At 43.5% G+C, this 66,225-nt stretch overlaps 3 protein-coding genes across 4 annotated transcripts in view; all 3 read left to right on the forward strand.

The window, feature by feature from the left end:
* LOC106584911 (inactive carboxypeptidase-like protein X2) overlaps positions 1-18,004 on the forward strand; it is a 26,005-nt gene extending 8,001 nt beyond the window's left edge. For both annotated transcript variants that reach the window (XM_045706617.1, XM_045706618.1), the window contains 18 exons: positions 1,368-1,445; positions 2,181-2,237; positions 8,756-8,833; positions 8,968-9,077; positions 9,511-9,650; positions 10,015-10,099; positions 10,249-10,393; positions 10,498-10,589; positions 10,840-10,963; positions 11,137-11,333; positions 12,697-12,873; positions 13,330-13,514; positions 13,617-14,087; positions 14,401-14,531; positions 14,746-14,885; positions 15,856-15,955; positions 16,209-16,375; positions 16,465-18,004. In XM_045706617.1, the coding sequence (XP_045562573.1) occupies positions 1,368-1,445; positions 2,181-2,237; positions 8,756-8,833; positions 8,968-9,077; positions 9,511-9,650; positions 10,015-10,099; positions 10,249-10,393; positions 10,498-10,589; positions 10,840-10,963; positions 11,137-11,333; positions 12,697-12,873; positions 13,330-13,514; positions 13,617-14,087; positions 14,401-14,531; positions 14,746-14,885; positions 15,856-15,955; positions 16,209-16,375; positions 16,465-16,842 (2,855 nt within the window). In that variant the 3' untranslated portion in view covers positions 16,843-18,004. The remainder of the gene's footprint in view (positions 1-1,367; positions 1,446-2,180; positions 2,238-8,755; positions 8,834-8,967; positions 9,078-9,510; positions 9,651-10,014; positions 10,100-10,248; positions 10,394-10,497; positions 10,590-10,839; positions 10,964-11,136; positions 11,334-12,696; positions 12,874-13,329; positions 13,515-13,616; positions 14,088-14,400; positions 14,532-14,745; positions 14,886-15,855; positions 15,956-16,208; positions 16,376-16,464) is intronic.
* A 15,499-nt stretch (positions 18,005-33,503) lies between these two features.
* LOC123730362 (adipocyte enhancer-binding protein 1-like) lies at positions 33,504-49,710 on the forward strand (the record flags this gene model as incomplete). The annotated part of the gene is made up of 11 exons (XM_045706609.1): positions 33,504-34,333; positions 38,277-38,558; positions 38,676-38,723; positions 38,938-39,096; positions 41,232-41,315; positions 42,796-42,873; positions 43,762-43,818; positions 46,731-46,808; positions 46,943-47,052; positions 48,953-49,092; positions 49,512-49,710. Coding segments are annotated over exons 1-11 (1,476 nt in total), but the record flags the coding sequence as incomplete, so codon positions are not given.
* A 121-nt stretch (positions 49,711-49,831) lies between these two features.
* LOC106596579 (adipocyte enhancer-binding protein 1) lies at positions 49,832-57,309 on the forward strand. The gene is given in 13 exon segments (XM_045706610.1): positions 49,832-49,865; positions 49,970-50,061; positions 50,312-50,435; positions 50,609-50,805; positions 52,174-52,350; positions 52,784-52,968; positions 53,071-53,341; positions 53,343-53,398; positions 53,718-53,848; positions 54,065-54,204; positions 55,161-55,260; positions 55,521-55,687; positions 55,777-57,309. Coding segments are annotated over 13 exon segments (2,049 nt in total). The 3' UTR covers positions 56,152-57,309.
* Positions 57,310-66,225: the final 8,916 nt, after the last annotated feature.

Below are 66,225 nucleotides of genomic sequence, written 5' to 3' on the forward strand. Positions count from 1 at the left end.
GTTTTAGGGTTTATAGTGTGGAAGTAGATCCTGTAAACCATATGCTTAGACCTAGATTCAATCAGATCAGCTGATGTTTTGGCGGTGTCTGAGGTGTAACTGCGTTGGAGCTGTCAAATCGGTGAGCAGCTGCTCTTGATCATTGTCACGAAGCCACACCCATCCCACTCACATAAGAATTTCAGGACGAGAAAGTGTAGGCTATATAGAAATAATGGCACTCAGAGACAGCAAGGGTTCAAACTGTAGAACCCAGTTTCTAGATTTCAATATAAAAATGTATTTTATAAAACAAAACTTTGCTACATTTTATCTCTGGGACCCTCAGGATGACAAATCAGAGCAAGAATACTGAATGTAAGTACATTATTTACCTTCAGAGTTGAATGTATCAAACCAGTTGCCGTGATAAAAGTGTTTTGTTGTTGTGCACTCTCCTCAAACAATAGCATGGTATTTTTTCACTGTAATATCTACTGTAAATTGGACACAGCAGTTAGATTATAAAGAATTTAAGCTTTCTGCCCATATAAGACATGTCTATGTCCTGGAAAGTTGTCTGTTACTTACAATGTCATTCTAGTCATATTAGTGCATGTTAGCAACAACTGTCACGGTTTAGGGACACCGATCCCGTAGAGGTTAATGCAACTCTGTGCAGCCAATGCCAATGTCTGCTTTAGGCATAATGCCTGGAGACGCTTGTGGATTTGATAGCTCTAACGCAGTTCCACCTCCAACATCGCCAAAACAATCTCTATGCTGATGTCAGCTAAAGCAGATCAGATTGAATAGAGCTCTTAGTCCAGGGAATGACATCAGAGTAGGAGGCTAGATCATCACCCTGCTTTTTAGAGGAAAGCGAGTGGGTGAGAGTGTAGTTCAAAACAGTCAACGGCTTTTCATGGTTTTGTTTTTGAGCAAGAAGCCTTTCACAAGATGGCTGCTCTGTTATATTCCTTGTAAACTTAAATTAAACATTTAACTAGGCAAATAACAGGCAGCGTGTTATGCTAGCTTTATGTGGGTCCAAACAGAGAGTGTCTGTTGTGGATGCAGAAATAAAGGCTCTGTTCCACCATCACTGTAGTAGAAAATTACTGTATTAATGTTTTGAAACTACATACTGCATTTTAGCTTCCGAGAGCTTCGGAAGGCACACATTAAACCAAAGAGACTCTCTCTGTTATGTTGTTTAGTAAAAATAGATTAGTACTACTAGACAGGCTGCCAGTCTGTTTCTGCTTGAGCCAGGTTGTTGTGGTTTTGCCATGGCAGTTATGTACTGTTGAATCAATGCAGAAACAGTGTGCTACTCAGTCTAGGCTACTGGAGTGATGTGTTTGTGTTTTCTCCTTCCAATACAGAGGAGCTTGTTACACCACCACCCACCTATGAAAGCCCATGGTACGAGGAGTATGACTACGGCCATAGTGGTGGACAGAGTATGTACACACACGGGCACACACACACAGTCCTTGTGGGGACCAAACAATTGATTCCCATTCAAAATCCTATTTTCCCTAACCCCTAAGCATAACCCTTAACCTAACCCTAACCTTACCCATGAACCTAAACCTAACCCTAACCCCTAAACCTAACACTTAAACCTAATTCTAACCTTAACCATAATTGCAACCCTAAACATAACACTGCGAAATGTCTCCACTTGTCTGTATTTTCCTTGATTTACTATCCTTGTGAGGTAAAACCTAAAACACACTGACACACACACATGCACTCTGCACTGTAAAATAAACCCTTGGCCAAATCTCCACTAGAAATATGTTTTTCATTTCAATGGGACCCTGCGGTGAAATAAAGATTAGACACAATAAAGAATAAAGAACTGGCCCTTTACCACGGAGTCAAAAGTAATGGGCCTACACTTCTCATTCCCCACAAGAATGAAAAAAAAGAAGTGTATACTGTTTCAATTATATGGTCTGTTGTCTAAGTTTGGGTTAAGCAAGACTTTGGCAGCTGATGTTCCAAACTCCCAAATAAGAAAATGCCAAGTAACATCATGACGTTATGTTATTCTATCTGCAACGTTCTAAATGTTTCACTCCACTGAAAACACCCAACATACACAGTATACTGTTACATGTAATGGGGAGGTGGGGGGAAGTAACCTCAAGTTCATCCATGATTGTTTTTCCCTCCTTTGTTTACCACAGCGAAAAAACAGGAGGAGAGAGAGAACCAAAGGAAAGAAAAGGAGAGAGAGGATAGAGGTATTGTGCACAGCCTATTTTCCATTATGATCTGAATGACTGTGATCTATTTCAGTTGTAGATACTTCACATTATACAGTAACATTTACATGTTGGTCATTAAGCAGACACTCTTATCCAGAGCAACTTACAGTTAATGCACTCACAGAAAAATTCTGGGTTAAAAACAACCCAATTTGGGGTTTTTGGTAACCCAGCGCTGTGTAAATATTGGATAGAATTCACACTGGGTTATTTTGACCCAGTCAACGATTGGGTTGTGTGAATAACTCAACATGTTGGGTTGTTGGGATTACCCAAACATTAATTTAACGATTAGTTGGGTTTTTACGAACTTTCATTCTGGGTTGACGAGCAATTTTTGGGATCATGTTGTTGATTTTTTTAAACAAAGTCCACAAGACACAGAACTCCCTTTTGCAAAACAGTAAATGCGTTTTCAAAATATAGATACCTTCTCAAAACATAAATACATTCATCAAAACTTTATTATATCTTCGAAATTGCAAATACATTCATCAAAAGAACACAACTGCCCTGCAAAAAGACTAACAGACAAAACAGAAAGTTAGTCTTTCTTTTAAAAAGCCCAGTAGATCAAAACATTTTCTTTGCATTCACTAAATCATGATAATCAAAATTGGAAGTGCAAAAGTATACTAAAGTGCAGAATTATGGGCAATTACTATCCTTTTATGCATATTTCATCAAACAATTTCATACTTATCAAATCAAATTTTATCCCTGATAAAAATGTTTTAAAAAAATAAGCACATTGTGCAGCATTCATTCATGGGTATCATCACAATCAATTTCCATGTACAATTACATAGGTTAGTTTGCTCATAGTTTTTTAGTTTCCAATTACGTACAGTGTCACAAAAAGAGCCGTGTTGAATAGACCAAACTGCAGCGGGAATATGGATGCTCATGTTTTAATTCAAAAAAGGAGTAACGCATCCACTGGAAAACATTATACACGACAGGAACAGTTTTGCAGGCACACAACACGCAGTGCAAAAACAACTACCCACGAAAACCAAACAAACACACACCTACTTATGGGACTCCCAATCAGAGGCAACTAGAAACACCTGCCTCCAATTGAGAGTCCAGCACCCAAAACTACACATAGAAAAACAAACCTAGAACCTATACCAAACTAATACACCCCACTACACCACACACAAAACCCCATAATACAAAACAAATATACCTCTGCCACGTCCTGACCAAATATAATAGAAATAATACCTAAATATTGGTCAGGACGTGACATTACTCCCCTAAAGGTGCAGACCCCGGAATGCACCTTAAAAGAAAACACAAAAAATCCCCATTACCCCAACAAAACCAAAAAGCAATACCCCCTAAACAATAAGGGAGGGAAGGGAGGGTGGCTGCCGTCAACGACGGCACTGTGCTACACCCTCCCTCCCCAACCCACCTATCCTGGAGGTGGCTCCGGTGCAGGACGTGGACCCTGCTCCACCCTCGGCGTCGCCCACTTCGGTGGAGCCGATAGCTGCGCCAGGCAGACGGACCCCTCGGGCTGGGCCGGGGGAACAGGAGGGCCCCTCGGGCTGGGCCGGGGGAACAGGAGGGCCCCTCGGGCTGGGCCGGGGGAACAGGAGGGCCCCTCGGGCTGGGCCGGGGGAACAGGAGGGCCCCTCGGGCTGGGCCGGGGAACAGTCTGGCCACTCCGGCAGTTCAGCGCAGTCTGGCCACTCCGGCAGTTCAGCGCAGTCTGGCCACTCCGGCAGTTCAGCGCAGTCTGGCCACTCCGGCGACTGTTGACTGGCGGGCAGCTCCCACGACTGTTGACTGGCGGGCAGCTCCCACGACTGTTGACTGGCGGGCAGCTCCCACGACTGTTGACTGGCGGGCAGCTCCCACGACTGTTGACTGGCGGGCAGCTCCCACGACTGTTGACTGGCGGGCAGCTCCCACGACTGTTGACTGGCGGGCAGCTCCGACGACTGTTGACTGGCGGGCAGCTCCGACGACTGTTGACTGGCGGGCAGCTCCGACGACTGTTGACTGGCGGGCAGCTCCGACGACTGTTGACTGGCGGTGCTGGGCTGACGCACTAGACTCCTGATGCGTGGGGCTGGTACTGGACGTGCCGGCCTGGAGACACGCACCTCCATGCTAGTGCATCTAGCGGGAAACACCGGACCGAAAGGGCGCACTGGCGGTCTTGAGCGCAGGGTTGGCATCACCCCTTCCGGCTCGATGCCTACTTCGCCCTGGCACATGCGGGGCGCTGGTACCTTGCCTACCGGCCTGAAAATCCCAGGCCTCACCACAGCCCCAACCCCAAAGCACGGGACCTGTCCAGTCTGCCCTACAAGGGTATGGGGAGCTGGCCTGGGGCTGTAATCTCGCCCCGCCAAATAGCCCTTGTGCCCCACCCTAAAAAATTATTGGGGCTGCCTCCAACATTCCTCCCTCACTTGCCTCTGTCCTCTTCTCCGCTGCTTGGTCCTTTGGTGGTGGGTAGTTCTGTCACAAAAAGAGCCGTGTTGAATAGACCAAACTGCAGCGGGAATATGGATGCTCATGTTTTAATTCAAAAAGGAGTAACGCATCCACTGGAAAACAATATACACGACAGGAACAGTTTTGCAGGCACACAACACGCAGTGCAAAAACAACTACCCACGAAAACCAAACAAACACACACCTACTTATGGGAGTCCAGCACCCAAAACTACACATAGAAAAACAAACCTAGAACCTATACCAAACTAATACACCCCACTACACCACACACAAAACCCCATAATACAAAACAAATATACCTCTGCCACGTCCTGACCAAATATAATAGAAATAATACCTAAATATTGGTCAGGACGTGACATACAGAAACACAATCCCACATTAGAAATAGGAAAGGTGAATGTATGAATGTATGAATGTACAGTATAGGCCTCAATCCACATCAAAGCAAAACTCTATAATGGAAGGTCACAATGTAAAATGTTTTTTTTAACAACAAAGTGACCCAATGTCTGCAACCCAGCAGGTGGGTCAGCCAAACAACCCAGCATGTGTTTGTGTCCATTAAACTAAGGTAGGTAAAACAACCACATATCAAAGTCATTGCAAGTAAAACTTAGTAACACTACAATGTCCTACTTTGCACTGTCAAAGCTCCCAGTCAAGCAGATGAACACGTCACTCAGAGATTCATAATGTAGTGGAAGAATATCAGTCCCTAATGGTTCATGTTTCTGCTTAAAGCGAATGAGGAAAAAAACACAGATATCAGTCTCTACCTGGGCATTGCAAACATGTAGCTGTGAAGCTTCAGTATGGCTTCACTTGCTAAGACGAGGGTCAAAAGTTAATTCTATCTAGAATAGGACAAATCTGAACCATAGAAATGTGTTGTGAGGGAAGGAAAGGTCGCTGGTTTGAATCCCTGAGTCAATTAGGTGAACAATCTGTTGCTGTGCCCTTGAGCAAGGCACTAAACCCTAATTGCTTCTGTAAGTCCCTCTGGATAACAGCTAAATGACTTAAATGTAAACCTATTTAACCTGTATTGGTGCATGGAAGAAGCTTTGAGCTGGAGCAGAAAGAAAGGGAGAGATGGGACAGCAAAGAGAGGTTACAGAACATGCTGGAAGGAAAGATGAGGGAAAAACAACATAAGGGATAGAAACAGAGGAGTAGCGAGTCTAACAGTAATGGAGGGGAGAGATGTTGAAATCACGAGCTTAGAATGAAGATCGAAACACTCGGGATAAGAACCAACAGCTGTTGCCACATGTTCCATTCTGTACTGTACCTCCTGTACAGCGAGGAGAGTAGAACCAGCTAAATGTATAATCAGAATGGAACCAGGGACTTTTGTCTATGGGAGATTACACTGAGTGTACAAAACATCAAGGACACCTGCTCTTTCCATGACATAGACTGACCAGGTGAATCCAGGTGAAAGCTATGATCCCTGATTGATTGATGTTAAATCCAATTTAATCAATGTAGATGAAGGGGGGACACAGGTTAAAGAAGGATTTTTAAGCCTTGAGACATGGATTGAATATGTGACAAAATATTTAAGTGCCTTTGAATGGGGTATGGTAGTAGGTTGCCAGGCGCACCGGTTTGTGTCAAGAACTGCAACGCTGCTGGGTTTTTCACGGACAACAGTTTGCCGTGTGTATCAAGAATGGTCTGCCACCCAAAGGACATCCAGCCAACTTGACACAACTGTGGGAAGCATTAGAGTCAACATGGGCCAGCATCCCTGTGGAACACTTTCAACACCTTGTAGAGTGGGGGACGGGGGGGCATACTCTGTCCACCACTATCTGTGATTGCACATTTGTACGTAGAACAAAATCACATTTAATACAAAATGTGACAGATTTCTCATCCAGTTAGATATATTGACACTTTTAGCAGGGTTACCCATAAAATGTGACTGGTGGTTATGAAAGTTTGGATACAACAGTGTGCGGCCTGTCTTAGATTTACTGAAGAAAAAAAGAACAATCTGAATTTAATCAGCACATTCCTGAATTTGGAGAAACAGAATACATCTGGTTTCCTTCCTATCTGCAATGTGAAGGCATGTGGATCCTCTGAGGCATTACTGCATTTTTCGATACACAGACACATTTTACATTTACGTCATTTAGTAGACGCTCTTATCCAGAGCGACTTACAAATTGGTGCATTCACCTTATGATATCCAGTGGAACAACCACTTTACAATAGTACATCTATATTTTTTTTGGGGGGGGGGGGGGCAGAAGGATTACTTTATCCTATCCCAGGTATTCCTTAAAGAGGTGGGGTTTCAGGTGTCTCTGGAAGGTGGTGATTGACTCCGCTGTCCTGGCGTCGTGAGGGAGCTTGTTCCACCATTGGGGTGCCAGAGCAGCGAACAGTTTTGACTGGGCTGAGCGGGAACTGTGCTTCCGCAGAGGTAGGGAGGCGAGCAGGCCAGAGGTGGATGAACGCAGTGCCCTTCTTTGGGTGTAGGGACTGATCAGAGCCTGAAGGTACGGAGGTGCCGTTCCCCTCACAGCTCCATAGGCAAGCACCATGGTCTTGTAGCAGATGCGAGCTTCAACTGGAAGCCGGTGGAGTGTGCGGAGGTGCGGGGTGACGTGTGAGAACTTGGGAAGGTTGAACACCAGACGGGCTGCGGCGTTCTGGATGAGTTGTAAGGGTTTAATGGCACAGGCAGGGAGCCCCGCCAGCAGCGAGTTGCAGTAATCCAGACGGGAGATGACAAGTGCCTGGATTAGGACCTGCGCCGCTTCCTGTGTAAGGCAGGGTCGTACTCTGCGAATGTTGTAGAGCATGAACCTACAGGATCGGGTCACCGCCTTGATGTTAGCTGAGAACGACAGGGTGTTGTCCAGGGTCACGCCAAGGCTCTTAGCACTCTGGGAGGAGGACACAATGGAGTTGTCAACCATGATGGCGAGATCATGGAACGGGCAGTCCTTCCCCGGGAGGAAGAGCAGCTCCGTCTTGCCGAGGTTCAGCTTGAGGTGGTGATCCGTCACCCACACTGATATGTCTGCCAGACATGCAGAGATGCGATTCGCCACCTGGTTATCAGAAGGAGAAAAGGAGAAGATGAATTGTGTGTCGTCTGCGTAGCAATGATAGGAGAGACCATGTGAGGATATGACAGAGCCAAGTGACTTGGTGTATAGCGAGAATAGGAGAGGGCCTAGAACTGAGCCCTGGGGGACACCAGTGGTGAGAGCACGTGGTGCGGAGACGGATTCTCGCCATGCCACCTGGTAGGAGTGACCTGTCAGGTAGGACGCAATCCAAGAGTGAGCCGCGCCGGAGATGCCCAACTCGGAGAGGGTGGAGAGGAGGATCTGATGGTTCACAGTATCAAAGGCAGCAGATAGGTCTAGAAGGATGAGAGCAGAGGAGAGAGAGTTACCTTTAGTAGTGCGGAGAGCCTCCGTGACACAGAGAAGAGCGGTCTCAGTTGAATGGCCAGTCTTGAAACCTGACTGATTTGGATCAAGAAGGTCATTCTGAGAGAGATAGCAAGAGAGCTGGCCAAGGACGGCACGCTCAAGAGTTTTGGAGAGAAAAGAAAGAAGGGATACTGGTCTGTAGTTGTTGACATCGGAGGGATCGAGTGTAGATTTTTTGAGAAGGAGTGCAACTCTCGCTCTCTTGAAGACGGAAAGGACGTAGCCAGAGGTCAAGGATGAGTTGATGAGCGAGGTGAGGTAGGGGAGAAGGTCTCCGGAAATGGTCTGGAGATGAGAGGACGGGATAGGGTCAAGCGGGCAGGTTGTTGGGCGGCCGGCCATCACAAGTCGCAAGATTTCATCTGGAGAGAGGGGAGAAAGAGGTCAAAGCATAGGGTAGGGCAACGTGAGCAGGACCAGCGGTGTCGTTTGACTTAACAAACGAGGATCGAATGTCATCAACCACACACGTGTACACACGCAAGCGCTCACACAGAGAATCTATTACTGGGATTGTAGTTAGTGATTGACTATGGTGCTGTTTGACAGAGAGAGCTCAGCAGAGGAGGGAAGAGGAAGAGAGGGCCAAAGCCAAGAAGAGACCACACGTATTCAAGGAACCCAAAAGTAGGTAACTTGCTACCATCCAATGATACAATACTCGGTTAGCAAGAGTTTTAGCAAGAGCTTAAGAGCTTTTCCATTGTGGTTTGAAGTTTTTGTGATGTGTGTGTGACTGAGATGTTTTCCCCTGGTGGCAGAGTGTCCTCCCCTGGGTATGGAGTCTCATAGAATACAATCAGACCAGCTGCTGGCCTCCTCCATGTCTCACTACCGCTACAGCCAAGCCAGGGCACGACTCAACATACAGGTAACCCTAACCCTTACACACTAACACTAACCTTCACACACTAACCCTCACACACTGACCTTAACCTTCACACACACTAACCCTTACACACACCAACCTTAACCTTCACACACTAACCCTCACACACTGACCCTAACTCTCACACAGTAAGTCTAACCCTCTCACACTAACCCATAACCCTTATACACTAACCCTCACACACTGACCCTAACTCTCACACACTAAGTCTAACCCTCTCACACTAACCCATAACCCTTATACACTAACCCTCACACACTAACCCTCACACAGTGACTAACCCTAAGTCTCAGTACTGCTCCAGCCAACACAGAGCATAACTCAACATGCAGGTACACTCTTCACACTAATTGGAACCTGACGGTAAGCCCCCTTACCCACATCTCCAACACTGTATGGTTTCCATGGTTTCCAGGCTTCGGATGATGAGGAGGACATGCATGGTGGGGCGTGGTGTCCTAACCCAGAGGACAATATTCACTGGTTTGAGATGGACGCTCGCAGAGCAACAGAGTTTACTGGGATCATAACACAGGGACGAGACTCACGCAACGAGTAAGACACACAAGCACACACACGTTTATTTTACTATCCTTGTGGGGACCAAAACACGCGTTCCCAATCAAAATCCTATTTTCCCTAACTCCTAACCCTAAACCTTAACCCTAACCCCTAACCCTGAAACTAAATCTAACCCTAACACACATAATCCTAAACCTAATCCCTAACCTTAATCTTAATTCTAACCCTAAAATAGCCTTTTTCCTTGTTTTACCCTCCTTGTGAGGACTTCTGTTCCCCACAAGGATAGTGAAACCAAACCACACGCACGCACACACACTCATGCAAGCGCACAGACAATTTCAGACATATCAAAGACAAAATGGTGACAAAATTTGTGTGCGTCTTTCTGTTTCAGGAGTGACTTTGTGACATCGTACTACGTGCAATTCAGTAATGACAGCAGAGAATGGAAAACCATCCATGACGGTTACTCTGACTGGGTGAGTCTGTCAGCCTCGCTGCTTCAAATGTACTTTGGTCCCAGGGTTCACTCTCATGCTCTTTTTATGGGGCACAAAAGTTCACCATGTCAAATATATTTGTCTCTCCCTCTCTCTTTACCCCCCTCCTCCCCTCTCTCTGTCTCTAGTTGTTTTTTGCTAACTCTGATAAGGATACCCCTGTGCTGAATCAGTTAGCTGAGCCCATACTAGCACGCTACATCAGAGTTATCCCTCAGAGCTGGAATGGTAGTTGCTGTATGAGGCTGGAGGTACTAGGCTGCCCACTGCCTGGTGAGTGACACACGCACCCACCCTACTAGACTTCTGGTCCCCACAAGGATAGTAAAACCTAAAACACACGCAAACATTCACACTGTGCATTTTCATTTCCTCAGACCCCACCAGTGCCTACCAGAGGCTGCAGAATGAGGTGACTCCCGTCCAGTACCTGGACTTCAGACATCACAACTACTCAGACATGGTCACGGTGAGACGGAACATTCCCATTTCAGGGGACTTCAAACCTAAAGGTCATCAGTACCACCTGTTTGAACTTGAATCAGGTCTAATGTTTTGTCTGACGGATTGTGACAACTGACTTCAACTCTGTCTTGACACTTTGGAGATTCATTTAATAAGATTTGTTGTGCTTGAACAAAGACTTGCACAGACTCACTGAAGGTGTCCCGGGCCAGGGCTGGTAACTGCTGCTTTCCCCTGTGTGTCTCTTCTGGTAGATGATGAAGTCTGTGTCTGAGGAGTGTCCCAACATCACCAGTATGTACAGCCTGGGTCGCAGCTCCAACGGACTGGACATCCTGGCCATGGTGATATCAGGCAACCCCACAGAACACGAGATAGGTGGGATGAAACCAATATTGTGTCTGTGTCCACAGTTTTCAGAACATGCACCCATTAGTTATTCCAGGCTAACTGCACCCCTTTGTTATTCCAGGCGAACTTTCATAGAAAGCTCTGTACTCGTGTCCTCTCAAGCATGGAAAGACAATGACAATCTGTGTTTTTCTCCTTAGGTGAGCCGGAGTTCCGCTACACGGCCGGTCTCCATGGAAACGAGGCGACGGGGCGGGAGATGGTTCTTCTTCTGTTGCAGTACCTGTGTAAGGAGTACAATGATGGCAACCCCAGAGTGCGCCGCCTGGTGGAGGGAATACGTATCCACCTGGTGCCCTCACTCAACCCTGATGGGCAGGAGAAGGCCCTCACAGTGGTCAGTACTGGATATTATACGGTTCATTCTTGAATTGCGGTGGTAAATGTTGTCCCTTGACTTTGGCACCATGTAAAAACAATAAAAAATGACAAAAACATTAAAAATAATACATTCTAATTTTATTTCACTGTTATTTAATAAGAAAACATATGTAAGTCCTTTATACTGCAAAACAACTATTTGTATGCATTGTTGAAACTACTGGGGGTTAGCAAATTGGCTTGCCCCATTGGCGATGTGTAGAGGTGTAGTGACATGTTTTGGGGTTTAGAGATACTGTATCTATTATTTTGAATGCTAGACAGTAAACAAAAGTATTTAATATTGTTTACTTTAGACCTCCCAAACTCAACTCTGGACCTTGAAGCCAGTTCCACTGTATTGTTTCATTGTTCCCCTCTAATCAGGGACTGATTTAGACCTGAGACACCAGGTGGGTGCAATTAATTATCGGGTAGAACAGAAAACCAGCAGGCTCTGGACCTCGTAGGGTAAGAGTTGAATACTCTTGCTGTAGATCAATAAAAACACCTATTGTTTTACTAGTATAATGTGTGTCCCTCAGTTTTATGTCATTGGTGTTACCACTTTGAAAATCGCTGATTACAAAGATGTACAAGGACCTTGAGCATTTTCTCCCGTGGCAAACTGTTATTGAGGGAGGGTTCTATCTTAAAGAAAATGATTAGCTTATCACGACCTTTCAGTATGTCATAAATTTGAGAATTTCATTCATCATTTTGCGTCACTTGGTGTCAGCCAGTTTAAATAAATGGAAATAATTAATCACTTTAGTAAATAATTTTTAAAGGATTGACCTTAGATTTGAGCATTTGTGGCCTCCATTTCAGAAAATCCTCATTGGTGTTACTACTCCACCGGTGGCACAATGTTATCATAATGGTAAAAACATATTTTAAATCATTAAGCTACCATATTAGTTGATTTAGAATGGGAAGATGTACCCAACTACATTTAAATAAAAAATCAAGTCATTATTTTCCAAAATGCCATTCCGAAATGCTACCGTAATTCAAGAACGACCCTTACAGGGAAATACAGCCTGTATTTATACTTTACACTTCCAGGGTGCAAATCTGTTTTCTTCTATTAAGGAAAATGGGTGCCAGACAGTGTCTGATTTAGCCAACTTGTTGTCCTGTAGGAACGTATTGTTGTATGCAGGAACAGTCTAGCGCCCAACTTTATTTTCCTCAAGAGAAGAAAACATATCTCATATGTTAAGTCAAGACTAGAGACATTCAAGCAAATCCTAAGACGTTTGTTTTAACATGTTGATATTACTGCAGTAAATATGCAGTCCATATCTCCATAACATCCTGTCCCATTGACACCACAGGGTTCCGAGCTGAGTGGTTGGACAACAGGCCACTGGACGGAGGACGGCCATGACATCTTCCAGAACTTCCCTGACCTGAACAGTGTTTTGTGGGAGGCCGAGGACAAGGGCATGGTGCCCAAACTGACCCCCAATCACCATGTCAAGATCCCTGCAGATCAAGAGGGGGATGACAGGGTGTGTGGAGGAAGGAGGTGGAGGGAGGGAGGGAGGGACGGAGGGAGGGACGGAGGGAGGGAGGGAGGGGAGGGTAAGGTAAGGGAGAAAGAGAGGGGATGAAGACAGGAGGGGGGAAACAGGAGGGAAGGAAATGTAGATGGTGTGAAGAGCAGAGACAGTACAAGCAAGTCCATTTCTCTGTTTATCAACTTAACAAGGGGACTCGAGTGGCACAGCGGTCTAAGTCACTGCATCTCAGTGCTGAGGTGTCACTATAGACCCTGATTCGATTCCAGGCTGTATCACATCCGGCCGTGATTGGAAGTCCTATAGGGCAGCGCACAATTGGACCAACGTCCTCCGGGTTAGGGTTTGGCCGGGGAAGAACATCATTGGAAATAAGAATTTGTTCTTAACTGACTTGCCTAGTTAAATAAAAAAAGATGGCTGCTGTTTGTTCTTCTTGTCCTGCAGATTGCTGTGGAGACTCGAGCCATCATCTTGTGGATGGAGAGCCACCCATTCGTACTGGGGGCCAACTTCCAGGGGGGAGAGAGGTTCGTAGCGTACCCCTACGACAATCACCGCCTAACCAAGACCGCCAGCGCCAGCACCAGAGAGGGCAAGAGAGAGAGGGCACAGAGCCGCAAGAAGAGACAGTACGAGGCTCTTTGTCTTCCTGCACTCTTGCTATTTTTGGCAGGAGTAATAATGATATGAAACCAAATAAACAATCAACTCAATTTAAATCATTCTTCTAGGTACGAGGAGTTTGAGGAGCCGGTGGAAGATCATAGAAACAGGGGATACCAGCAGCCAGAAGAAGACCAGTGGAACAGGGGATACCAGGAGCCAGAAGAGGATCTGTGGAACAGGGGATACCAGCAGCCGGAAGAAGACCAGTGGAACAGGGGATACCAGCAGCCAGAAGAGGACCAGTGGAACAGGGGATACCAGCAGCCAGAAGAGGACCAGTGGAACAGGGGATACCAGCAGCCAGAAGAGGACCAGTGGAACAGGGGATACCAGCAGCCAGAAGAAGACCAGTGGAACAGGGGATACCAGCAGCGAGAAGAAGACCAGTATAACAGGGGATACCAGCAGCCGGAGGAGGAGTGGAGGGGACATGGCTATGGCCACAGGGAAGAGGAAGAGGAGGATGACAGAGGGAGAGTGGGGTACGCAGAGCCTGAGGATGAACCCAGGGCCACAGCAGACGCCTCCTTTTTCAGGTGTGTAGCATGAAGTAAATGTTTTTATTTAACTAGGCAAGTCAGTTAAGAACAAATTATTATTTACAATGACGGCCTACACCGGCCAAACCCGGACGACGCTGGGTCAATTGTGCACCTCCCTATGGGACTCCAAATCACAGCCGGTTGTGATACAGCCTGGATTCAAACCAGAGTGTCTGTAGTGACACCTCTAGCACTGAGATGTAGTGCCTTAGACTGCTGTGCCACTCGGGAGCCCAAGTTAACAACAGATCTAGGATCAGATTACCCTATCTGACTGTGTGTGTGTGTGTGTGTTTGTGTGTTATAGGTGGTTGGCCATCTCTTATGCCTCTACTCACCTGTCGATGACATACACTTCCCACGGCTCCTGTCACGGCGATGACATCACTGGAGGCGTTGGAATCGTCAATCGCGCCAAGTGGCAGCCCGTCACAGGAAGTAAGGGCCGACAACATCCCTTTTTTATTCCATTGTTATCTGCTGTTCATTAAGACATTACATACAGTAGTTCAAAAAGGTTGAAACCTGTAATGTAACATTGATCAGAGTAAAGGACCCAGTTTTGGGGGCAATGGTGCTCTCTGGTGGCTCATCATTTGCATTGCAGGTTCTCATTGCCACCTGTCTTCCCCCCCTCTCCCTCCATCCTCAGGTATGAATGACTTCAGCTACCTGCACACTAACTGTCTGGAGCTGTCAGTGTTCCTGGGCTGTGATAAGTTCCCCCATCAGAGTGAGTTGGTCATTGAGTGGGAGAAGAACAGAGAGGCCATGCTCACCTTCATGGAGCAGGTACACACACAGACACACGCATGCACACACATAGAAACAATTAACACATTTTGAGAGTATACCAAACACACACACGGTCCTGGAGTGTGGCCGTAGAGCAGTGGTATTCAAAGCTGGGGTCGCCAAAATATATATATATATATATATATATATATATATATATATATATATATATATATATATATATATATATATATATATTACTATATATATATACTGTATATACACAGTGCATTCGGAAAGTATTCAGACCCCTTGAATTTTTCCACATTTTGTTACGTTTTAGCCTTATTCTAAAATGAAATTCATTAAAAAAAATCCTCAACCTACGTGAAAAGAGGTTTTTAGTATTTTTTGCAAATGTATATAAAAAAAATACCTTTTTTACATAAGTATTCAGACCCTTTTCTATGAGACTCGAAATTGAGCTTAGGTGCATCCTGTTTCCATTGATCATCCTTGAGATGTTTCTACTTGATTGGAGTCCACTTGTGGTAAATTGGACATGATTTGGAAAGGAACACACCTGTTTATATAAGGTCCCACAGTTGACTGTGTATGTCAGAGAAAAAAACCAAGCCATGAGGTCGAAGGAATTGTCTGTAGAGCTCCGAGACAGGATTGTGTCGAGGCACAGATCTGGGGAAGGGTACCAAGAACACAGTGGCCTCCATCATTTTTAAATGGAAGAAGTTTGGAACCACCAAGACTCTTCCTAGAGCTGGCCGCCTAGCCAAACTAAGCCATCGGGGGAGAAGAGCCTTGATCAGGGAGGTGACCAAGACCCCAATGGTCACTCTGACAGAGCTCCAGAGTTCCTCTGTGGAGATGGGAGAACCTTCCAGAAGGACAACCATCTCTGGGATCGCAATAAATTATTGTGGGAAAAATGGGGTCCCCACTGAAAAAGTTTGTATACCACTGCTGTAGAGTGACTGACATTTTGAACCCTGGTTTTCACCCCACCCAGGTGCAGCGTGGGATCAGGGGCGTGGTAAAAGACAATGAGGGGAACCCCATCGCTAATGCTACAGTTTCTGTAGAGGGGGTCAACCATGATGTCTCTACAGGTGGGTACAGTGTCTGGCTTTGTGTTAACCATGTCCCATAGCCCTTGGCATTCTGACTGCTGTGAACACATAAATGTAGCTATGCACTGTTATATTGGTATATTTATTAAACTACAGCTGGTGTAGATATTGGTAACAACCTGTTGTCCCTTCCCCCTGAACAAACCTACATGCAGTGGACGTCCAGGAGCCTGCCAGTGCTATCTTTACTGAGTGTGCAGTCTAAGCCCTCTCCTCTCTGCTTGCTCCACAGCTGTAACAGGGGACTACTGGCGCTTGTTGAACCCAGGTGAGTACCGTGTGACGGTGCGGGCAGAAGGCTTCGCCCCCCTGACCAAGCTGTGTGTGGTGGGCTACGAGGCAGGGGCAACTACCTGCAGCTTTAACCTGGCCAAGTCCAACTGGGACCGCATCAAACAAGTGGGTACTGCTACATCTACAATTAGAGTGCCTATTAGCCACTTTAGAGCCATTGAAGCACTATATAAATGATATCTATTCATCCACAGATCATGGCCCTGCACGGCAACAAGCCCATACGCCTGCTCAGCCACGGCAACGGCGGAACAAGACGGAACATGGTCTCCAATGGTAACAGGCATGTGGCGCATCCTGACAGAGTTACCGCCATGAGTCCTGAGTTGCGTCGCGAGCAAAAGAAAGAGCTAAGGCTCGACCGCCCCCGTCGTCTACGGCAACAGAGACCGATGAGATCGACAACAACGTTGCCCCCAACGACCACGCCAGTTCCCATGACAACAGAGGCGGAGCCCACCACTGCTTGGTACGACTCGTGGTTCATAGGAGAGGGGCAAACGTCGGCACCGGAAAGTTTCACGGACTCCATCTTGGATTACAAATATGAGTACAAGATCGACGATTACTAAACTAAACACCAAGGCCTTGTTCCAATACATTTCCAATACATCCTTCCTCCCCACTTCCTTGAAGAAATCAAGGTAGGTAGGGAGGAAGTATGCATTCTAAGGTATTTGAACAGGACCGATGTCATAGTCCTGAGCCCAGGCTGTTAACTCAATTCTTAGAGTAGACAACTAAGTGACCCCTTAAAGGGATATTTGGGATTTTGGCAATGATGCCCTTTATCTACTTCCCCAGAGTCAGAGGAACTCGTAGATACCATTTTTATGTCTCTGTGTCAAGTATGAAGGAAGTTCGAGTTAGTTTCGCAAGCCAATGCTAACTAGCATTAACACAATGACTAGAAAGATTCTAGCAGATACCCATAGACTTCCAGTCATTGCGCTAAAGCTAGTAAGCAATTGCGCTAGCGCTAGTTAAAAACTTCCTTCAAACTACACACAGATACATTAAAATGGTATCCACAAGTTCATCTGACTCTGAGGAAGTAGATAAATCCCAAAGTATCCCTTTAAAGAACTGACAGGTAGGGGTAGGTTTAAGCAAAATGCCTGAAACTCCAATAACTCTGGTAGCCCTCCAGCCATCCATTCTTTCAGATCAACAAAGGAGCCACAAGAAGTGGTTAGGTATATCTGCAAAAACTGATCAAAGGAACAATGCAGTATTGAATGCAAAAACAGTCAGGTACACAAGCTAATGTCAGTGGTCTGTATAACTGCTCAAGTAGGTATTTCGATACAACGTTAACACACACAAAAATGTCAGTTTAGAGTAGAAAAATAGAATCTGAATCACTGATATCTGGAAAATGAATTTTATGCCAATTCCATTTAAAATGTTGTTGCAAAGCTTTCCTAGAGAATGCACTTCAGAGATCATGTAGATGTGGTGGTTGCAGATTACGCACTTGTTTTACTATCGCCTCCACCCTTGAAGAGTCAAACAAAGAATCAAAGTTTCAGTTTTTCTTATAAAAGTGTGGATTAATTGACATTATTTTCACACATTGACAGCAAAGTCACAATATCGACATACAGTAACTTTACAAAATGTTTGTTGAATAGTAGGAGAGAAATCAAAAGAGATTTCCTTAAATGTTCCTCATAATTTAGCTGAGGTAGAGGAAAGTTATTTTTTCAATTAATAAAGGCTTGTTTACATGCAGCAATTGTGTTTTGTTCTTCATGTCCACACTGAGCAAAAATGTGACCGACCGCCTTGATCTTATATAGCAGAATTTGAAATTGTGTTTTTTACATTGGATAAAAGTAGAGACTCAGAACTAGAAATTGGTATATCATACACTGCAGTTGAGAAATAATGGGAAAGTAATTCTGCTTTGAAAGTTGATAAAGTTGGTCCTTGAATGTTTTGGTACACCTACTGGAGAGCTCTGTTTTCACCCATTCAGCATCGTTAACACCCTCTTAAGCCTTAGCCCCACCCATCTCTGTGGGTGGGGTTAAGGATTCACGTGAGGCCATGTGCTAAACAGAGTGAGTAGTTTAGTAAACAACCAGAGATTAAGACTAAAAGTGGTCAAAGTAGTAGCCTACAATAAGGAAAAACTCCAGGTAAAAATACACTCTCTCGTCCTTGGCCTATATCCTTACATGACTTCGGTGCAGGTAATGTTGTTCTTCACATTACCTGTGTCTCTGGTAAACACACACTATATCAAATAACATCTAAGTTTATTTGTCACATGCACAGGACACAGAAGGTGTAAACTGCTCAGTGAAATGTTAACTAGCATAGTAGCAATATAAAAAACACAAAGTGTCCAGATGTAACAGTGTACGTTCCGTCCCTCTCTTCGCCCCAACCTGGGCTCGAACCAGGGACCCTTGCACACATCAACAACTGACACCCCACGAAGCATCGTTACCCATCGCGCCACAAAAGCCGCGGCCTTGCAACGCAAGGGGAACAACCACTTCAGGTCTCAGAGCGAGTGACGTCACCGATTGAAACGCTATTAGCACGCACCACCGCTAACTAACTAGCCATTTCACATCGGTTACACAGATAACAAATATATAATTATTAGACGACGCTTATCCGACACACTTTTCTAAATTGATGGGTCATGTAATCATCTGGCGAAGTGGAGTCTTTTGTTAGACTAGCTAGTTAGCTAAACAATGAACTGGCATAATCCCAACTCATACTACTACCAATAAAAACATTGTCATAGGGATATTATGAATCTGCAGGTAGCTAAAGCTAACAACTAGGTTCAACATTAGCTAGCCTGTTAGGGCTAGGGGGCAGTATTGACACGGCTGGATAAAAAACATACCCGATTTAATCTGGTTACCACTCCTACCCAGTAACTAGAATATGCATATACTTATTACATATGGATAGAAAACACCCTAAAGTTTCTAAAACTGTTTGAATGGTGTCTGTGAGTATAACAGAACTCAAATGGCAGGTCAAAACCTGAGAGATTCCTTTACAGGAAGTGGCCTGTCTGACCATTTGTTGAACTTCTTTTCCATCTCTATCTTTTACTAAGGATCTCTGCTCTAACGTGACACTTCCCACGTCTTCCATAGGCTCTCAGAGCCCGGGAAAAAACAGAATGTCGTCATTCCAGCCCCAGGTTGAAACACATTATCGCCTTTCTCAAGTGGCCGATCAAGGGACTCTGGGCTTATGCGCATGACCCGACCGCCCCCGCCTTTGTGATTTTTTCCTCTGTTTGCCAAAAAGGAGATTCCCTGTCGGAATATTATCGCTTTTCTACGAGAAAAATGGCGTAAAAATTGATTTTAAACAGCGGTTGACATACTTCGAAGTACGGTAATGGAATATTTAGAATTTTATTGTCACGAATTGCGCCATGCGCGCGACACTTCTTTACCATTTCGGATAGTGTCTGGAACGCACGAACAAAACGCCGCTATTCGGATATAACGATGGATTATTTTGGACCAAACCAACATTTGTTATTGAAGTAGCAGTCCTGGGAGTGTATTCTGACGAAGACAACAAAAGGTAATCAAACTTTTATAATAGTAAATATGATTATGGTGAGTGCTAAACTTGCCGGGTGTCTAAATAGCGAGCCCGTGATGCGGACATATCGAGTGCATAGAGGAGGTCTGTATCTATAATTCTTAAAATAATTGTTATGCTTTTTGTGAACGTTTATCGTGAGTAATTTAGTAAAATGTTAGCGAATTCCCCGGAAGTTTGCGGGGGGTATGCTAGTTCTGAACATCACATGCTAATGTAAAAAGCTGGTTTTTGATATAAATATGAACTTGATTGAACAAAACATGCATGTATTGTATAACATAATGTCCTAGGGTTGTCATCTGATGAAGATCATCAAAGGTGAGTGCTGCATTTAGCTGTCTTCTGGGTTTTGGTGACATTATATGCTGGCTTGAAAAATGGGTGTCTGATTATTTCTGGCTTGGTACTCTGCTGACATAATCTAATGTTTTGCTTTCGTTGTAAAGCCTTTTTGAAATCGGACAGTGTGGTTAGATTAACGAGAGTCTTGTCTTTAAATGGCGGTAAAATAGTCATATGTTTGAGAAATTGAAGTAATAGGATTTTTAAGGTTTTGAAAATCGCGCCACAGGCTGGGAGTGGCTGTTACGTAGGTGGGACGAATTCGTCCCGCCTAGCCTAGAGAGGTTAAAGATAAACTTCTCGTTAATCTAACCACATTGTCCGATTTCAAAAAGGCTTTACGGCGAAAGCATAGCATTAGATTATGTTAGGACAGCACCTAGACAAGAAAAACCACACAGCCATTTTCCAAGCAAAGAGAGGCGTCACAAAAACCAGAAATACAGCTAGAATGAATCACTAACCTGCCAGATGGCACTCATAGGACTTCAAAAAACTTCAAAAAACTTCGGGTGAATGAGCACATCAATATACAGAAATACTCATCATAATCGTTGATAAAATAAACAACTGAATTATAGATACACTTCTCCTTAATGCAACCACTGTCAGATTTCAAAAAAGCTTTACAGCGAAAGCACACTTTGCAATAATCTGAGTACAGCGCTCAGTCACCAAACCAAACCCGCCATTTTGTGGAGTCAACAAAACTCAGAAATAGCATTATAAATATTCACTTACCTTTGATGATCTTCATCGGAATGCACTCCCAGGAATCCCAGTTCCACAATAAATGTTCATTTGTTTCGATAAAGTCCATATTTATGTCCAAATACCTCCTTTTTGTTTGCTCGTTCAGTCGAGTAATCCAAATGCACTGTGCTCGCGCAGTAAATTCAGATTAAAAGTCAAAAAACTATTACAGTTCGTAGAAACATGTCAAACGATGTATAGAATCACTCTTTAGGATGGTTTTATCATAAATCTTCCATAGTATTCCAACCGGACGATTCCAATGTCTTCAAAAAGGAAAAGGAACACAGCTAACTCTCACGGGAGAGCGCGCCACTGAGCTCATGTCATTTTCTCAGTCATCTGATTCCAAGAACTCTTATTCTCGCCCCATTCACAGTAGAAGCATGAAACAACGTTCTAAAGACTGTTGACATCTAGTGGAAGCCTTAGGAAGTGCAAAATGACCCCACAGACACTGTATATTAGATAGGCAATCACTTGAAAAACTACAAACCTCAGATTTCCACACTTCCTGGTTGGATTTTTCTCAGGTTTTTGCCTGCCATATGAGTTCTGTTATACTCACAGACATCATTCAAACAGTTTTAGAGTGTTTTCTATCCAAATCTACTAATAATATGCATATCCTACCTTCTGGGCCTGAGTAGCAGGCAGTTTACTACTGGCATGCTTTTCATCTGCACGTCAAAATACTGCCCCCTACCCAAGAGAGGTTTAACAAGGGTTAGGTAAGGCATGCCACTCCACCAGGGAATCTTGGGTGGATTATTTACCACTAGTGTTAATGAAAATGTGCAGTAGTGTTAATAAAGGCCTGGGGTGTACACCACATGAAATGTTGACAGGAAGACCCATGAATGTTCCCGCACACAGACTGACTGACAGACAAATAGACCTCACTCTAGAAGTAGAACACTAACTACTATTGTCAGATCTCTCCACTCACACACTAGGAAAGCTCAGGAGGAGGTACCAGGTGAGGACCCCGACTACCTGCTTGTGGAGGTTGGAGACTGGGTCAAAATCCAGCTCCACAAGAGAAAATGGAACCAGCCAAGATGGATGGGCCATGCAAGGTAACCATGGCAACACAACAGCGGTCAGAGTTCAGGAAAGGTCTGGCTGGAACCACCTGTCCCACTGCCAGAAGGTGTTCAGCCCACAGGAGATGATGGAGCCAGACACAGCCTGAAAAAAGAGGCAGAAGCAGATGTGAGCCGAGACCAAAGACTTGAAAAAGATGAAGGGCAAGACCAAAGCCCTGAAGAACCAACTGTTTTACATGATCAGCAAGGTTATGTTGTAAATAAACAAACCATTAGGGATATAAGAGAGGGAAGATGACAACATGTGGTCGTTGGTGGTTGACTGTGTTGGCTCTATCCACACTACTTGTTTGTGTGGGTGAAGCCGGCCCTGTCAACACATGGGTAAAGTTTGTTTGAGACTTAGGTAGAAAAGTGTCCCCAAACGAGACTGCGGTGTTAATTTTGTCTAAACCCAAATCCATGAGCACTAGTGATGATGGTGTTCTGACCAGGATGGGTAAATGGTTCACTGGGAAATTTGGAAATGTTATGGGCCAGATTTTAATGGGTATCTTATAATTTGTAGTTCCTGTGTTGATAGGCTTTTACTGTGTTTAGATGTTTTGTTGTCTTGGTAAATGGGCAGTGAAGAAGACCATACCTGGTTTAATGGTATTGGCTTTACCTGCCTCCTATGACGAATACTATGATGCCACTTGTGTTGACCCCAACTATGACCCTCTTGCTTGCCCAACGGACCCAGAGGATGATTACTATACTACCTATATGTGATGGTTAAAAGTTCCAGATGTCTAACATCGATTTCTGTACATGGTTATATGAGACTAGGTAGTCTCAAAGGGGGGAATGTTGGGGGTTACCCTGGGGGTTGGGTGTGTGGCTACACCAATGCCATGATAACTGTATATATCTCATAACCTTTGTATGCTTGCAATGTGCAATGATCGAAAAGTACTGGGTAAATGGAGATGTACTGCTTTAGTTCTCAGACTGAGAATTGTCTGCACCTGCTGATAGTCACACAGTCTCAAGGCCGAGATAGCAGAGTGAGAAACCACAGTCTAGACATGTTTTTCTCATCTTAGATACTTTGTATCTAATCCAATGCAACAATGTTAAGATATGATTGACGGTAGGTTGTAAAAAGAGTGTAGTCTCCTGTTTCGCCACACAGATCTTTACTATAGACTACTGAGGTATTCTGTATGTGGAGCTCTGTCTGCAATTGCATTTTATTACTTATGAGTTTTTACAAAGGTTCCTGTGTCTGTGTCATCTATCTGGAAGACTGATTGTTAAAGGAAACATACATCACCCCATGCAAAGGACCACCCAACAGGAGGGTGTGATTCAATTGCTTGCTTGCTGAGGCCAAATCAAGTTCCATACTGCATTGCCGGGCACCTTCCAAATTTTGTAACAATGTGGAGAGCTTTGTATAGCGCCATAAAGCTCTGAATTTACATAATTGCTTGACGGGAGGTGGGGGCGGTACGTCCTATATAAACACAAACTCACTTTCTTGACAAATGGTACCAAGAATATGCATATCCTTGCTTCAGGGCCTGAGCTACATGCAGTTAGATTTGGGTATGTCATTTTAGGTGAAAATTGACAAAAAGGGGCGTATCCTTAAGAGCTATTAACTAACGTCAAAATCGCTAAGTAGCTAACTTCGAAGCAGTGTGCCGATGCGTGTATCACTTTATCAGAAGTACGTCATCAATGACGTACAAAGCTTTGTTTGATCCCGTGCTTTTTCAAACAGTGTGCTGCAAAATGCGAGATCCCACTGATTTCATTGTGGTTCTTGTGCCTTCTTAGATTCCAAGCTGCTTTCAAACACCGACCTCTACTGGACACCGTACTTACAAATATAGTTCAGATTTTGTACAGAAAGTTTCACCTGACCTTATCTGGTAGAGTAGGGTACTATGGAACATTCAAGGATGTGAGGGTATGAGGTCGAATCCATTTGAGTGGACACCATTTTGAAAATTGTTTTATGTGAAACCAAACTTTCTGGACTGTTGTTCAAATAATTTGTTATCTATTCAAGTATAAGCTTCTGTCTTAAACATCCTAAATAATGCCATAGATTAAGTTTTTGAAAATGTTTAAACCCCACATTTAATGAAAACAGTGAGAAAAAACAATTATCTGATAATCACACGCTGCTATGTATTACTGACCAGCAGATGCCACTAGTGAACGTTGTGAACAGATAATGAGGCTCTGAGTAATTAACTGTTTTTCGCCACAATTTGGTGAAAGAGCCGAAGCCTTCAGAAAGCCTTGGTTTCCCATGATTACTATTAACTAGCTAGGCTAGCGTGCGCATTACTATCTAGCTAGCTACCATCCTGCGAAAACAGAAAAACTTCAAATAATAATGTTAGCTTTGGTCTTTTCTACTTGACAAAATATAGATTTAGTTGAAATACACATTTGTTTGTTGAGAAAAGAGTTAGGGCTTTCTTCTTCTTCTCTCTGGCGTTTACTGTTTGGGCTTTCTAAAGAGCATAGCAATCCATCTTCTTCTTCTTTGGTATTATGGCGGTCTGCAAACAAAAATTATAGGTGCATGCCGCCAACTACTGTATTGGCTGTGTATCAACCTGCTAGTCTGTGGAATGAATTCATTACACTTTGTGAAAAATTGCTCGTCCTACTAACCCTGCACCCATTAAAACCTCACCACTATTCCACTATTTTGGCCCTATCTGATCCTACTCCATGGCAGCAGACTGGGAGGACGGGACACTATCGTTCAAAACATCTTGTAACTCTTCTGCAGTAAAATCTCGTACACCGAAATACTTCTCTGCAGCTGCCACCACAACATCTGTCATCTGTAATTTACGTTCCATTCCTGCAGTACAATTGACCACTGTTTTACAGCCTGTGTTCGTAACGGCTGCTCAGTAAAACGACTTGTCTTGATTTGTCATAGACACTTGCTAAAAAACCTTAATGAGCAAGCCTTCCTTCATGACCTGGCCTCTGTAAATATGTATAGAATCGAAGACGCTTAGACCTTTTTTTAATATTTTCAGTGTTATTGTTAACAAACACGTCCCCATAAAGAAAATGGGAATTATGAACAGGTTCAGACCCTGGTTCGACCGTGATCTGGCAGAGTTACTCCACCTCATTGCCCGTCCAACATTTCCTCATCCCCCACCCCTTCTAATGCGACTAGCCCTGATGCTCTTCGCTCTTTTTCCCCGGCCCCACTACAAAGTTTCTCCCTGCAGGCAGTCACTGAGTCTGAGGTGCTAAAGAAGCTCCGTAAACTTGACCCCCAAAAAACATCTGGGTCAGATGGTTTAGATCCTTTCTTCTTTAAGGTTGCAGCCCCTATCATCGCAGTGCCAATCTCTGACCTTTTTAACCTGTCTCTCCACTCTGGGGAGATTCCCATTGCTTGGAAGTCCGCCACGGTGTGTCCTTTATTTAAATAGTTATAGGCCAATTTCTATTTTGCCCTGTTTATCAAAAGTGTTGGAAAAACTTGTCAATAATCAACTGACTGGCGTTCTTGATGTCTATAGCATTCTCTCTGGTATGCAAAAAGCTTTTGATATGGTAGACCATTCCATTCTTGTGGGCCGGCTAAGGAGTATTGGTGTCTCTGAGGGGTCTTTTACTTGCTTTTTAACTGCCTCTCTCAAAGAATGCAGTGTATAAAGTCAGACCATCTGCTGTCTCAGCCACTGCCTGTCACCAAGGGAGTACTCCAACGCTCAATCCTAGGCCCCACGCTCTTCTCAATTTACATCAACAACATAGCTCATGCAGTAGGAAGCTCTGTCAGCCATTTATATGCAGATGATAGTCTTATACTCAGCTGGCCCCTCCCCAGATTTTGTGTTAAACGCTCTACAACAAAGCTTTCTTAGTGTCCAACAAGCTTTCTCTGCCCTTAACCTTTTTCTGAACACCTCCAAAGGTCATGTGGTTTGGTAAGAAGAATGGCACTCTCCCCAACGGTGTGATTATTACCTCTGAGGGTTTAGATCTTGAGGTAGTCAACTCATACAAGTACTTGGGAGTATTTCTAGACGGTACTCTGTCCTCAGCACATATCAAAGTTGCAGGTTAAATCTAGACTTGGTTTCCTCTATCGTAATCGCTCCTCTTTCAAACCAGCTGCCAAACTAACCCTGATTCAGATGACCATCCTACCCATGCTAGATTACGGAGACGTAATTTATAGATCGTCAGGTAAGGGTGCTCTCGAGAGGCTTGATGTTCTTTACCATTCGGCCGTCAGATTTGCCACCAATGCTCCTTATAGGACATATCACTGCACTCTATACGCCTCTGTAAACTGATTATCTATGTATACTCGTCGCAAGACCCACTGGTAGATGCTTATTTATAAAACCCTCTTAGGCCTCACTCCCCCCTATCTGAGATATCTACTGCAGCCCTCATCCTCCACATACAACACCCGTTCTTCCAGTCACATTCTGTTAAAGGTCCCCAAAGCACACACATCCCTAGGTCGCTCCTCTTTTCAGTTCGCTGCAGCTAGCAACTGGAACGAACTGCAACAAACACTCAAACTGGACAGTTTTATCTCAATCTCTTCATTCAATGACTCAATCATGGACACTCTTACTGACAGTTGTAGCTACTTCGCATGATGTATTGTTGTCTCTACCTTCTTGCCTTTGTGCTGTTGTCTGTGCCCAATAATGTTTGCACCATGTTTTGTGCTGCTACCATGTTATACTGCTACCATGTTGTGTTTCTACCATGTTGTTGTCATGTGGTGTTGCTACCATGCTGTGTTGTCATGTGTTGCTGCCATGTTATGTTGTTGTCTTCGGTCTCTCTTTATGTGGTGTTGTGGTGTCTCTCTTGTCGTGATGTGTGTTTTGTCCTTTATTTGAATGTTTTATCCCAGCCCCCGTCCCCGCAGGAGGCTTTTTGCCTTTTGGTAGACCGTCATTGTAAATAAGAATTTGTTCTTAACTGACTTGCCTAGGTAAATAAAGGTTAAATAAAATAAAATGTCCATGAATGCCAAAAAACAACCTTTCTGAAGCACATGTTATTACTATCACTCTCTATTGGCCAATTCACAGGGATCCTCACCCTGGACCCATCTTCCTGTACAACTCTCTTTAGCTCAAATGAAATCACCGGCCCCCCTTTTGATCTCCAGCACCATGGGTACCCCTACAGTTTACACACACAACGTTTTCAACCGATACTACACATTCCTTTGTCTGATGTCCTCCTGCACACGTCTCACATCTAGGAATTTCCCTCCTACACACTGCTACCAGAGCATCAATATCTTCCGTGAAATTTGAAAGTTCACCCACGTACGTCGACATCGCACAATGTCATGCATAACGAATGAAACAGTCAGCCATGATTGCAAGGTCAAAAATGAGTTTGCTCACTTGAGTACCGACAACAAAAAGTCCAATACGTCCACTAAACTCTTCAGCTCGCTTCTTTCTGAATGTATGCCCACTGCTATGGTAAGGAGGAGCTATGTTAAGTTGATAGAGTGACATGTGCCTCTATCTATCAGAATATGTCCCACCCATACACATATTATGGCACACCCACCCACACAGGTTATGAGCAGAGGCATGCCCTGTCCTTTGAGTGAATACAATAGGCAGTAGATGTGTGTGACACTGGGGGCCGTGACACACACACAGACATGCACATCATGACAATAAAACCATGATTCAGCCTCTAATAGGGACACATAACAGAGCATCAGAATCACACCATAGATGTCACCGTCTGTGTGTGCGTGTGTACACGTCTTACAATACAGTACTTGTGAGAATTAGGGTTAGGGTTAGGAGTTGGGGTTAAGGGTTAGGGTTATGGTTAAGGTTAGGGTTAGTGTAAGGGTTGGGGTTAGGGAAAATAGGATTTTTAATGGGATTCAATTGTTGGTCCCCAACTGAGAAGTGAGTTTCACAGATTCCCATCTGCTACACGTGCATGTTTGAATGTGAGGATGTGTGTGTGTGCACCACAGAGAGAGTAACAGAGATACTATGTGCATAGTAGAGATATACAGTGCATTCGGGAAGTATTCAGACCCCTTGACTTTTTCCACATTTTATTATGTTACCGCCTTATTTTAAAATGGATTAAATAAAAAATTGTCCTCATCAATCTACACACAAAACACCGGCTCTGACGCTCGTCGGATGTGGCAGGGCTTGAAAACTATTACGGAATAAAAAGGGAAACCCAGACGCGAGCTGCCCAGTGATGCGAGCCTACCAGATAAGCTAATTGGCTTTTATGCTCGCTTCAAGGCAAGCAACACTGAAGCATGCACAAGAGAAACAGCTATTCTGGATGACTGTGTGATGACGCTCTCGGTCGCCGATGTGAGCAAGACCTTTTAACAGGTCAACATTCACAAAGCCGCGTGACCAGACAGATTACCAGGACGTGTACTCACAGCATGCGCTGACCAACTGGCAAGTGTCTTCACTGACATTTTGAACCTCTCCCTGACCGAGTCTATAATACCTACATGTTTCAAACAGACCACCATAGTCCCTGTGCCCAAGGAAGCGAAGGTAACCTGCCTAAATGATTACCGCTCCGTAGCACTCATGTCGGAAGCCATGAAGTGCTTTGAAAGGCTGGTCATCGCTCACATCAACAGCAACCCCCGGATACCCTAGTCCCACTCCAATTCGCATACCGCCCCAACAGATCCACAGATGACCCAATCTCAATCGCACTCCACACTGCCCTTTCCCACCTGGACAAATGGAACACCTGTGAGAATGCTGTTCATTGACTACAGCTCAGTGTTCAACACCATAGTGCCCACAAAGCTCATCACTAAGCTAAGGACCCTGGGACTAAACACCTCCCTCTGCAACTGGATCCTGGACTTCCTGACAGGCCCCCCAGGTGGTAAGGGTTGGCAACAACACGTCTGCCACACTAATCCTCAACACTGGGGCCCCTCAGGGGTGTGTACTTAGTCCCCTCCTGTACTCCCTGTTCACCCACGACTGCATGGCCAAACACGACTCCAACACCATCATTAAGTTTGCTGACGACACAACAGTGGTAGGCCTGATCACTGATAACGATGCGCCTGTAGGGAGATCAGAGACCTGGCAATATGGTGCCAGGACAACAACCTCTCCCTCAATGTGAGCAAGACAAAGGAGCTGATAGTGTACTATAGGAAAAGGCGGGCCAAACAAGCCCCCATTAATATCGACGGGGCTGAAGTGTCCACATCACCAATTAACTATCATGGTCCAAACACACCAAGACAGTCGTGAAGAGGGCACGACGAAACCTTTTCCCCCCTCAGGAGACTGAAAAGATTTGGCATGCGTCCCCAGATCCTCAAACAGTTCTACAGCTGCACCATCGAGAGCATCCTGACTAGTTGTATCGCCGCCTGGCATGGCAACTGCTCGGCATCTGACCGTAAGAGGGTAGTGATGTACTGGTACGGCCCAGTACATCACTGGGGCCAAGCTTCCTGCCATCCAGGACCTATATACCGGAGCGCCAAGTCTAGGACCAAAAGGCTACTTAACAGCTTCTTCCCCAAGCCGTAAGACTGCTGAACAATTAATCAAATGGCCACCGGATTATTTACATTGACCCCCATCCATTTGTTTGGTACACTGCTGCTACTCGCTGTTTATTATCTATGCATAGTCACTTCACCCCTACCTACATGTACAAATTACCTCAACTAACCTTCACCAACGCACACTGACTCTGTACCGGTACCCCATGTATACAGCCTCGTTATTGTTATTTTATTGAGTTACTTTTTATAATTTTTTACTTTCGTTTATTTGGTAAATATTTTGTTAACTCTTCTTGAACTGAACTTATTAAAAATAAAAAACAGAAATACACTACCGTTTGAAGTTTTGGGTCACTTAGAAATGTCCTTGTTTTGAAAGAAAAGCAATTTTTTTGGTCCATTAAAATACATCAAATTGATCAGAAATACAGTGTACAGTCGTGGCCCAGAGTTTTGAGAATGACACAAATATTAATTTCCACAAAGTCTGCTGCTTCAGTGTTTTTAGATATTTTTGTCAGATGTTACTATGGAATACTGAAATATAATTACAAGCATTTCATAAGTGTCAAAGGCTTTTATTGACAATTAGATGAAGTTGATGCAAAGAGTCAATGTTTGCAGTGTTGACCCTTCTTTTTCAAGACCTCTGCAATCCGGCCTGGCATGCTGTCAAATTAACTTCTGGGCCACATCCTGACTGATGGCAGCCCATTCTTGCATAATCAATGCTTGGAGTTTGTCAGAATTTGTGGGTTTTTGTTTGTTCACCCGCCTCTTGAGGATTGACCACAAGTTCTCAATGGGATTAAGGTCTGGGGAGTTTCCTGGCCGTGGACCCAAAATATCAATGTTTTGTTCCACGAGCCACTTAGTTATCACTTTTGTTTTATTGCAAGGTGCTCCATCATGCTGGTAAAGGCTTTGTTCGTCACCAAACTGTTCCTGGATGGTTGGGAGAAGTAGCTCTCGGAGGATGTGTTGGTACCATTCTTTATTCATGGCTGTGTTCTTAGGCAAAATTGTGAGTGAGTCCACTCCCTTGGCTGAGAAGCAACCCCACACATGAATGGTCTCAGGATCCTTTACTGTTGGCATGACACAGGACTGATGTTAGCGCTCACCTTGTCTTCTCCGGACAAGCTTTATTCCGGATGTCCCAAACAATCGGAAAGGGGATTCATCAGGGAAAATTACTTTACCCCAGTCCTCAGCAGTCCAATCCCTGTACCTTTTGCAGAATATCAGTCTGTCCCTGATGTTTTTCCTGGAGAGAAGTTTTGCTGTCCTTCTTGACACCAGGCCATCCTCCAAAAGTCTTCGCCTCACTGTGCGTGCAGATGCACTCACACCTGCTTGCTGCCATTCCTGAGCAAGCTCTATACAGGTGGTGCCCCGATCCCGCAGCTGAATCAACTTTAGGATATGGTCCTGGCGCTTGTTGAACTTTCTTGGGCGCCCTGAGGCCTTCTGCAGAAATGCAGTTGAAATGTTTTCTGGGGGGATTCAGTTAATTTGCATGGCAAAGAGGGACTTTGCAATTAATTGCAATTCATCTGATCACTCTTCATAACATTCTGGAGTATATGCAAATTGCCATCATACAAACTGAGGCAGCATACTTTGTGAAAATGTACATTTGTGTCATTCTCAAAACTTTTGGCCACGACTGTTGACATTGTTAATGTTGTAAATGACTATTGTAGCTGGAAACAGCTGATTTATTATTGAAAATCTACAAAGGCGAACAGAGGCCCATTATCAGTACCCGCAATAGTACTCGCAAAACAATAGTACCCGCAAAACACCAGTGTCATGACTTCCGCCGAAGTCGGCTCCTCTCCTTGTTAGGGCGGCGTTCGGCGGTCGACGTCACCGGCTTTCTAGCCATCGCCACTCCATTTTTCATGTATCCATTTGTTTTGTCTTGTTCCATGCACACGTGTTCCCCAATCAATCTACATGTATTTATTCCTCTGTTCCCCATCATGTCTTTGTGTCAGATTGTTTGTGTTACGTGTTTGTTGTTGACGCGCCAGACTGGTTTGTTTTTTCCGTGATATTTCACCAAGATGTTTATTGTTAAACATAATTCTTGTGAGTGTTTTGCGCGTTTTTGCACTTTTGCCTCAATAAAGTGTGCGCCTGTTCACAAATCTCTGCTCTCCAGCACCTGACTTCGCTACCAGTACGCACACACCTGACAACCAGTCTCAACATCAACATTAAGAGGCGACTCCGGGATGCTGGCCTTCTAGGCAGAGTTCCTCTGTCCAGTGTCTGTGTTCTTTTGCCCATCTTAATATTTTATTTTTATTGGCCAGTCTGAGATATGTCTTTTTCTTTGCAACTCTGCCTAGAAGGCCAGCATCCCAGAGTCGCCTCTTCACTGTTGACGTTGAGACTGGTGTTTTGCGGGTACTATTTAATGAAGCTGCCAGTTGAGGACTTGTGAAGCATCTGTTTCTTAAACTAGACACTCTAATGTACTTGTCCTGGGTCTGCAGCCCAGAGTCTTCAGTGGCGGTCTGCAGCCCAGAGTCTTCAGCGGCGACCTTTAGCCTACAGTCTTCAGCGGGCGGTGGGCGGTCCAAAGCTTCCGGCGATGATCCACGGTCAGGTTCCTCCGGACACACAGAAGCGGGGGATCAGCGGGTGGTGGGGGTGCTACACCCCGAACCAGAGCAGCCGCCAAGTACAGATGCCCACCCGGACCCTCCCCTATAGGTTTAGGTTTGCGGTCCGGGACTATGACATTTCTAAGTGACCCAAAACTTTTGAACGGTAGTGTATGTAAATGTGATATTTCTGTATTTAAATTTGCAAACTTTTTAAAAACATGTTTTCACTTGGTCATTATAGGGTATTGTGTGTATATGGGCAAGGAAAAAATATATTGAATCCATTTTGAATTCAGTCTGTAACACAACAAAATGTGGAATAAGTCAAGGAATACTTCCTGAAGGCACTGTATGTAGAGCAGTAGGTATATTAGAGTGAGATATGTCAAGAATCCAGTATATAAATAAATATGCGGTGTGTATAAAGTGTAACTAAAATGCAATGTAGAGTGGTAGAAATATTAGAATGAACTATGTCGAGAATACAGTATGTAAAAACACAGCTGTCAGGAATCCCGCTTCCTGAGTCTGTTTAATGCCTGAGCTGACTGTTTTTTTGTTTTGGAGTCTTTTGTCTGAGGTTCCTGAACGCACCCTGTCGGGTTGCCAGGCGACGAAGCTAGGCGGGAGAACTTTTGATTGCCCGCACCTGCATCTCATCAACCATCTGCACATCTGGTCCTGATCATCACCTCTTCATAAGCCCTGACCTGACATCCATTCCCTGCCGGATCGTTAGCAACGAACAGTATGTTGTGCCAGCGTATCAGCCTCATGTTTCCTGAGTGTGTTTTGTTATTCTGTACTTGTTGCCGGTGACTCACTCCCATTTACTCTGTCTACAGTCATTCTCCCGGAACATTCAACTCCCTTGCCTGGCCGTCAGTGGATTCAGTGACTTCATTGGATCAACCCATTCACTCTCATCAACTCACCTCCGCTGCCGTTCCGTCTCCTGGATTATTCAATTTACACATCAAGACTACCAATAAATACTCACCTTCATTTTACTCACCTTGTCCTGGTCTGCTTCTGGGTTCTGTCTTAGAGAATCGTGACAAAAGCAAAATTGATATAATTGCAGGAAATTAGCTTCTGGACCTGAGTCAGGAATATAAATTATAAATATGTATGTGAATGGTGTGTATGGGCAGTATGTGAATAGATAAAGGTGTGTATAGCAGTAGTTATACTGTACTTTTCCTCTGTACCTTAAATATTTGTGGGTTTCAATATTGTTAGCACAAACACACTGTCCTCGACTCCTCCCCCCCTTTCCATTCCTGCCTGTTTGTGGCAGTCTGCAGAGGGGAAAGGAGGCGGAAGAAGTGGAAGAAGTGCTCTGCTCCTGGACTAAACTCTTTTCACCTCTCCTTGCTTCTCCAGTGAGCTGCTGCTAAGATCTCCTTTTGATCTCTGCACCTGTTGCAACTCATCAGCCAGGTGAAGGGGATTATATCTCTCTCAGCCATTACTTTTTCAGCTGTCGTTCCAGGAGAGCTGTGGATCTCATTTAGTTAAATTGCAGGACAATTGGACTGCTCTGCCTCCCTCTTCCTCCCTCCCTCACTATTTTCTTCTCTCTGTGTCCAGCCCTGCCTCATGCTCTGAGTGAGTCTGTGTCTGGCTGTGGCTTGGAGCTCCAGAATCTTCCTCACCGGAGAGAAGGCATGGAACACTAGAGTAGAAAACTGAGAGGTAGAATTCTGTGATATAATTCAGATATAGAACACTTCGGTAGAATTTCTGAGTAGCTTTCTGAGCTGGAACTTCTAGCAAGATTTTGGGAAATCTGAACTAGAATACAGAGCTGGAATACTTAATCGGAACACTGAGCTGGAACTTTTCAGTGGAACATTGAGGTAGAATCCTGAGGCAGGTAGAGTAAGGAGGATGGGAGGTCATACTGCAGTGGTGTGTTTGGTTCTGCTGGCCCTATTCTGTGTGCTACTGCCCAGAGCAGGGGAGAGTGCAGGAGGCATTGTCTCTTTAGGCCAGGCTGTAGAGGAGATAGGGATGGAGGCCCTATATAGACAGGAGTCCCAGGATGAACCAGTTAAAGAAGAGGATCTCACAGAGACACAAAGCCAGACTAGCAAGGAAAAGAGAGCCACAGAGGAGGATGCCCTACCAGGTAAGAACGAAGCCAACCCACTGGACATAGACGTCAGTTCAATGTCTAGTTTTTATTTACATTTGGTTGAGTTGTCAACTAGTGTGAATTCAACTCAGCCAAAAATGTCACCCTGTCATTGAGGTTAAAAGTTTGATGAAAAAACTACAAAATTCTCTTATGTTGAAGACTTTTTGCAAATCCGATCAGTTTTCCACGTTGATTCAAAGTTATCACATTGAAGTTTTGGGTTGAAATGACATGGAAACGTTGATTCAACCAGATTTTACCTAGTAGGAACATTCATATTATAATGCTATATATGTTACTAAGTGGAGAATTGGGTCCCATCTGAGTTGTGGCTAGAAACATGGATGGTTTTACCTACTAGATGGGACCCAATTCAGCTGGAGTACAGGCCTTTGTTCCAGCCCAGCAATAACACATCTTATCATCGTATCAGCTAATGATCAAAACCTTAGTAGTAGAATCATCAACAGTGTCTGGTTGTTGGGCTGGAACAGATGCCTCCTTCCAGGACGAGGATTGTAGAACGTTATATGACATCATCAGGCAGGCACAGGGGACAGGGCACAAGGCAGGTGGAGGAGAGTGTTGGTCTTGAAAGAAGCCAGCAGTTTCCTGAATTACCCACACACACCTTTCAGTCACTATGACAAGTCCAACAGTGTCCATACAGTACTCTTACCATACAGTACTCTTACCTGTCTGTCTCCAGCTCACTCATACCTGGACTGTCTCTTGGCCCAAAGCAGAGTAGACCTGGGACTGGGGAAGTTTCAGTCTTCTGCAGTAACAGACCTGGCTGGGCTCTGAGTTCAGCATCTTGGAGACAGATTTGTACAGTCCACTTATATTTTCTGAGATTCACAGCTTAACATGGAGTAAGCTTCAGCACACACATCTGTTGGTTTAATCAGTCCAATTTCCCAATTAAATTGCACTAAAACCTTGTATTTACATGGTAATTACATTAGCTAGTAGGTACTGTATAACTATTTTGTGGGTACACATTGTTACATGGTGCACCACAAACTGTCACGAATCCCACCGAAGGCGGTTCCCCTTCCTATTCGGGCGGTGCTCGGTGGTCGTCGTCACCGGTCTACTAGCTGCCACCGATCCCTTTTTCCCTTTTTTTTGGTTGAGTCTTATTGTTTTCACCTGTTCCTTGTTGGGGTTTGATTAGGAGCTATTTAAGCTGGCAATGCCCGCTTGCTGTTGTGCGGGCTTGTTTCTCCAGTGTAGTGTTGGTGGATGTGTTTATTTGCTTTTACGCAGTACTGTAGTGGGTCCTGTTTTGGCCCGGTCTGGGTTTTGCGCCTAGTGTATTGGCGTGACTGTATTCAGTCCTGTATTAAATTGCATTCGTCCTACCCTCTGCTCTTTGCGCCTGATTCCTGCACCCACACGTTACAAAAACTTACTACTACTGTTACAGGCTACATATTTCTTAAGGACAGGGACAGGACAATGTTGATGATGCTCTGACAGCATGCCATTACAGTTTGACTGGGTTACTAATGGAGAGGAATATTGAATACACATGAATATGACATGAATACACAGCCTCTGTTCCACAGATACAGTTGAAGTTGGAAGTTTACATACAGTACACCTTAGCCAAATACATTTAACAATTCCTGACATTTAATCCTAGTAAAAATGTAGTCTGGCTTTTTTATGGTGGTTTTGGAGCAGTGGCTTCTTCCTTACTGAGCGGCCTTTCAGGTTATGTCAATATAGGACTCGTTTTACTGTCGATATAGATACTTTTGTACATGTTCCCTCCAGCATCTTCACAAGGTCCTTTGCTGTTGTTCTGGGATTGATTTGCACTTTACGCACCAAAGTACGTTCATCTCTAGGAGACAGAACGCGTCTCCTTCCTGAGCGGAATGACGGCTGCATGGTCCCATGGTGTTTATACTTGCGTACTATTGTTTGTGCAGATGAACGTGGTACCTTCAGGCATTTGTAAATTCCTCCCAAGGATGAACCAGACTTGTGGAGGTCAAAAAAATAGTGATTTCTTTTGATTTTCCCATGATGTCAAGCAAAGAGGCCCTGAGTTAGAAGGTAGGCCTTGTAATACATCCACAGGTACACCTCCGATTCACTCAAATGATGTCAAATAGCCTATCAGAAGCTTCTAAAGCCATGACTTAATTTTCTGGATTTTTCCAAGCTGTTTAAAGGTACAGTCAACTTAGTGTATGTAAACTTCTGACCCACTGGAATTGTGATCCAGTGAATTATAAGTGAAAAATGACTTGTGTCATGCACAAAGTAGATGTCCTAACCGACTTGCCAAAACTATAGTTTGTTAACAAGACATTTGTGGAGTGGTTGAAAAACAAGTTTTAATGACTCCAACCTAAGTGTATGTAAACTTCCGACTTCAACTGTAGGTCACTGGCACAGGTATTCAAACAGCCACGAATAGAGAGAGGGAAATACCAATGAATACACTCCACTGACTTCTGTAGTTACACAACTTCTTGTTCCTGATAGAATAATTTGATATCTTGATGATAATAATCAATAATCAATTCGCCTTGACTAATGCCCAAGGTTTGTAAGACAATGGGTTAAATAATTAGGCAAGGACTCAGCTTTCTGCAAAAGGTTTCTGTAGCTTTATTCAGAGAACGTTCTGAGGTCAGGATAACAAAACAGTCATTTTATAGTTCTTGCTTACTTATGCACATGCATTTACACACAAACTGTTGGTGACCTGCATCCCCCATTGACTTCCCACACTGTTTATCACTATCTAGCTCAGCCTGTTCCTTTCCCTCAAGGTTAGGAACCCTTTGAAGTTTTACTGCCTTTACCATCTGTCCCCTACTCCCTACACTAATTACATACACACATTTCTTTCCCTCTCCAGTGGTTCCTGGACTTTCTGGGACTAATCAGACCAATCGATCACTACATTGATCATTACATTGATTATTCATTAACCATGCTGTATGACTAATAATTCATCATGGTTTATTGATTCATTTACCTTTATTAGATAATTCTCTTATCAGTTCCCCAAAACAATACAATACAATACAATACAATGCCCTCCGTGGCGATATAAGCAGCACCATCAGTAAGTAGCACAAGAGCACAATTATATACACATCCTTTACGTAGCATGCAGCATACTGTAAATATGTACATTCAGAGGAAGTGGCAGAAAGAAGAAAATCTTTATTTTATCCTTTACACATCAGATAGAAAAAAAACACGTGATTATGGAATGTTTTAATGCCATGTGACATAATGTAGAAACATTTACATAAACCCAGATGAGATCTCCTTGACCTTGGGTGTGGTGATATCACTGCAGTCCCTCTCCTTGGTGTGTGTGTGTGTGTGTGTGTGTGTGTGTGTGTGTGTGTGTGTGTGTGTGTGTGTGTGTGTGTGTGTGTGTGTGTGTGTGTGTGTGTGTGTGTGTGTGTGTGTGTGTGTGTGTGAGTAGAGGACCTTGTTGTTTCACCATGCGAACAGAGTAGCTTTTCTTCAGCACAGGACACCGTCATCTCCTCTCAGTCACACATCCCCCCCGCCCCCCGTTAGCTCAGCTGTGCCCCCTGCTAGAGTGATTCTGTCTGGGAGATTTCCCCATCCCCTGTCTGGTCCGGGAGTTCGGTCTGTCTGTCTTTGTTTCCCACTGTTTTTCCTCTGTCACCATCTCTCTCTGCCCCCTCTCACTCTATCACTCTATTTCTATTTGTTTATCTGTCTCTCTATCTCTCATCAGTCTACTTCAGTAGCAGAGAGTTGGTGTTGATGTATAGCCTTTGTTTGAATGCCATCTTGTCATATCCTGGCATATCCGACTGCTATAGGATTGTTATGTGCTGTTAAACCTGACATTTGACCCTCATGAATCAATATGTCAAAATGACCAAGTTTATTAACTTTCCTTTCCCCCGTTGACACCAAGCCAGGGTCAGGAGAGCCGAAGAGGAAGAGGAGGGCAAAGGGGATAAAAAGAAGGGCAAGAAAGACAAGAAAGACAAGAAAGACAAGAAAGACAAGAAGAACAAGGAGCCCAAAGTGCCCAAGGCCACCAAGAAGCCTAAAGCAGACAAAAAGCCAAAGAAGGGCAAAGAAAAGGAGCCACGGACAGAAGCACCTACAACTCCACCACCCACAACTACCACACTACCACCTACAACTACCACACCACCACCTACAACTACTACAGAGGTGTACACAGAAGCAGGTAATGCAGTAACACACCACTTTACTACTGGTTGATTAGATTAGATTTTTTTATTGGCTTTGCATTGTGTGAGTAACAAAGTTGTTTGTAATCCTTTGATCTCTGTCCCATCTGAAGCTCCCACAGAACCTGACCCATACCCAGACTACCCCTACCCAGACAACGGTGAGACCATGTGTACAGATGACAAACCATTATAGAATTTCTCTGAAGCCGGTGCCTCAGTGTTCAAATACCACTCAACACTTTATAGCAGAGCCACTTTGTTTATGATCTTATTTGTACCTTGAAAAACCATGTGGATTTTGTTTTATATCTAGCTTAAAAAAATCTCCACACTAATAAAGTTACCTCTACTGTCCATCTGTCCCTCTGATAGAGGATGACTACTGGAAGCCAGATGAGGAGGAGCCCGCAGGCCCAGTGGTCGACCCAGAAGATGACTATTGGAAGGGAGAGGACCCAATGGCCACGCCCCCCACTCCTGTGGTGGATGGAAAGGTGGACAAGGGAGACGAGGACTACTGGGACGCCAGATGTATGTTTCATCCCCCTCTGTGTCCTAAAATGAATGATTCATTGACCGAATGAATGAATGAATGAATCAGGGGAGAACGACTTCCCCCTTTCATTGAAGTCATGAAGTTCAAGGTCGACCAGGGTACTACAGGCGGTTATTGCCAGAAAGCAGGATCCTCCATTATAGGAAATGGGAAAATAGCAATCTTCATGGTCAGTATTCGTGCTGCTATTACATCAGATGTACAGTATGTCCTTGAATCGATTATTTTAAAATCACACACAGAATGCCTTTCTAGCCAATCAGAAACGAGTAGTCAACAACGCTGTGGTATAAATAAGGATAATATTGAAATATCAGTATAATTTAGCGGAACTCAATATTAGGAAGGTGTTCCTAATGTTTGGTATACTCAGTGTATGTATACGGTCTATGGATGGAATAAATGAATGAATGAATGAATGAATGGAACCAAGGCATCAATGACAAAAAATACTAATTTCAATTAACTTTACTAACTACTTCAAAATTATTATCAAAGTATTTTTTTTAAATACTAGCTATTAGTTTAAACGTGTACTATAGGTGTATAACCTACCAGCTCTCACAGTCTCACATCAGAATTAGATGCTGCTGCTGCGCCTTCTTCACCACGCTGTCTGTGTGGGTGGACCATTTCAGTTTGTCCGTGATGTGTACGCCGAGGAACTTAAAACTTTCCACCCTCTCCACTATTGTCCCGTCGATGTGGATAGGGGGCTGCTCCCTCTGCTGTTTCCTGAAGTCCACGATCATCTCCTTTGTTTTGTTGACATTGAGTGTCAATCAAGCCTACCACTGTAGTGTCGTCTGCAAACTTGATGATTGAGTTGGAGGCGTGCATGGCCACGCAGTCGTGGGTGAACAGGGAGTACAGGAGAGGGCTGAGAACGCACCCTTGTGGGGCACCAGTGTTGAGGATCAGCGGGGTGGAGATGTTGTTACCTATCCTCACCACCTGGGTCCCGTCAGGAAGTCCAGGACCCAGTTGCACAGGGCGGGGTCGAGACCCAGGGTCTAGGATTAACCTCTTACATCTAGACGTTCCGCTAGCGGAACACCTGCTCCAATATCCAATGATAGGCGTGGCGCGAATTACAAATTCCTCAAAAATACAAATACTTCCATTTTTCAAACATATGACTATTTCACAGCATTTTAAAAACAAGACTCTCCTTTATCTAACCACACTGTCCGATTTCAAAAAGGCTTTACAGCGAAAGCAAAACATTAGATTATGTCAGCAGAGTACCAAGCCAGAAATAATCAGACACCCATTTTTCAAGCTAGCATATAATGTCACAAAAACCCAGAAGACAGCTAAATGCAGCACTAACCTTTGATGATCTTCATCAGATGACACACCTAGGACATTATGTTATACAATACATGCATGTTTTGTTCAATCATGTTCATATTTATATCAAAAAACAGCTTTTTACATTAGCATGTGACGTTCAGAACTAGCATACCCCCGCAAACTTCCGGAGGAATTTGCTAATAATTTACTAAATTACTCACGATAAACGTTCACAAAAAGCATAACAATTATTTTAAGAATTATAGACACAGAACTCCTCTATGCACTCGAGGTGTCCGATTTTAAGGTTTGGGATAGGGTTAAAATTCAAAAACAACTTTTTATCTCTGGATTTCTCCTCCAGATCCACTCTAAATGGAACCCTTTATGATATTTGCCAACTGGACTCTTTAACCAATGAATCAGGTTTTCCACCTTATATGATGAAAATCTCATCTCATGTGAAGGTTTGTCAGCAAAGCTCAGCTCATCTGTTCTTTGTGTTATAGCTGCAACAGGTTTTCATTACTTTTACTGTGTCCATAATTCCACTACTGTTTCACCCTACCAGATTTCCACTCCTACAGTATCTCACTCTCCTGCACCTCTCCATTTCTCTCTGTTCCCACTCCACCATCTCTCTCCATTCTCATCCTCTCCTTTCTCTGATTTCTCTACTCTTACTTCTCCATCTGCCTCCTTCCTTACTCTCATGTGCCTCTTCGATCTTGCTCTCTCTTTTCTCTTTTGTGCTCTCTTTATTCTCTGAGATCTCCATTCTCACTTTCTCGTTTTCTCCGTTCTCCAATAACAGACGAGGTGCCCGAGAATCTTCCTTTCCCTGATGGTAAAGAGGTCGTCCCCACAGAGAAAGATGACTGGAGCTACGCTGTTACAGGTGACTTACATCTCAATTAGTCAATCAGTCAGTCAGTCGGTCAATCAGTCACCGTTTAGAGGGCCACATTGTATGCTGCTATTCCTCCTTCCTAAGAATGAAAAACAACCGCTGTTTTAGGGTTTATAGTGTGGAAGTAGATCCTGTAAACCATATGCTTAGACCTAGATTCAATCAGATCAGCTGATGTTTTGGCGGTGTCTGAGGTTTAACTGCGTTGGAGCTGTCAAATCGGTGAGCAGCTGCTCTTGATCATTGTCACGAAGCCACACCCATCCCACTCACATAAGAATTTCAGGACGAGAAAGTGTAGGCTATATAGAAATAATGGCACTCGGAGACAGCAAGGGGTCTAACTGTAGAACCTAGTTTCTAGATTTCAATATAAAAATGTATTTTATCAAACAAACCTTTGCTACATTTTATCTCTGGGACCCTCAGGATGACAAATCAGAGCAAGAATACTGAATGTAAGTACATTATTTACCTTCAGAGTTGAATGTATCAAACCAGTTGCCGTGATAAAAGTGTTTTGTTGTTGTGCACTCTCCTCAAACAATAGCATGGTATTTTTTCACTGTAATATCTACTGTAAATTGGACACAGCAGTTAGATTATAAAGAATTTAAGCTTTCTGCCCATATAAGACATGTCTATGTCCTGGAAAGTTGTCTGTTACTTACAATGTCATTCTAGTCACATTAGTGCATGTTAGCAACAACCGTCACGGTTTAGGGACACCGATCCCGTAGAGGTTAATGCAACTCTGTGCAGCCAATGCCAATGTCTGCTTTAGGCATAATGCCTGGAGACGCTTGTGGATTTGATAGCTCTAACGCAGTTCCACCTCCAACATCGCCAAAACAATCTCTATGCTGATGTCGGCTAAAGCGGATCAGATTGAATAGAGCTCTTGGTCCAGGGAATGACATCAGAGTAGGAGGCTAGATCATCACCCTGCTTTTTAGAGGAGAGCGAGTGGGTGAGAGTGTAGTTCAAAACAGTCAACGGCTTTTCATGGTTTTGTTTTTGAGCAAGAAGCCTTTCACAAGATGGCTGCTCTGTTATATTCCTTGTAAACTTAAATTAAACATTTAACTAGGCAAATAACAGGCAGCGTGTTATGCTAGCTTTATGTGGGTCCAAACAGAGAGTGTCTGTTGTGGATGCAGAAATAAAGGATCTGTTCCACCATCACTGTAGTAGAAAATTACTGTATTAATGTTTTGAAACTACATACTGCATTTTAGCTCCCGAGAGCTTCGGAAGGCACACATTAAACCAAAGAGACTCTCTCTGTTATGTTGTTTAGTAAAAATAGATTAGTACTACTAGACAGGCTGCCAGTCTGTTTCTGCTTGAGCCAGGTTGTTGTGGTTTTGCCATGGCAGTTATGTACTGTTGAATCAATGCAGAAACAGTGTGCTACTCAGTCTAGGCTACTGGAGTGATGTGTTTGTGTTTTCTCCTTCCAATACAGAGGAGCTTGTTACACCACCACCCACCTATGAAAGCCCATGGTACGAGGAGTATGACTACGGCCATAGTGGTGGACAGAGTATGTACACACACGGGCACACACACACAGTCCTTGTGGGGACCAAACAATTGATTCCCATTCAAAATCCTATTTTCCCTAACCCCTAAGCCTAACCCTTAACCTAACCCTAACCTTACTCATGAACCTAAACCTAACCCTAACCCTTAAACCTAACCCTTTAAACATAATTCTAACCTTAACCATAATTGCAACCCTAAACATAACACTGCGAAATGTCTCCACTTGTCTGTATTTTCCTTGATTTACTATCCTTGTGAGGTAAAACCTAAAACGCACTGACACACACACATGCACTCTGCACTGTAAAATAAACCCTTGGCCAAATCTTCACTAGAAATATGTTTTTCATTTCAATGGGACCCTGCGGTGAAATAAAGATTAGACACAATAAAGAATAAAGAACTGGCCCTTTACCACGGAGTCAAAAGTAGTGGGCCTACACTTCTCATTCCCCACAAGAATGAAAAAAAAGAAGTGTATACTGTTTCAATTATATGGTCTGTTGTCTAAGTTTGGGTTAAGCAAGACTTTGGCAGCTGATGTTCCAAACTCCCAAATAAGAAAATGCCAAGTAACTGGAGCAAACAACAGTCAGATCAAGATTATTACACCTTCAAACACTTTGTCATGTGGCAAACCTTAAGAAACACCTGGGCCTGTTCAGGAGGGGAAAACGTTATAGAATGTTTGTGTATATTATGATTGTCTGTCAGGTACAATAGGAAATCATGACGTTATCTGTTATTCTAGCTGCAACGTTCTAAATGTTTCACTCCACTGAAAACACCCCGCATACACAGTATACTGTTACATGTAATGGGGAGGTGGGGGGAAAGTAACCTCAAGTTCATCCATGATTGTTTTTCCCTCCTTTGTTTACCACAGCGAAAAAACAGGAGGAGAGAGAGAACCAAAGGAAAGAAAAGGAGAGAGAGGATAGAGGTATTGTGCACAGCCTTTTTTCCATTATGATCTGAAGGACTGTGATCTATCTATCTTCAGTTGTAGATACTTCACATTATACAGTAACATTTACATGTTGGTCATTAAACAGACACTCTTATCCAGAGCAACTTACAGTTAATGCACTCACAGAAAAATTCTGGGTTAAAAACAACCCAATTTGGGGTTTTTGGTAACTCAGCGCTATGTAAATATTGGATAGAATTCACACTGGGTTATTTTGACCCAGTCAACCGATTGGGTTGCGTAAATAACTCAACATGTTGGGTTGTTGGGATTACCCAAACATTAATTTAACGATCAGTTGGGTTTTTATTAACTTTCATTCTGGGTTGACGAGCAATTTTAGGATCATGTTGTTGATTTTTTTAAACAAAGTCCACAAGACACAGAACTCCCTTTTGCAAAACAGTAAATGCGTTTTCAAAATATAGTTGCCTTCTCAAAACATAAATACATTAATCAAAACTATATTATACCATCAAAATTGCAAATACATTCATCAAAAGAACACAACTGCCCTGCAAAAACATTAACTCAACCATACTTTTGTCCAAACAGACAAAACAGAAAGTTAGTCTTTCTTTTAAAAAGCCTAGTAGATCAAAACATTTTCTTTGCATTCACTAAATCATGAACAAAATTGGAAGTACAAAAGTAAACTAAAGTGCAGAATTATGGGCAATCACTCTCCTTTTATGCATATTTCACCAAACAATTTAATTCTTTTCAAATCAAATTTTATCCCTGATAAAAAAATTAAAAAAATTGCACATTGTGCAGCATTCATTCATGGGTGTCATCACAATCCATTTCCATGTACAATTACATAGGTTAGTTTGCTCATAGTTTTTTAGTTTCCAATTAGGCACAGAAACACAATCCCACATTAGAAATAGGAAAGGTGACTACAATTGAGGAACACAACTGATATGAATGTACAGTATAGGCCTCAATCCACATCAAAGCAAAACTCTATAATGGAAGGTGTAAAATAAAAATAATTTTTATTTTTTATTTTTTTAACAAAACAACAAAAAGTGTCCCAATGTCTGCAACCCAGCAGGTGGGTCAGCCAAACAACCCAGCATTATTTTGTGTCCATTAAACTAAGGTAGGTAAAACAACCACATATCGGAGTCATTGCAAGTAAAACTTAGTAACACTGCAATGTCATACTTTGCACTGTCAAAGCTCCCAGTCAAGCAGATGAACACGTCACTCACAGAATCATAATGTAGTGGAGGAATATCAGTCCCTAATGGTTCATGTTTCCGCTTAAAGCGAATGAGGAAAGAAACACAGATATCAGTCTCTACCTGGGCATTGCAAACATGTAGCTGTGAAGCTTCAGTATGGCTTCACTTGCTAAGACGAGGGTCAAAAGTTAATTCTATCTAGAATAGGACAAATCTGAACCATAGAAATGTGTTGTGAGGGAAGGAAAGGTCGCTGGTTTGAATCCCTGAGTCAATTAGGTGAACAATCTGTTGCTGTGCCCTTGAGCAAGGCACTTAAGCCTAATTGCTTCTGTAAGTCCCTCTGGATAACAGAGTGTGCTAAATGACTTAAATGTAAACCTATTTAACCTGTATTGGTGCATGGAAGAAGCTTTGAGCTGGAGCAGAAAGAAAGGGAGAGACGGGACAGCAAAGAGAGGTTACAGAACATGCTGGAAGGAAAGATGAGGGAAAAACAACATAAAGGATAGAAACAGAGGAGTAGCGAGTCTAACAGTAATGGAGGGGAGAGATGTTGAAATCACGAGCTTAGAATGAAGATCGAAACACTTGGGATAAGAACCAACAGCTGTTGCCACATGTTCCATTCTGTACTGTACCTCCTGTACAGCGAGGAGAGTAGAACCAGCTAAATGTATAATCAGAATGGAACCAGGGACTTTTGTCTATGGGAGATTACACTGAGTGAACAAAACATTAAGGACACCTGCTCTTTCCATGACATAGACTGACCAGGTGAATCCAGGTGAAAGCTATGATCCCTTATTGATGTCACTTGTTAAATCCAATTTAATCGGTGTAGATGAAGGGGGGACACAGGTTAAAGAAGGATTTTTAAGCCTTGAGACATGGATTGAATATGTGACAAAATATTTAAGTGCCTTTGAATGGGGTATGGTAGTAGGTTGCCAGGCGCACCGGTTTGTGTCAAGAACTGCAACACTGCTGGGTTTTTCACGCACAACAGTTTGCCGTGTGTATCAAGAATGGTCTGCCACCCAAAGGACATCCAGCCAACTTGACACAAGTGTGGGAAGCATTAGAGTCAACATGGGCCAGCATCCCTGTGGAACGCTTTAGACACCTTGTAGAGTGGGGGACGGGGACGGGGGCATACTCTGTCCACCACTATCTGTGATTTCACATGTGTATGTAGAACAAAATCACATTTAATACAAAATGTGACAGCTTTCTCATCCAGTTAGATATATTGACACTTTTAGCAGGGTTACCCATAAAATGTGACTGGTGGTTATGAACGTTTGGATACAAATTCAGGAATGTGCTGATTAAAATCAGATTGTTATTTTTTTTTCTTCAGTAAATCTAAGACAGGTCGTTATGAAAGTTTGGATACAACAGTTCCTCATTCGCACACTGTTGTATCCAAACTTTCATAACGGCCTGTCTTAGATTTACTGAAGAAAAAAAGAACAATCTGAATTTAATCAGCACATTCCTGAATTTGGAGAAACAGAATACATCTGGTTTCCTTCCTATCTGCAATGTGAAGGCATCTGGATCCTCTGAGGCATTACTGCATTTGTCGATACACACACACACACACACACGTGCACGCACGCAAGCGGTCACACAGAGAATCTATTACTGGGATTGTAGTTAGTGATTGACTATGGTGCTGTTTGACAGAGAGAGCTCAGCAGAGGAGGGAAGAGGAAGAGAGGGCCAAAGCCAAGAAGAGGCCACACGTATTCAAGGAACCCAAAAGTAAGTAACTTGCTACCATCCAATGATACAATACTCGGTTAGCAAGAGTTTTAGCAAGAGCTTAAGAGCTTTTCCATTGTGGTTTGAAGTTTTTGTGATGTGTGTGTGACTGAGATGTTTTCCCCTGGTGGCAGAGTGTCCTCCCCTGGGTATGGAGTCTCATAGGATAGAATCAGACCAGCTGCTGGCCTCCTCCATGTCTCACTACCGCTACAGCCAAGCCAGGGCACGACTCAACATACAGGTAACCCTAACCCTTACACACTAACACTAACCTTCACACACTAACCCTCACACACTGACCTTAACCTTCACACACACTAACCCTCACACACACTAACCTTAAACTTCACACCAGGGGCGAAAATCTGATATCAACTTTGGAGGGGACAATTACATGAAATTTTCTCAAGAGCAATTCCTGAGGGGGACACCAAAAGTAGTGCTGTAACACATAGCCTACATTGTAATATGGTAAATGTATATTGAGGAACCAAAGAAATAAGGTGTTTGCCGTACTCCTAACTACCGGTACCCAAAACTACACAACTAATCACAACAGCAATACCATTGCCTTTAACAAATCTTAGTTCAGTCACCAGTTTAAGTTGAGAGTGGGGTTATCCATTTCATTTTCCAATTATGTTCCTATTTTACAAGTCAAAAAAACTGAGAACCTTTCATAATGTTGCCAAACAAAGACTCAACAAACTTACCTGAGACTCCCTGTCTCTGCCATTCTCTCCCTGCATATCTGTCCCCAACTCTGCTGTCTGTGTGCCATCTGTTGCCTGCTCTGCCTAATGACATCATTGTGAATCATTTCCATTAGAATTTCATTTATTTCTTATGAACATTTTATCAACTAGTCTTTGAGATATTAGGCTACTAGGGTTCTTACTATGCGTTTTGGTGTATTGAAAAATACTCTGATGTCCGTCTTTTATTTTTCTGCCATTTTTCTACCTGGCTGGCTACACACACAGTGTGTAGGTTATTTACAGTAGGAGATGGGCTTCTATCATCTTCAATCATTCTATTTGGGCTTCGATCGAAAAGGTAGCTAGCAAATGTGAAACGGATTAAAATGACAAGAGTTGACAGCGGTATGAGTTCACCATTTACACAACATATGCTGCAACCTTTTGTAATTTTAATAGTTTGTTTCATATTGCCTGGCTTCCAACAATAGCTGAATTTGCAAAGCTAGCGAGCACCAATTCAGTTGCAGTGGTGTTTGCTATAATCTTTGCTACCCGGGTTAAATAAAGGTGAAATAAAATAAATAAATAAATAAAAGTTCCCTTGCGACAATTTAGCTTTTGCAACGAGACCATTAAATATATTTAAGACAATGGTAGAAGAGAGTGTAGTTCTGTTCAGTTTGGATTTCAGTTTATCGCTAACCTTATCACAGGGACTTTGAAGCACTAACTTACATCATCTGCCTGCTGATCTTGGAATAAATTGACGATAGCAAAGATTCCATCTTTGACGACGCCACATAAATGGAATAGGTACTAGCTAGCTTAATAGTTAATATTTGCGCGCTAGCTCTGCATATTCACAGAGTGTGTGTGCGCGATCGACTGGATTAACCTCACGTCAGTTACGTGCATTGAGTGCCTTTCAGACAGTAGATACGACCTCTCTGTTACCTAGCAAGCTAAGGAACTGGCAGTGGATCAAACCATTGTGAGGCAAAGGGTGGGGGGGTCGCAATCTTTTGAAACTTAAAAACGCGCTATTAAGTGTCTATAATCAGCACAATTGCTTTCATTGCATTTTATTAATATTATTTAAATTACATAGTTATGTTTCAGTGATATATTGGGGGGGACAAATCAAATTTTTCCCAGGATGGGGGGGTCGTGTCCCCCCCGTCCCCCCCGGGATTTCCGCCCCTGCTTCACACACTAACCCTCACACACTGACCCTAACTCTCACACACTAAGTCTAACCCTCTCACACTAACCCATAACCCTTATACACTAACCCTCACACATTAACCCTAAGTCTCAGTACTGCTCCAGCCAACACAGAGCATGACTCAACATGCAGGTAGACTCCTCACACTAATTCAAACCTGACGGTAAGCCCCCTTACCCACATCTCCAACACTGTATGGTTTCCATGGTTTCCAGGCTTCGGATGATGAGGAGGACATGCATGGTGGGGCGTGGTGTCCTAACCCAGAGGACAATATTCACTGGTTTGAGATGGACGCTCGCAGAGCAACAGAGTTTACTGGGATCATAACACAGGGACGAGACTCACGCAACGAGTAAGACACACAAGCACACACACGTTTATTTTACTATCCTTGTGGGGACCAAAACATGCGTTCCCAATCAAAATCCTATTTTCCCTAACTCCTAACCCTAAACCTTAACCTTAACCCTAACCCCTAACCCTGAAACTAAATCTAACCCTAACACACATAATCCTAAACCTAATCCCTAACCTTAATCTTAATTCTAACCCTAAAATAGCCTTTTTCCTTGTTTTACCCTCCTTGTGAGGACTTCTGGTCCCCACAAGGATAGTGAAACCAAACCAAACCACACGCGCACACACACACACACACACACACACACACACACACACACACACACACACACACACACACACACACACACAGACAATTTCAGACATATCAAAGACAAAATGGTGACAACATTTGTGTGCGTCTTTCTGTTTCAGGATTGACTTTGTGACATCGTACTACGTGCAATTCAGTAATGACAGCAGAGAATGGAAAACCGTCCATGACGGTTACTCTGACTGGGTGAGTCTGTCAGCCTCGCTGCTTCAAATGTACTTTGGTCCCAGGGTTCACTCTCATGCTCTTTTTATGGGGCACAAAAGTTCACCATGTCAAATATATTTGTCTCTCCCTCTCTCTTTACCCCCTCCTCCCCTCTCTCTGTCTCTAGTTGTTTTTGTAACTCTGATAATACCCCTGTGCTGAATCATTACTGAGCCCATACTAGCACGCTACATCAAGTTATCCCTCAGAGCTAATGTATTTTATAGCTATAGGCTGCCCACTGCCTGGTGAGTGACACACGCACCCACCCTACTAGACTTCTGGTCCCCACAAGGATAGTAAAACATAAAACACACGCAAACATTCACACTGTGCATTTTCATTTCCTCAGACCCCACCAGTGCCTACCAGAGGCTGCAGAATGAGGTGACTCCCGTCCAGTACCTGGACTTCAGACATCACAACTACTCAGACATGGTCACGGTGAGACGGAACATTCCCATTTCAGGGGACTTCAAACCTTAAGGTCATCAGTACCACCTGTTTGAACTTGAATCAGGTCTAATGTTTTGTCTGACGGATTGTGACAACTGACTTCAACTCTGTCTTGACACTTTGGCGATTCATTTAATAAGATTTGTTGTGCTTGAACAAAGACTTGCACAGACTCACTGAAGGTGTCCCGGGCCAGGGCTGGTAACTGCTGCTTTCCCCTGTGTGTCTCTTCTGGTAGATGATGAAGTCTGTGTCTGAGGAGTGTCCCAACATCACCAGTATGTACAGCCTGGGTCGCAGCTCTAACGGACTGGACATCCTGGCCATGGTGATATCAGGCAACCCCACAGAACACGAGATAGGTGGGATGAAACCAATATTGTGTCTGTGTCCACAGTTTTCAGAACATGCACCCATTAGTTATTCAAGGCTAACTGCACCCCTTTGTTATTCCAGGCGAACTTTCATAGAAAGCTCTGTACTCGTGTCCTCTCAAGCATGGAAAGACAATGACAATCTGTGTTTTTCTCCTTAGGTGAGCCGGAGTTCCGCTACACGGCCGGTCTCCATGGAAACGAGGCGACGGGGCGGGAGATGGTTCTTCTTCTGTTGCAGTACCTGTGTAAGGAGTACAATGATGGCAACCCCAGAGTGCGCCGCCTGGTGGAGGGAATACGTATCCACCTGGTGCCCTCACTCAACCCTGATGGGCAGGAGAAGGCCCTCACAGTGGTCAGTACTGGATATTATACGGTTCATTCTTGAATTGCGGTGGTAAATGTTGTCCCTTGACTTTGGCACCATGTAAAAACAATAGAAAATGACAAAAACATTAAAAAGAATACATTCTAATTTTATTTCACTGTTATTTAATAAGAAAACATATGTAAGTCCTTTATACTGCAAAACAACTATTTGTATGCATTGTTGAAACTACTGGGGGTTAGCAAATTGGCTTGCCCCATTGGCGATGTGTAGAGGTGTAGTGACATGTTTTGGGGTTTAGAGATACTGTATCTATCTATTTTTGAATGCTAGACAGTAAACAAAAGTATTTAATATTGTTTACTTTAGACCTCCCAAACTCAACTCTGGACCTTGAAGCCAGTTCCACTGTATTGTTTCATTGTTCCCCTCTAATCAGGGACTGATTTAGACCTGAGACACCAGGTGGGTGCAAATTAATTATCGGGTAGAACAGAAAACCAGCAGGCTCTGGACCTCGTAGGGTAAGAGTTGAATACTCTTGCTGTAGATCAATAAAAACACCTATTGTTTTACTAGTATAATGTGTGTCCCTCAGTTTTATGTCATTGGTGTTACCACTTTGAAAATCGCTGATTACAAAGATATACAAGGACCTTGAGCATTTTTTCCCGTGGCAAACTGTTATTGAGGGAGGGTTCTATCTTAAAGAAAATGATTAGCTTATCACGACCTTTCAGTATGTCATAAATTTGAGAATTTCATTCATCATTTTGCGTCACTTGGTGTCAGCCAGTTTAAATAAATGGAAATAATTAATCACTTTAGTAAATAATTTTTAAAGGATTGACCTTAGATTTGAGCATTTGTGGCCTCCATTTCAGAAAATCCTCATTGGTGTTACTACTCCACCGGTGGCACAATGTTATCATAATGGTAAAAAACATATTTTAAATCATTAAGCTACCATATTAGTTGATTTAGAATGGGAAGATGTACCCAACTACATTTAAATAAAAAATCAAGTCATTCTTTTCCAAAATGCCATTCCAAAATTCCACCGCAATTCAAGAACGACCCTTACAGGGAAATACAGCCTGTATTTATACTTTACACTTCCAGGGTGCAAATCTATTTTCTTCTATTAAGGAAAATGGGTGCCAGACAGTGTCTGATTTAGCCAACTTGTTGTCCTGTAGGAAAGTATTGTTGTATGCAGGAACAGTCTAGCGCCCAACTTTATTTTCCTCAAGAGAAGAAAACATATCTCATATGTTAAGTCAAGACTAGAGACATTCAAGCAAATCCTAAGACGTTTGGTTTTAACATGTTGATATTACTGCAGTAAATATGCAGTCCATATCCCCATAACATCCTGTCCCATTGACACCACAGGGTTCCGAGCTGAGTGGTTGGACAACAGGCCACTGGACGGAGGACGGCCATGACATCTTCCAGAACTTCCCTGACCTGAACAGTGTTTTGTGGGAGGCCGAGGACAAGGGCATGGTGCCCAAACTGACCCCCAATCACCATGTCAAGATCCCTGCAGATCAAGAGGGGGATGACAGGGTGTGTGGAGGGAGGGAGGGAGGGTGGGAGGTTGGGAGGGTGGGAGGGAGGGAGGGAGGGAGGGGAAGGTAAGGGAGAAAGGGAGGGGATGAAGACAGGAGGGAAGGAAATGTAGATGGTGTGAAGAGCAGAGACAGTACAAGGAAGTCCATTTCTCTGTTTATCAACTTAACAAGGGGACTCGAGTGGCACAGCGGTCTAAGTCACTTCATCTCAGTGCTAGAGGTGTCACTACAGACCCTGATTCGATTCCAGGCTGTATCACATCCGGCCGTGATTGGGAGTCCTATAGGGCAGCGCACAATTGGACCAACGTCCTCCGGGTTAGGGTTTGGCCGGGGAAGAACATCATTGGAAATAAGAATTTGTTCTTAACTGACTTGCCTAGTGAATTAAAAAAAGATGGCTGCTGTTTGTTCTTCTTGTCCTGCAGATTGCTGTGGAGACTCGAGCCATCATCTTGTGGATGGAGAGCCACCCATTCGTACTGGGGGCCAACTTCCAGGGGGGAGAGAGGTTTGTGGCGTACCCCTACGACAATCACCGCCTAACCAAGACCGCCGGCGCCAGCACCAGAGAGGGCAAGAGAGAGAGGGCACAGAGCCGCAAGAAGAGACAGTACGAGGCTCTTTCTCTTCCTGCACTCTTGCTATTTTTGGCAGGAGTAATAATGATATGAAACCAAATAAACAATCAACTCAATTTAAATCATTCTTCTAGGTACGAGGAGTTTGAGGAGCCGGTGGAAGATCATAGAAACAGGGGATACCAGCAGCCAGAAGAAGACCAGTGGAACAGGGGATACCAGCAGCCGGAAGAGGACCAGTGGAACAGGGGATACCAGCAGCCAGAAGAAGACCAGTGGAACAGGGGATACCAGCAGCGAGAAGAAGACCAGTATAACAGGAGATACCAGCAGCCGGAGGAGGAGTGGAGGGGACATGGCTATGGCCACAGGGAAGAGGAAGAGGAGGATGACAGAGGGAGAGGGGGGGTACGCAGAGCCTGAGGATGAACCCAGGGCCACAGCAGACGCCTCCTTTTTCAGGTGTGTAGCATAAAGTAAATGTTTTTATTTAACTAGGCAAGTCAGATAAGAACAAATTATTATTTACAATGACGGCCTACACCGGCCAAACCCGGACGACGCTGGGTCAATTGTGCACCGCCCTATGGGACTCCAAATCACAGCCGGTTGTGATACAGCCTGGATTCAAACCAGATTGTCTGTTGTGACACCTCTAGCACTGAGATGTAGTGCCTTAGACCGCTGTGCCACTCGGGAGCCCAAGTTAACCACAGATCTAGGATCAGATTACCCTATCTGACTGTGTGTGTGTGTGTGTGTGTGTGTTTGTGTGTTATAGGTGGTTGGCCATCTCTTATGCCTCTACTCACCTGTCGATGACATACACTTCCCACGGCACCTGTCACGGCGATGACATCACTGGAGGCATTGGAATCGTCAATCGCGCCAAGTGGCAGCCCGTCACAGGAAGTAAGGACCGACAACATCCCTTTTTTATTCCATTGTTATCTGCTGTTCATTAAGACATTACATAGAGTAGTTCAAAAAGGTTGAAACCTGTAATGTAACATTGATCAGAGTAAAGGACCCAGTTTTGGGGGCAATGGTGCTCTCTGGTGGCTCATCATTTGCATTGCAGGTTCTCATTGCCACCTGTCTTCCCCCCCCCTCTCCCTCCATCCTCAGGTATGAATGACTTCAGCTACCTGCACACTAACTGTCTGGAGCTGTCAGTGTTCCTGGGCTGTGATAAGTTCCCCCATCAGAGTGAGCTGGTCATTGAGTGGGAGAAGAACAGAGAGGCCATGCTCACCTTCATGGAGCAGGTACACACACAGACACACGTATGCACACACATAGAAACAATTAACACTTTTTGAGAGTATACCAAACACACACACGGTCCTGGAGTGTGGCCGTAGAGCAGTGGTATTCAAAGCTGGGGTCGCCAAAATATATATATATATATATATATTACTATATATATACTGTATATACACAGTGCATTCGGAAAGTATTCAGACCCCTTGAATTTTTCCACATTTTGTTATGTTATAGTCTTATTCTAAAATGGAATTCATTTAAAAAAAATCCTCAATCTACACACAATACCCCATAATGACAAAGTGAAAAGAGGTTTTTATAATTTTTTGCAAATGTATACCTTATTTACATAAGTATTCAGACCCTTTTCAATGAGACTCGAAATTGAGCTTAGGTGCTTCCTGTTTCCATTGATCATCCTTGAGATGTTTCTACTTGATTGGAGTCCACTTGTGGTAAATTGGACATGATTTGGAAAGGCACACACCTGTTTATATAAGGTCCCACAGTTGACTGTGTATGTCAGAGAAAAAACTAAGCCATGAGGTCGAAGGATTTGTCTGTAGAGCTCCGAGACAGGATTGTGTCGAGGCACAGATCTGGGGAAGGGTACCAAAAAATGTCTGCCACACTGAAGGTCCCAAGAACACAGTGGCCTCCATCATTCTTAAATGGAAGAAGTTTGGAACCACCAACACTCTTCCTAGAGCTGGCCGCCTAGCCAAACTAAGCCATCGGGGGAGAAGAGCCTTGATCAGGGAGGTGACCAAGACCCCAATGGTCACTCTGACAGAGCTCCAGAGTTCCTCTGTGGAGATGGGAGAACCTTCCAGAAGGACAACCATCTCTGGGATCGCAAGAAATTATTGTGGGAAAAATGGGGTCCCCACTGAAAAAGTTTGTATACCACTGCTGTAGAGTGACTGACCTTTTGAACCCTGGTTTTCACCCCACCCAGGTGCAGCGTGGGATCAGGGGCGTGGTAAAAGACAATGAGGGGAACCCCATCGCTAATGCTACAGTTTCTGTAGAGGGGGTCAACCATGATGTCTCTACAGGTGGGTACAGTGTGTGGCTTTGTGTTAACCATGTCCCATAGGCTACTGCCCTTGGCATTCTGACTGCTGTGAACACATGAATGTAGCTATGCACTGTTATATTGGTATATTCATTAAACTACAGCTGGGGTAGATATTGGTAACAACCTGTTGTCCCTTCCCCCTGAACAAATCTACATGCAGTGGACGTCCAGGAGCCTGCCAGTGCTATCTTTACTGAGTGTGCAGTCTAAGCCCTCTCCTCTCTGCTTGCTCCACAGCTGTAACAGGGGACTACTGGCGCTTGTTGAACCCAGGTGAGTACCGTGTGACGGTGCGGGCAGAAGGCTTCGCCCCCCTGACCAAGCTGTGTGTGGTGGGCTACGAGGCAGGGGCAACTACCTGCAGCTTTAACCTGGCCAAGTCCAACTGGGACCGCATCAAACAAGTGGGTACTGCTACACCTACAATTAGAGTGCCTATTAGCCACTTTAGAGCCATTGAAGCACTATATAAATGCTATCTATTCATCCACAGATCATGGCCCTGCACGGCAACAAGCCCATACGCCTGCTCAGCCACGGCAACGGCGGAACAATATGGCACATGGTCCCCAATGGTAACAGGAATATGGAGTTTCACGGACATGCACTCATGGATTCTACGACGCGTGACCAGAGAAGGAAAGAGCTAGGGCTCGACCGCCCCCGTCATCTACGGCAACAGAGACTGATGAGATTGACAAAAACGTTGCCCCCGACGACCACGCCGGTTCCCACAACAACAGAGGCAGAGCCCACCACTGCTTGGTACGACTCGTGGTTCATAGGAGAGGGGCAAATGTCGGCACCGGAAAGTTTCACGGACTCCATCTTGGATTACAAATACGAGTACAAGATCGACGATTACTAAACTAAACACCAAGGCCTTGTTCCAATACATTTACAATACATCCTTCCTCCCCACTTCCTTGAAGAAATCAAGGTAGGAAGGGAGGAAGTATGCATTCTAAGGTATTTGAACAGGACCGATGTCATAGTCCTGAGCCCAGGCTGTTAACTCAATTCTTAGAGTAGACAACTAAGTGACCCCTTAATGGCATATTTGGGATTTTGGCAATGATGCCCTTTATCTACTTCCCTAGAGTCAGAGGAACTCGTAGATATGATTTTTATGTCTCTGTGTCAAGTATGAAGGAAGTTCGAGTTAGTTTTGCAAGCCAATGCTAACTAGCATTAACACAATGACTAGAAAGATGCTTGCAGATACCCATAGACTTCCAGTCATTGCGCTAAAGCTAGTTAGCAATTGCGCTAGCGCTAGTTAAGAACTTCCTTCAAACTGCACACAGATACATAAAAAATGGTATCCACGAGTTCATCTGACTCTGTGGAAGTAGATAAATCCCAAAGTATCCCTTTAAAGAACTGACAGGTAGGGGTAGGTTTAAGCAAAATGCCTGAAACTCCAATAACTCTGGTAGCCCCCCAGCCATCCATTCTTTCAGATCAACAAAGGAGCTACAAGAAGTGTTTAGGTATATCTGCAAAAACTGATTAAAGGAACAATGCAGTGTTGAATGCAAGAACAGTCATGTACACAAGCTAATGTCAGTGGTCTGTATAACTGCTCGAGTAGGTCTTTTAATACAACGTTAACACACACAAAAATGTCAGTTTAGAGTAGAAAAATAGAACCACTGATATCTGGAAAATAAATGTTATACCAATTCAATTTAAAAAGTTGTTGCAAAGCTTTCCTAGAGAATGTACTTCAGAGATCATGTAGATGTGGTGGTTGCAGATTACGCACTTGTTTTACTATCGCCTCCACCCTTGAAGAGTCAAAACAAAGAATCAAAGTTTCTGTTTTTCTTATAAAAGTGTGGATTAATTTACATTATTTTCACACATTGACAGCAAAGTCATAATATCGACATACAGTAACTTTACAAAATGTTTGTTGAATAGTAAGAGAGTAATCAAAAGAGATTTTCTTAAATGTTCCTCATAATTTAGCTGAGGAAGAGGAAAGTTATTTTTTCAATTAATAAAGGCTTGTTTACATACAGCATTTGTTTTGTTCATGTCCACACTGAGCAAAAATGTGACCGACCGCCTCGATTCGGTCTTATGTAGCAGAATTTGAAATTGTGTTTTTTACATTGGATAAAAGTAGAGACTCAGAACTAGAAATTGGTATATCATACACTGCAGTTGAGAAATAATGGGAAAGTAATTCTGCTTTGAAAGTTGATAAAGTTGGTCCTTGAATGTTTTGGTACACCTACTGGAGAGCTCTGTCTACACCCATTCTGCATTGTTAACACCCTCTTAAGCCTTAGCCCCACCCATCTCTGTGGGTGGGGCTAAGGATTCACATGTGAGGCCATGTTCTAAACAGAGTGAGTAGTTTAGTAAACAACCAGAGATTAAGACTAAAAGTGGTCAAAGTAGTAGCCTACAATAAGGAAAAACTCCAGGTAAAAATACACTATCTCGTCCTTGGCCTATATCCTAACATGACTTTGGTGCAGGTAATGTTGTTCTTCACATTACCGTCTCTGGTAAACACACACTATATCAAATAACATCTACGTTTATTTATCACATGCACAGGACACAGAAGGTGTAAACTGCTCAGTGAAATAGTATAGTAGCAATAGAAAAAACAGAAAGTGTCCAGACAAAAAATGTATAATTATTAGATGACGCTTATCCGACACACTTGTCTAAATTGATGGGTCATGTGAAGAAAATTCTATAACCACATCTAGCGGATGTGGATGGGTCACTATTGTCTAGACATGTACACATGTTCATGAAATACAGTAGATGGCCGTAATCACCCACAGATACAACTGGCTAACTTGATGGGTCATGTAATCATCTGGCGAAGGGGAGTCTTTTGTTAGACTAGCTAGTTAGCTAAACAATGAACTGGCATAATCCCAACTCATACTACTACCAATACAAACATTGTCATAGGGATAGTATGAATCTGCAGGTAGCTAAAGCTAACAACTAGGTTCAACATTAGCTAGCTAACATTAGCAATCCAAATGAATTTCTGATTTAAATAATATTACTACACAGATCATACACATACCATTAGCTCGCGCGCCAGTAAGCTACCATTCGCTAACTAACAGTACGCTTTAACTTGCAATGAAAACAATTTTCTGAGTAAATTAGAAACGTATAATATCGGAAAATGTAGCTAGACTCTTAGCCGTATACATGGATGAACGCTTTACCGTAGACTGGAACCATTTAACTCAGTTTTGTTTGTAACTACATTTTGTTTGGACAGCGTTGTGTCAAGTCACTCCGGTTCACACTGATCGTGGCACGTGCAGAAAGCAGCCCATCACTTTTTCCAACTGATCTGTCGATAGTGCGTGCTAAATTCAGGGCAACAATGTTGTTGAAAAAAGTAGCAATACTTTTGTAGTTCTTGAGGACTAACGTCATATCTTTCAAAAATGGCCCGGTAGAAAGGACTATCAACACATACTGAGCAGCTCACGTTATAGACCGACGAATCCAAACTCATCCCCCGGTATGTTCAGCCCATCCATTATCTCAGCCAATCATGGCTCCTTGTTTCATGAGCTGAAATAAAATATCCCAGAAATTCTCCATAGACACAAAAAGCTTATTTCGCACACATTTTGTGCACAAATGTATTTACATGAGCATTTCTCCTTGGCCAATATTAATCCATTGACCTGACACCTGTGGCATATCAAGAAGCTGATTAAACGGCATGATCCTTACATAGATGCACCTTGTGCTGGGAACAATAAAAGGCCACTCTAAAATGTGCAGTTTTTGTCACACAACACAATGCCACAGATGTCTCAAGTTTTGAGGAAGCACGCAATTGGCATGCTGACTGCAGGAATGTCTAAGGTATCTGAGACCAACAGATGCATAATGCATTTATTTCAATTGACTGATTTCCTTATATGAACTGTAACCCAGTAAAATCTTTGAAATTGTTGCATGTTGCGTTTATATTTTTGTTCAGTACAAATTTGGAACCATGTGTTGACAAATACAGGAGTCTGGGCACTGGCACAGACACGAAACACTTAATTAGAAATGAAGTTCTATCACAATCCTTTTCACACCACACACCTTTCATTCATAAGAGCTTTCAACTCAAACCGTACTGGGATACTGGGATGACTGCAGAGCATTGTTGAACTAACATATTCACTAAATACTTGTGTCATTGCTTGTCTTTGTTGATCAAGATAAACCAACGAGAGACTTCAGACACTATGTCCCAGTCTATCAAGTCAAATGCATTTCGAAACGCATTGTGAACACTGCAAGGAACATGTTTCAATGTCAATTACCTCTCTGTCTGTGGCTTCTGCAAGGGCATTAGATATGAATTCTCTGTAAAACTTGTGGTTAACATTTGGTCCAAACATCAACATTTGTAGGAGGTGAAACGTGTTAAGTTTATCTGTCATCTCTGTGAAGGACAGTCCTTTGCTGAGCCATGTCCCATGAAAGATGAGTCCATGTAGTGTGTGGTAACCTTGTTGGTTGTGGGGTTTAAAAACCTTACGTGGACATCCATTTGCTTTAGCTTGTTAGGTTCTAATTTTTCAGAGTAAATAACTCACGGACACTAGAGAAGCTTAACCAAGTTTAATTCTTCCCAAAGGGTCGTTACAGCTGTAATTCAGAGAAAAAAAACATTTCTCACCATCACAAATATATATACTCCACTTTAGACACCCCTCCTTCTCTCCAATCCTTACATCTTATGGTTCGACAGTAAGAAGGTAACAGGATGATATAACAATTATTTCTCCTTTCAGGGGATCTGACCTGACCTCCTCACCTCAACCCCTTCTTCGCCTAATCCACAGATGTCCTCTCGTATCACCTATCGCACTTTCGGTGACTCTCTCCCGTCCACCCAGGACATTCCACAGCCACTGTCTTTCTACAGATCTCACTCCTTTATATACTATGCGTCTGATCTATCATGTCTTTAATATCTCAATGTTCAAAGTTTAGCCCGAATCCAACAAGCTGAAGTGGTTTGTTCTGCGATTCGTCAAAAAGCAGCACATTACAGTCCCGTGTGGCTCAGTTGGTAGAGCATGGCGCTTGCAACGTCAGGGTTGTGAATTTGATTCCCACGGAGGACAGTTACGAAAAATGTATCCACTCACTACTGTAAGTCGCTCTGAATAAGAGCGTCTGCTAAATTACTAAAATGTAAAATGTTATTTTGCAACTTGTCCAAGAGGTGGTGCCGCAAGTAAGGTGAAGACTATGATTGATCTTGTAGGCTGTCTTCTCCCCACAGGCATATGACTTTGCTATAATACTGTCTGGAAACATCGAGTGGGAAATTGTGGTGTTGTCATCTGCACTATTGCAGGAGTAGTGGGAGACGACACTTCATTGTCCATAGGATCTATGCATGCCATGGAATAGTTGTTTCGGATTCATGAAGAGAGTTTTGAAGAGGACTCGGGTTGAGGATTCTGCATGAAAGAAAACAAATAACAATTCAGAACTTTTCTCAGTATTACCGTGGTGTCTCATTCTTTCTGAAAAGATGTCCACAACACCCTAAAATGATCAAATTCAACTCATGTTAGGTTGTATTTGTAATGGACTATCCCTTTACTTGACATTTATATCCAACGACCTCTTACGTTTAATCTTTAACCCTTAAACCTACAGCCTATGCTACATATTGCATGTATTTTAATTTCCACTTCAAACCAATTCCTGTACTTATATTATCATTGAACATACATAATAAACAGACATTAAACAAACATAAATAGAATAATGATGGTAATTAGAACCATGGTTTCAAGAGAAATGTATTAAATGTCTATCGTTATAGCTTGCCATAAGTAAGGTTCAGCTGTAGAAACAACTTTCAACAACAATTGTGCTGAATGATAATGCCTAGATCATAACGCAGAAGATCTTGACTCTCTTTGTTGGGAAAAAAATGCTGATCTGTATCCAGAAATGAACAGTGGTCGAGTTCGCATGCTAGCTAGCCAAATGTTACCAAGCTGATTACTCAATGTTAGTTAAGTTGGCTAACGTTTGCTGGCTAGCATAATTTTGCCCAAATCATTCATCACACTCGCTATCCCAGATCACTTGATTTGAAGGAGGCATAGATACAGTTCTACAGTTATCTAGAAATCGTTTAATAATTCAGCTTCAGTTCCATTAGCTAGCAGGCTAACTAGCTAGCTCTTTTCGTCATTTACACGTAGCTATACAGAGAACTAATTCATGTTTGAAACGTTTCTTTACCTGATGGTTTGATTGTGCTGCTGGTTGTGATGTTGCTGCCGAAGCTTTGGAGGTTGTTGTCGAGAAAAAGTCACGTAATGTAGAACTAGTGCCAGCCCGGGCTGCAGCTTTGTGTCCCTTCCCCTTCATGTGGCTCTTCAGGGCTGATTCACCCAACATCGCAATGTCAAAGCCTTGGACACATTTTCTTTGCACCTTGCACGGTGTGTACTGTACTGTACTGCTAGCCCAGAGTGGTGGCGTGATCCACTAAAGGGATCTACTCCACTGCATCAGCATATGTTGGCTGCAAGGTCAAATCCCATTCGGGTGTATTAACGGATGCCAAGGGAAGCCAGGCTTCCCCCAAAAATGTGTCTTTCATCTCTCTGTGTTTCACAAATTCTCTTCAATTCGCAGGGGGCTGAATGTGTCTCACCTGAGAAAGCATTTGAGCGAACAAAACAACTCCCCTCTGTCTAGGTATGTGTTGTGTATCTATCTTATGCTGTCTGGTCAATAAGATTATGACATTGTTGCCCCCGTAGAATTGATGCAAGGGAAGCCAGCGAGAAGGGCCTGTGCGTTGGGGAGTGGAACCAGAGAGGTGATGAACCAGGCAGGGGAGATGATGAATCAAGCGGTGATGAACCACCTGTAGATGGGCCCTCACGGCTCAGCTACATCTCTGGACTTTCCAACACATACAAGCAGATGAATACAATGCAAGCTATCTTAAAACAACAGGATGAACCAAGTCAGTACTGAGGTACTGGGTGGCAAGTGATTGAAAGTGTTTTATGTATGGTGTTCTTACCTGAGGGAAGACACTGGTTTTATGTATGGTGTTCTTACCTGAGGGAAGACACTGGATTTATGTATGGTGTTCTTACCTGAGGGAAGACACTGGTTTTATGTATGGTGTTCTTACCTGAGGGAAGACACTGGTTTTATGTATGGTGTAGACAACAAGTCTTTAAGATTAGTGCAAGAAGGGATATTGCATGTTGGGAAAGACATGTTGTGAGTTTACTCTTCCATTACATCCACAAGAGAGGAGACAGGGAGACCCCCGTACTGAAGTTAAAATACAATTGAAACCAATTGTGGTTATTTACCACACATATGTGGAACCATTTACAGTAGCGTGGTTAGTGAATAAATGTAGTGAAACTAAAGAAGAAGAGGGGTTAGAGAAAATAGAACTGCGTTGGGTATATCATCCTATGTTGGGTTCTACTACCTGTATACGGGGATAGAACTGGGTTTTTCTACAGTACCATACAGATAAGTCACTCAGTCCACATTACATAGAACCTGATTAAAACAAAATCACGGGGCACCATGACAGATTCAACCAAAGGCAGTGCAGAGACAGTGGGTCCCACACCAATGTAAACAATATTTATAGGTGTAACGCCCTGGCCATAGAGAGGGGTTTTTGGTTCTCTATTTTGGTTAGGCCAGGGTGTTACATGGGTGGGCGTTCTATGTTTATTTTTCTATGTTGGTTTGTTTCTTTGGTTTGGCCGTGTGTGGCTCTCAATCAGGAACAGCTGTAGATCGTTGTTGCTGATTGGGAGTCATACATAGGCAGCCTGTTTTTCCTTTGGGGTTTGTGGGTAGAGATTTTCTGTTTAGTGTTTTACACCTGACAGAACTGTTTGGCTGTCGGTTTCTTGCTTTTTGTGTTTAAAGTGTTCGATCTTTTAATAAATTCACGATGAGCACTAACCACGCTGCGCCTTGGTCCACTCTCTCCAAAGACAGCCGTTACAATAGCACAATTATCCCTACTTGAAAACCAACCTGGACTGTTTTGGAAATGGAATAAATGGACAAACAAAGAAGAAAAGTACAGACATCCGGTCACAGGAACATTTGATGAGACTACGTGTGATGTGATAAGTGACATAGTCAAGGGAAGGCAAGCCAGTAAGAAGAAGAGTAATAAGAAGGTTACCATACTGTCAGCCACTATATTGGGACTAATTCAGACTGAAGGACAGACGTTTTCAGCTCAAAGTCAGTTGAAACAGTTGAAGAGTCAAAGGGTGGCGGAACAAGGGAAAAATTGAGACCCAGGATGTGGGCCCCTTCACCCTACAGCTCCCCCACCTTATGAAGATAAAGAAGGAGGTGTGGAAGTGAGAGAAGGTTTATACCCTTTAATAGCTACTGGTACAAAGGTAATTATTAAGGGGGAACTAATGAAAGAAGATGAAGAAGGAGAAGAAAGAAGGTGAGAGTCTACAAATGGAAAAAATGGAGAAAAAGATGGAGATGGATAAAAAAAGTTTCAGTAATTGGCGAATTGCGGAATAAGGGTCCTCCGGGTGCCAGTCAACCCCTCTAGGAAACCCAGGCAAAGACAAAGACAGGAAGATTCCGCATATGGACAGCAGTTCATATAAGGACAGTAGTGGACCCTGGGATCTGGAGAAGGACTGAGAAACAGGCAGTAAGAAAAAGATCTCATACAAAGTTTGTAACGAGTAAAAGAATACTGTGTTTTCGAAGAACAATGGAAAGACCTAAGGCGTAAAGTCTGCGAACACCGAAAACAACTGAGTGAACTACAGGATGACGATTCTGAGGAAAACAGGAAACAATATGACAAACTAAGAGAGGTGAGCCTGACATGGTGATGATGAACACTCCTGCTCCTACAGCTCCCCCAAGTGGACCTGCGCTGCAACCACAGCCCATAGTGTCTTTTGTACAATTTCCCCCTCAGACCTATGGGAACCCACAACCATGGCGGCCACCATCACCCAGAATGCCACCTATGCAATGCTGGGGGTGTGGACAATTTGGACACATGAGGAACCAATGTCCACAAAATTCTCAATATCAAGGATGGGCTACAACACCTGGAGTGAACCGAAGAGGGAGAGGAAATTTCAGAGGAGGAAACAGAGGAGGATACCAACAACAAGGTAATATCAGCAGCAACCCCAAACCTATGGAGGACCTCCCCAGCAGGCACAAGGAGGTTACCAGCCTGGTCCTGGCCACCAAGGACGACACAGAGGAAATCAACCACAGGAGGGAGAAGAAGAGGTGTCTGGCCACAAGGAAATCAGAACACCAACACTTCCAATTTTCATAAAGAACAGCAATGAAGAGGCCCCTGGATCTGTGCAAGACCACTGAGAGAGATGTGCAATGGACGGCCATCTGAATTCCTGACCTGGAGCACGGATCAAATTAAGGCATTTGAAGATTTGAAGAAAGCACTGGCTAGTGCTGGAGCCCTTGGGTTGCCTGACTATAACAAAAAATGGTCATCTTTGTAGCTGAAAAAGGGGGGTTTGCCTCAGTTGTTGTTACACAAAAATCAAGTGGACAGCATAATCCCTGTGCTTACTACTCTACCAGATTGGATAATGTAGTGAGGGGTATGCATCCATGTCATAGAAGTCTTGCTGCGCCAGCATATGCGATTGAAAAGAGTACTACTCTCGTGTTAATGCATAAAGCCACCCTCTATGTGTCTCACAGTGTGATGGCACTCCTGAACCAAAATAACTCCTGCCTTACTGCTGCAAGGCTTTGTGGCTATGAGACTCTACTGACGCAACCCAATATTGCTATTAAGAGGTGTTCCACTGTTAATCCTGCTGCCCTCCTGGAAGAACGGACAGGGGGTACGCCACACGAATGTGAAAAGCAGATTTAACTTGACTCTAAGGCTAGGCCTTAGACACTGCCCTGACTGATGCTGACTTGGACCTTTTGGTTGACGGTTATGCATATACAGATCAAACTATGGTATTGTGACAATTGATAGAACCACTCACATACAACAACCATTACCAGATACTTTCTCAGTTCAACAGACTGAACTTTTGGCACTAACCACTGCCTGTAAAATGGGAGAAGGGAAAAGGGTTACAATTTTCTCTGATTCTGCTTATGCAATAGGGGTTTGTCTCTCCTGGTTGTGGTGTCTGGAGGAGAAGGGGTTTTCACAATGCTTGTGGAAGTCATATTCATAATATAACTATGGTTTTAGATCTCTTGGAGGCTATGATGCTGCCCTCTGCTTTGGCTATTGTGAAGGTTGCTGCTCACACTGGGGGAAAAGATTTTGTGAGTATGGGTCACGCCATGGCAGATTGGCTGCCTCAAAGTGTCATAGCCACTCCATGTTTTTCTCTGCTGCTATCGGGAAAGACACTGATGATTTGGAATCTAAACAGTCTTTGGATGTTGGTTCTCATTTGGTATGGCAACAGCTGGGTTGTAAACTTGACCCTGTTTCTAAAAATTGGAGACAGACTCTGTTTGCCTGCTTGTCTTATCGCCTCTGTTTTGCAAGTGGCCCATGGTATGGCTCATTTGTCAAGGGGGATATTATAGTCAATTTCTTTGGATTGGTTTTCTCCAAATTTTACTCAGCAGTTGAAACAGTTTTTGTTTCGATGTGCTACGTGCATGCAATTTAACATTACAAAAGGAACACCTCTGAAACCAGGTAATTTCCCTACGCCAAGAGGACCATTTGTCCATCTTGCCATGGATTTTATAGATCTTGCAGAAAGAAAAGAAAGGAAAAGGTACTGTTTAGTCCTTATTGACAGGTTCACCAGGTGGGTGGATGCATTTCCCACCAAACACTGTGATGCTAAGACAGTAGCAAAACTACTAGTGAGGGAGATAATAGCTAGATTTGGTGTTCCTGTTT

Source organism: Salmo salar, chromosome ssa24 (genome assembly GCF_905237065.1).
Source record: "Salmo salar chromosome ssa24, Ssal_v3.1, whole genome shotgun sequence".
In the NCBI taxonomy this organism is placed as follows: Eukaryota; Metazoa; Chordata; class Actinopteri; order Salmoniformes; family Salmonidae; genus Salmo; species Salmo salar.